The 67,422-nt window shown below is 38.1% G+C and overlaps 4 protein-coding genes across 5 annotated transcripts in view; 1 reads left to right on the forward strand and 3 right to left on the reverse strand.

Annotated features, from left to right (window-relative positions):
- Positions 1–14,822: 14,822 nt before the first annotated feature.
- On the reverse strand, positions 14,823–23,401 carry snx10a (sorting nexin 10a). Its single transcript, XM_079590044.1, has 7 exons — positions 23,219–23,401; positions 22,161–22,200; positions 20,853–20,939; positions 20,583–20,683; positions 17,671–17,769; positions 16,549–16,764; positions 14,823–16,282 (listed from the first exon to the last, which is right to left on the reverse strand). The coding sequence occupies exons 1-7, from the start codon at positions 23,371–23,373 to the stop codon at positions 16,123–16,125; spliced, it is 858 nt and encodes a 285-aa protein (XP_079446170.1). The 5' UTR covers positions 23,374–23,401; the 3' UTR covers positions 14,823–16,122.
- A 9,564-nt stretch (positions 23,402–32,965) lies between these two features.
- On the reverse strand, positions 32,966–36,237 carry cbx3a (chromobox homolog 3a (HP1 gamma homolog, Drosophila)). The gene is made up of 5 exons (XM_079590058.1): positions 35,955–36,237; positions 35,121–35,261; positions 34,816–34,984; positions 34,633–34,727; positions 32,966–34,303 (listed from the first exon to the last, which is right to left on the reverse strand). The coding sequence occupies exons 2-5, from the start codon at positions 35,252–35,254 to the stop codon at positions 34,177–34,179; spliced, it is 525 nt and encodes a 174-aa protein (XP_079446184.1). The 5' UTR covers positions 35,255–35,261; positions 35,955–36,237; the 3' UTR covers positions 32,966–34,176.
- Positions 36,238–37,333: 1,096 nt separating this feature from the next.
- nfe2l3 (nfe2 like bZIP transcription factor 3) lies at positions 37,334–50,045 on the reverse strand. Its single transcript, XM_079590055.1, has 4 exons — positions 49,144–50,045; positions 48,005–48,121; positions 40,868–40,951; positions 37,334–40,457 (listed from the first exon to the last, which is right to left on the reverse strand). The coding sequence occupies exons 1-4, from the start codon at positions 49,651–49,653 to the stop codon at positions 39,258–39,260; spliced, it is 1,911 nt and encodes a 636-aa protein (XP_079446181.1). The 5' UTR covers positions 49,654–50,045; the 3' UTR covers positions 37,334–39,257.
- A 6,385-nt stretch (positions 50,046–56,430) lies between these two features.
- npvf (neuropeptide VF precursor) overlaps positions 56,431–67,422 on the forward strand; it is a gene marked incomplete at its 5' end in the record, with an annotated part of 18,915 nt that continues 7,923 nt past the window's right edge. The window contains 2 exons of one of the 2 annotated variants that reach the window (XR_013795000.1): positions 56,431–56,604; positions 60,975–61,265. Of the gene's footprint in view, positions 56,605–60,974; positions 61,266–67,422 lie in introns of those variants that run through there. The other variant, XM_079590057.1, reaches the window with a different exon arrangement.

The raw sequence follows: 67,422 nt of genomic DNA on the forward strand, positions 1-67,422 counted from the left end.
AGAAAATAATAACAAAATGTTTCAACACAAAATGGAGAAAAGTTACCCGTAGAGCAGTGAGTCTAAAAACCTAGGTTTAGGTGAGAGAGAGAGAGAGAGAGAGAGAGAGAGAGAGAGAGAGAGAGAGAGAGAGAGAGAGAGAGAGAGAGAGAGAGAGAGAGAGAGAGAGAGAGAGAGAGAGAGAGAGAGAGAGAGAGAGAGAGAGAGAGAGAGAGAGAGAGAGAAGAGAGAGAGAGAGAGAGAGAGAGAGAGAGAGAGAGAGAGAGAGAGACAAGATAAAGAGATTATTGGGACATGGCTTTACAAAGTAAGCCAATTTACACAAGCAATCCTGCCTTGAATTAGCAGGTAATGACTCAATTAGCTTTCATTTTTGCACAGAGGAGATTTGGCCGCATAAATTAGCCTGCATTCATCGGCAAAGTGTCAGTGGCAAAGGACAGCTCACAAATACTGCAGCCAATCTCTGTCACTGCCGCGACAGTGCAATATAGACGTCCAGCCGGACTTTGTGTTTGAGCCGAACGGACCGGTGTCACTCAGAGTGTGACACGGGAACAGGAGGGGTGCCCAGGGGACGGCCGGTCGCCGATGCCCTGAAAAGGTCAACTTGACACAGACAGCTTCCCATCGACCTGTCCCCCGTCCGGCCAGTGGAAAATCAGATAAACTTAAGACCACTCATCGATCCTCGGATACACAGCACAATGTTGGCCAAGCTCAAATATCTTCACGGTGCATAATATCATTAAGAAGCGAGTCGAATCAAGAGTTACGTACTTTATGCATACAACAAAGAACTTAGAAAGAATGTGTGGGAAGAATTAAGCATAAATAAATCAAATTAATCTGATTAACTGTTCCATTTCCATGTGTAATGGTCAGAAACTAAGAGACGTTCATATTGGGACAGAGTTTTACGACTACAAGTTACCTGAGCCGACACGGTTTATTCTCCTTATTAGTGCTCTCCATATGTTCTTTTAGAGTGTGAAAGGGGAGAATTAGTGGACAGCAGGAGGAGGTTTACTACGACAGGAAGCCTGTGCGTTAAACGGAAGAAGCTGTCTATGCTGACCACCACACTGCTTTTATCAGTCCTCACACCTTTGTCTTTGTCAGTGAAGGCTATGTGTGAATCATTTTGAAAAGCGGTCTGATAAACCATTTCTCTTTGTGTTTCATGTAGGGCAAAGGTGCATGACCCTATCTGTCAGACTGACGAAAGTCATGTGTGCGTTTTTTTCAGTCAACTTCTGTTATCTACATGAGAGGAAGAATGTGTTGACGTGCATGTGCCTGTGTGAACATGTATCCTAGTTACTTGGTTTTCTGTATACATATAAATGATGTCTTGAGGAAATCACATCATGAACTTCATGATAACAGGTCAAGGTTACAGTCATCGCATTGGACACACGCAAACACACAAGCTCAGCCAACATCTCACGTGACTGGTTCAGAGCAGCTGGTGCTGCAGTAATTTAATCAGAGTGTCGTCACTTCATAATTATGGCAATTAACAGGACTTATGAGTATTGTAGGTCTGTTTTCATACGGCTTGAGCATCAAACAATGTGCAGATTGGCAATTTCAAATACGCATAAAACACAGATGTGTGTGTTTTATGTGCATTAGAAATTGAATTCCTACAAAAACATCACCCTTTGTCATCCAAACATGGAAATCTGGAAATATAAAATCACTATCACATGGAAACATATATATATCACTTTCACATGAAAAAATATCACTATCACATTGATTTGTGATAAAATCCTAATTTCATTTTGGGGTTTAAATATCTATTATATATATCTATTAGCGTTGAAGCCATCTTTGTGATATTAAAAGTGAGCAACATTGTCAGATTTATGGATTTAAAGATGACCCCATCTGCAATGCCCAGATTTTTGACCAATCAAATGATCTCTAGAAAATAAAATATAATATATAATATACATATTTAATAAGATATATACATAATAACTAGCATTTTAAAACATCACCAGGGTGTTTTCATACTCCATGTGAGAGTTATCACTTCTCCATGGCACAGGAGTTATTCGAACATCGCATGTCATTTTTTTCTTCTTCTTCAATCATGGCATCATCAATTATAGTAGTCCAATATATAAACGGCGCATTCCCATTCGACATTTCGTGGCTGCAATGTGTGCGAGCGGTGTGAAACACTGAAATTAATGGTGGCAAACATATTCCGTCCATAATGTTAAGTGTTCGTAATAGTCCGCAGAATTTGTTTATTGGCATGCCTCAGTTTAAGGACCTTATTTAGACGATCGCAATACTACATGTCGAGAGCGATGCATTTACTAGCCTACCTCGTGGCAAATTGAATTATAGTTTGATGTGATGTCGCGCATCATCACTCTCGGAGGCGCGCAGTGAACTCTTCACCTGGCAGCGCGCAGCGCGCCCCCTCAGCCTCGCACTTCCACTTGAAAGTCTGCTTTAAATGTTAGTGTGACACCTAGTGGTTAAAGGGAAGAAAATCAAACATGGTGAAAAGTGAATGCGTTTCGATCTTTTTTTCCCAGTCTATGGTTTGAATGCGTTATGAATTTATTCGCTATTGTTGTCAAATTTGCAACAGTAATTCGAGATCAATTTTAAGAAAAATGTAGTCATGGTAGCCTATCTATTCAGACATATTTGAGTTGTTTGCAGGTCTGTGGAGGTTGGTCTAATTTTCATACATCTCTTCGAGATACATTTTTTAAGAAAAATCTATTCACGAGCATCATAATGATACATTTTTGCAGACATATAGGCCTATGTGTTTTTTGCAGGTCTGTGGAGGTTGGTCTAAATTTTCATAAATACTGTATCTCACGCGCACTACACTCTATTATATATTTCTCAAATTATTTATAAAATATATAATGATGTTATAATTTTTTACATTTTTTTCTCGCTCTCATTTTTTGTAAAAAATTTTTATCCCTTTTCCAATATTTGTTTTAAACAAAACTATTAGTGGGCAGCTCTAATCAATCTATTATTTTTTATATATACATTTGTTACTACAATAGGCTAATACTGTTTTTTGTTTTGCTTTTTGATACTACTATATATATATGACACTCCAGATACAATGGAAATAGAACATGGGGTAGACAATAAAAAAGAGCACTCTTGCTGATTGGATTTTGACGTGCACGGTCCTTTGTCAATTTTCCATTAGGTGGCACTAGAGATCTTATATTGGACCATGAAGATTTGTCAGCATTAAGATGAGGACTATATCAGGAGCAAGTAACTAATTTACTAGAAACAGGATTAACCACGTTTAGCCTTTAGAAGGGCAAGATAAACAACAAAACATTAATACTTATTCCAAGGCCAAATTAAATTTACGTTCAAAGTTAATCTACTTATGTCTGAACTTGGTCTTTTAGTGTAACAAATACCATTAGGATAGATTGTGTGGCTTTCTGTGAAACTACATGAATATCAATGATTGGAATCATTCTGTAATTCTCAATAGCTACTGAAGCTACAGGATTTGTAAACAACTAGTCTTTGCATCAGGGCTACTGTTAAAAAAATCAGGGGTGCAGGGACAATTTGCAGTGTAGGCCTCCTCTCCCGTAGGATGACGGGGCCTGAGACAGTTACTGCCTTTGTAAATTATTAAATTTAAACAAAATGAATAGTGAAAATGACAAGACGTGGCTCAGTAGCTAAACATGACACGTGTTTATGCAAATGAGAGACGGATTCTGCGAGTTCTATGGGGTTTGACTGCATGTGTCTCTGAATGACTTGAAAGATGTGAGTCAATGATGCAGGCAGCAGCACTGAATTCATTCGCTGCTCACATCCTGTCTGACAGACACTCCATCATTCTGACAGCTGTCGCTTTATCGGCTTCCACTTGGCACACACCCCATAAACACACAGACACACACAAACTGCCTGTTGTGGATAAAGGATGTGGATGTTGGAAATACTGTAGATATAAAATGGAACTGCGCTCAAGTTAACGTGCTTTTTTTCATGTGTGGGATTATGATACAGACAATTTTGATCCCAACATTTAAACTTTCTTTTGGGAACATCCTCAATTACAATAATTATTCATACATTAAATAAATAAATATAAATTATAAAAAATAAATCTATAACAATAGATGGGGTAAGATGCCACCCTTTAAAACATTGTGCCCCACTGTTGGGGAAAGTTGGCCTCCTGGCATGGTGAGCTGGTACCTGCTTACGTCACACAGTACCACAACATCCAATAGGAAAATTCAACTGCAGTAGCCACCGTTCAACCTGAAGAGGGCAGCACTCAGACGATTTTACACCATATATTGTAGAATTAAAGCAACATTAAGGAAGATTTTTTTAACTTAAAATAATGTTTCCAAAATCTTTTCAGTGGTTCGTCAAGTCGTAACAGTGTGAAAGGCACTTATAAAGGCACTTATGCCTCCGCTTTGCGGTCCTTTATCTGCTATAATCACACTATGTAAGATTGCCAGATCGGGTCGCGTTTCTGTAGTTCTAATGAGAGTCTTTATTTTGTTTTTCTTCGTTTCTGATGTCGCAATACATCCTACTTTCATGAAATCATGCATCATACTCTACCTTGTCTGTGGACATCGTTCATTCCAAAGCCGGCGCTGGATAAACAGTGAACGTGCGAACGACAGTAGGCTGCGGTAGGCTAAATTATTTACGTCAGCGGTAATGGACAATTCCGCTTCCAACCTGTAGAGGGCGACCGCAGAGGAAAAGTTCCTTGGTGTTGCTTTAAAACACTTTATACCCAAATGTCAACAAATTTACTTGAATCACTGAACAGCATTAATAAAGCCCCAGTCTTACAGATCATTAACTTTATAAAAAATTGTTTTAGGGTTTAGTTACCCTTTAAAGTGTAATTAATGTAACATAGGCTAAATCAACTATTTGATTCAAAATTATATCTTGACAATTTAAGTGAACAATTGAATAACCGATCACAGACAAAGCAGAATCCCAGTAAAAGAGATGTGTCTGAAAGTTATTTTTAAACATATATATATTATAGATAGATAGATAGATAGATAGATAGATAGATAGATAGATAGATAGATAGATAGATAGATAGATAGATAGATAGATAGATAGATAGATAGATAGATAGATAGATAGATAGATAGATAGATAGATAGTAAAATGCATGCAGGTTTGCAACAAGGGTGAGTATATGATGACAGAATTTTCATTTTTGGGTGAACTGTCCCTTTTAATGTAATCTTTAGCAAATCACAAAATAAATATAACCATTATACAATGTTATGCATTGTGATGCATAAATTCACTTGAATTAAAACTGTTTACAGTTTCAATTCAAATGTACTTAGACAGAATTGTTTAGAATTACAGGCAGCTCTACATGTAGCACGAGGCCGAGGGCATCAGACTTCCAGGAGCCCTTTAGGCCAGGGGGCTCGTTCCTATGTCCTGAACTTTCCCTTCCTTTTCTCTTCTGTCTTATCTCATTCTCACTTTACCTTATACGCTCCTCCTCTAGCTGTCACTCCCTCAGCATTCTCGCTCTCTCCTTGTCCATCTCTTTTTCTCCTCTGCGTTTTATGTGGCTGAAAGAGAGAGCACAGTCAGCATGGGAGAAGTTAATGCTGCACTATTATAGCTCTGCCATCTATCGGGGGAGCCTTCCAGCTGCTGACGGGGCAGTTTTACGCCTGCAGAGAAGCTGTCCTCTGAATGACATTGCATACTCATTGTAAATGTATTATGATAATGAGCTACAGAAGAGCACATTGTAATTATTTCGACAACAGCAGGGGGAAGCAAGTTAATAAGCTCATTCTGTAACCGCTCCTCCCCCCCTGTCTTTCACTCTCCGATCTCAGTCCTATCTCTGAAAACTTCAGTTTGAAAAGGTTTAATCAGCAAGAGCAAAAAAAAACATATTGCTGAAAAAAACACACACAAAAAAACACAGATAGCCCGCAACATGATGTAGCGTGTGTGTGTGTGTGTGTGTGTGTGTGTGTGTGTGTGTGTGTGTGTGTGTGTGCACATTTAAGTGTAGAGTGATAGATGGTCGACAGGCTACATGGCAGCTCATTTCCTCCCGACTGGCAGAGAAAGATGTTACGGAGTTGCCACAGCAACTGCAGCCTGTCAGCTTGACAGACAAAAAGATCTCTCTCTGTCTCTCTCGCTCTCTTTCTTTTGTTCTCTCCTTCCCTCTCTTTCCCCTTCTCAGGTAGGTGATGAAGTGCTGCCGTGAATCAGAGGATGACAGATTGATGGGAGATTTAAAAGGCTGCTGTACAGCCTAAAATTCCTATTTAAACTGACCCATGAATAATGCATTCATCTGCACTCGTCTTCACAGACACACACAAACAGACAGAAAATCTGGACAAGCTCGTGTCTTAATTAAGCAATGTGGTTGTCCAATATGTCATCAATAGCAGCTATTATTTAGCATTTTATTTGCATAACCACAAAACTGCACTATACAAATTTAACAATGCCAATTATGTATTAATCACAATCACATCAGTTTTTCCTTTTTGTGCAAATGAATGCCCGTAGGCCTACCCTGACTGGTAATGGTTGCATAGCCTACTTTATGCACCAGCCTGTCAAATGAAAAGCTGTTTGCTTCTAAATGTAAGCTTGTGTTGTTGGAGCATCACTTTCATTTTCAGCCTTGGCTGAATCTTACAGTATGTTATTATTATTATTTGGCTCACATTTGCAGACTATATGATGCAAAAAAAACTGCTTTGGCACAAATTATTTATATTTCCATTAAATTGCCAGATATACGGCTGCGAATGGCAGTGGTTCTACTCCCACCCCACTGCACAAATCACTTCTGGCTCTTTGTATTTTGCTGTTTGTGATATTTACATGTGTGATGTGATGCAGAGACTCTTACCTTTTCTTCCTGAAGGAAATGGAGCCCTCCCCTCTTCCCCCACATTGCCAGTGCCCTCTAGTGGTCCGGTCGTATTTCAAGTTCTTCTTACAGTAATTCCTCTCTGAAAGACCAATTTGTCTTAAGCTCTTTAAAATGAACATTTCGCTAATTGCTATTCATCTTTCATGTCCCTATCATGTATTTAAAACATTTTTATAACTTGTAATTCATGTCTCAATGGATGTATTATTGGTAGGCCTACAACGATTAGAGAAATTGTAGACTATGTCGGGTGTGATTTCCATGTGCTGCAGTAAGTGAAAATGCTTTTGCTAAAATTACTTCTGTTGGTATAATCCATGTCTTCGGGTTGCTTTAATAAGAATATTCCATAGCCTATTATTTTGACATGAATAAAAAATGTGTTTAATTGACTATATCAACCCCTTTAATGGTCATATATTTTTTAATCAGGTGTTTGGAGGGGTTTTCTCTAAAGACTTTCAGTTGTAGGCTATTCAAAGCAGCAAATAAAACTTAAAAACACAGTTTGTTCCACTTGAAGAAAAAGTCAAATGCAGTCCTAACAGGCCCATAATAGCCACATTTAAGTTATTTTAAAGACACTAAAGGCTTCAGCATCACATAAAAGAAATAAGCAGGTTATATAAGTGAATCTGTCTAAAACTAGCCCCACTTTTGCATACTTGACCCTTGTAATACATCTTTATGTATCATATTTTTATCGGTGATAGCCCACAAAAGACCTCCTAGCAGCCATGGCCTACTGCCATTTCATGCCGAAATTAAAAGCCTTTTAATTATTCTCTGACACTATGTAGCCCTAAAGAATATGCCCCACAACCTCTAAAGGCCCGCGGTCATATCGCCACGGTCATGAACTGATTTCATATGAGCACGCAGAGACAATTAAACCTCATCTGCCGCTTTGCCTATCTGCTGCGAGGGGCTTCATTTAACGACCATTTGTCTCCGTGATGGATTTCCTATTTTTACCGACAGCAACCCAGTCGAGGGACGCGTGAATTATAGATGTGGGGGGCTCAGCAGCTCGCGGTGATATACTGTCAGGGTGAAGAAGAGAGAGAGGGCTCTTGCTAAAAAAAAAAAAGGAAAAGTGGACAGTGGCTGTTTTTTAGCTCACGTTTCTCTTGCAAAGGACGTTTATCATCGGGGTCGCAGGAGGTGATGTATCGTCGCGAGGACGAGCGAAAGAATGGCAGCGTAATTATGGCATTAAACGAGAGGCCGGACACAAAGCGAGAGGAACGTAATTTAAATTGTTTTGTTTCCCTGGAGCTGGATCCTGCCCTTGAGTGACACACTGAAATTGGAAGCAGTTATTTATGTCTTCACACTAATTGGAGAATTTAATAGGATAAGGTCTCTGAGAAGCAGTCTCGGTTTCGTCTGTTCAGTAGGCCTAGGCCTAATAGATCGTCTGTTCCTTCCTTTCTCATTTTTTCTGTTTGTCTGTTTTTCTTGCCTGTTTCTCTCTTCTCTTCTCTTCTCTTCTCTTCTCTTCTCTTCTCTTCTCTTCTCTTCTCTTCTCTTCTCTTCTCTTCTCTTCTCTTCTCTTCTCTTTTTTCTCTCTGAGTGATGCCTGCCATCAGGACCCATCTGTGCGGCCCAGCCCACAAATGAACGTCATTTCCTCAACTTGTCAAGGCTGTCATACTTATTCCTTTTAGCTTGATGTTAATCATGAATTCTCTTTTAATGTATTCTAATTGGACTGGCTGTTCTGCAGCATGTTTATGTGTGTGTCTATCTCCCATCATGAATCTGAACTGAAGCGAGAGAGGGTTAGTTATTAGAAAGCAGAGGGGGTAAAACAAGGAGAGAGCAGAACAGATGGTCTCCCTCGCCTTTTCTCTCTGCGTCCCTCGGCCTCTCTCCGCCATTAGTCACTCAGTCGGTTATGCACATTTGCTCTTCCTCTGTCTATCCCTCTCTTTCATTATCAAATAGGAAATAAAATTACATTCTGCTGCCTGCAGCTGCATCATGCGCACTTTTATTAATATATTTGTGCATGACTAACAGCCATTACAAGTCACTTTGTTACATCATTAACTAACCATGAGAATAATGTTTGTCACAATAAAAGCTGCTGTAAATATACTTGTATTTATTGGGTACTGTTGTGCAGTGTGAGGGATTGCTCATGCCATAGAGGAGCTGTAGTGGAATCTATAACCTCTTTAATGAGCGCTGAGTCTGAGTTGCACTTCAGGATAATGCTCATCAGTATTTTTATTCAAGGAAAAGCATAAGGTAAATCAGTCATTATCAAGGGGAAAACCAGAAGTACTGTCCCCAAAGAGCTCTTCCATGGTGTGACAATGATTCTTCCTAACCAGATGTAGCCTAGCCTACTTCAAAATATGTAAATACTTAATTTACTGTTTTGTTGTGTACTACATGTTTGTTATAATGATTGTGCAGACATGAATCGAGGTAAACCTACAATAAATTACACATACACCCCATCAGTTAAAATTCTGTTTGATTTTAATGTAAGAGCTTTACATTTCTGCTTTGGTTCAGTTATTTCCATTTTAAGTGCCGCACGGTAACCTTTGTGGTAATCCGTCTGATTTGTCTTTACACCTCTGTGATATGTGAGTGTAAGTTGAATTCAAACAACATCCATTCCAGTAACTACCGCCGGTACACCCTAACAAACTCTATTAAGACTGCTGATTAACAAAATTAACTGTAAACTAAAATTTGACACATTCTGGTCATTGCAACATCCTTAAGCTAAAATATTAAAATATTACATATACATTTTAATTATTATTATAATATTGAATTATAACATATAATTCACAGTAATAAATCCACATCTAGGACATCCACACAAGTAACTTGTGGCTCTTACAATCTTTTGGCCGTTTTTTTTTTTTTTTTTTTTTTTTTTGAGGTAATCAACATTATGTTAAAAATTGATAATGCTAAATGATATGATATCCAGTACAATATCAGTTAATAATGAACACATTTCAAGTTTGATGTTTTGGAAACACTTGTATACACTTGTATAGCCTACACAAAGGGCCATCCATCCATTTAAACAGGCCCTTAAATAAATGACTAAATCCTTAAAAATCCTTTACCTTTTTATTTTGATGGGCGATTTCCCCCAAGCTGCAGTACTAGGGTATATCCTACATGCCAGCACACTCCTGAACTCAGTTGTCATAGCAACAGAAACCCCACCTGCTCAGTAGCTGTCAGCCCAAGGTTAAGAGCCAATAAACCAGAGAAACATAGCAATTACTGCACAATATAACACACATGCACATGCACACACACACACAAAGTAATCCATCTGTTCCTTCTCCCCAGTTGATCAGTAGCAACTGGGTTTGGATTAGGTTCACCCATCAGGGTCCATTAAGAAGTGTTCATTTAGACCGGTTATGGCAGTTCAACCAATGAGCACCAGGGAAGTCTTTACGGGAGGTTTTTTGTTAATACCCTTGGCAATGTAGTGACCGCCATGTGCTATTTCAAAGCAAATAAATACCTTGACAGGTAAGGGTAATCGCAATGGGGCATGTTTTGATGTAACCTTAAAAAAATTAAACCCATATCATAATATAAACGTAGCTCATTTAGAAATTCCGCCAGACCTAAACAGATTAAAGTCTTCACATTTGTAACAAACACACCATCCTCATAAAATAAACATTTTCTTTGGCCAATAGGCCTAATGTAGTTTATGATAAGGGCAGATGTGGCTGATTTATCACAGTCTCTGTTTTACTTGATGGTTAGCTTAGCAGACAGCCAGTAAAAATGGCCAATCCTTGTCATCTCAGATATCAAAATCAGACGAGGCAGTGATTGGTGGGCTGAATAGAGAATATGAGCGTGTGACCGCACTGGAGGTGCATTTTATTGCTGTGTGTGAGGAACGATTAGCTGGCGTTGCACAGCAAGAAGAATCCGATTCGTTCAGTTGTTTAATCCATCAGCCGAGTTCTGATCACTGTATTGACGAACCGCAGGGCAATGACAGCCGTTCAGTGGTAATACAAGACTCTGCTACTGGCCTCTGGGACATGGCACTCATTTAAGTGGATTGTTTTAGAGAATATTAGAAAAATGAAACAAAAAATGACATGTCCAGCTTAAAGAGCAAGTCATTCAGAGTGATCAGATCCTCCTAATTCCTTGCTTTTCCTCAGATCTGGCTCCGTCTTTCCTTTTGGCCATATTCTCCCCTCACTCTCACTCTCCCTCTCTCTTTGTTTCTCTAAGCCTCCATTATCGGCTGTGGGGAGTCAGGTAATCAGTGCTGATTAATTCTCTTTATTGTTGGTCGTTTGTCTGCAGAGTCTGCGCTGTCTTTTCTGCTCAGCCTCACTTTGAAACAGCCGGTGATAAATGACCGTCTCTTCCCTCACCCAACCCCACTCTCACCACAGCAACCCCTGCTCAGCCTAAGTGCTTCTGATTAGTGACCCATGACTTGAAGGTAGAGGTGGCTCTTTGTTTTATTTCCTAATGCGACATGTTTTGCCCCCCTACCGTGCCCTTAAGGGCTTATTTGGTGCTGAGATGCTTTCTGGATACATTATAGACAGTCTTGTCATCACTGGTCATGAACAGGGAGATGAGAGAGATGATTGTGTGTCTTTATGATTCATGAGTAATTAAAACATTTAACAATTTGTCTGGTTTACGTTTATTGTTACTATCTGTCTGTCTGTCTGTCTGTCTGTCTGTCTGTCTGTCTGTCTGTCTGACTGTCTGTATGTCTGTCTGTCTGTCTGCATGTTTTATTTGTATTATAATATTTATGAATATTGTTGTACTGGTTTATGATTACATGTCATGTGAAAAGAAAGGACACCCTATGGAATTCTATGGTTTTACGTATCTGGACATGATTAAAAAAATCATCTGGTTCTTGGGAGGTCTGAAAATTAGGTAAATACAACCTCAGATGAACAACACATGACATACTACACTGTGTCATTATTTATAAAATAAATAAATAAAGCCAAAATGGAGAAGCCATGTGTGACAAACTAAGTACACCCTTACTGCTTCCATTTTAAGAGGGTAATAGCAGTCAGGCGCTGCTAATCAAATGCCTTCGTTAAATTGATCATCAGCAAGTGGGGCCAACTCTATAAAAGCTGAAGTTTTGGCAGTTTGCTGGTCTGGAGCATTCAGATGTGCCAAGGAGGAAAGACATCAGCAATGATATTAGAGAAGCAATTGTTGCTGCCACCGATCTGGTTAGGGTTATACAGTGATTTCCAAGCAATTTAAAGTCCATCATTCTACAATAAGGAACATTATTCACTAGGGGAAAACATTCAAGACAGTTGTCATTCTTCCCAGGAGTGAACATCCCAGCAAATTCACCCCAAGGTCAGATCGTGCAATGCTAAAAACCCAAGAACTACAACTCAGACTCTACAGTTCATGACAGTACAATTAGAAAATGACTGGACAAGTATGGCTTGTTTGGAAGAGTTGCCTGAAGAAAATATGGAACAATACAAGAATAATGGAACAATGTCCTTTGGACAGACGAGACCAAAGTGGAGATGTTTGGCCATAATGCACAGTGCCACGATTGGTGAAAAGCCAACTGTCAAGGAAGGTGGTAAAGGGGTGATGATTTGGGCTTGTTTTACAGCCACATGACCTGGGCACCTTGCAGTCATTGAGTCGACCACAAACTCTTTGCATTCTAAAGTGTCCTTGAGTCAAATGTGAGGCCATTTGTCCAACAGCTAAAGCTTGGCCAAAATTGGGTCATGCAACAGGACAATGATCCCAAGCACACCAGCAAATCTACAACTTAACGGCTTAAAAAATAAAAGAATCAATGTGTTGCACTGGCCCAGTCAAAGTCCAGACCTCATCCTGATTGAAATGCGGTGGCAGGACCTTAAGAGAGCTGTGCATAAACAGATGCCCCCAAACCTCAAAGAAATGAAGCAATTGTCAGGGGATTTATAGGAAAAAGACCCAAGGACCAGGTATGATTAATTAAGACCTGGAGTCAGAAGTCCAGTCAATTGCACTGACAAGTCTGACAAGAGTCAGAATTATAATAAATTACTTTTTTTTTTTACTGAAGATAGTTTGAGGTTTCATCAGGCAGAAGTCAGCTTCAAGACTCACAAGGAGTTCGTAAGCTACTCCGCTTACAGTTACAAAGATCAATTTTGTACGCCAAGGTCTAAGCTACATCCTTGCTTCAAGTTGATTCTGATTGGCTAAGAAATAGATAAACATAGTAGTTTTCCACACATAGACAGATAGACTAAAGCATATCTCCATCGATTATGCAGCTGACACTCGGACCCTGAAGTTAGGCACGTCATGACCTTCCAGATCTGTCGCAGATCCTTAAAACCAAGAATACTAACACACACAGAGACACTGGAAGCCGGGCTAATTGAGCAAGCACGGTTACTGCACTTCTGGCATTGGACCTTCAGTCCTCTCTCATATATGTCATACAGACATTAGACAATATATGAAAAGAACATTTCCGTAATCACACTGTTAACTTCTATAACAAAGTAAAATCTCATCATAAGCCTAGAAGTCATTCAACTCATGTGATATTTAAAAGGAAAGATATTGATTAATACCTTGATTATAATAACTCATTAGATATATATTGAAGCAGCAGTGGATTCCAGAATCCACCCCTTCACAATGTTGTAAAGAACAGTGGGCAAAAATTTCAAAAAATTATGTTTATTAAACAAAGTAATAATCAATCCAATCAACTCGCCATCAACAATTACCATTACATGTCTATCAGCATGAGAGGAAGCATATATATTCACTCAGTCGACTCACCATTCCTCGACAGTTTTTCAGCATCCCCCACCACCCCGACTCCTCACTCTTGGCATATTCCTTCCACAGCCAGGAATACGGGGGAGTACTCTGGGTTCGGGATGAATAGCCAAGCACGCCAAATACACATACCATTTATTCTCTGACTTCTATCTGACTATCTGAAGTGTGAATTCGTAAATTGTAATGCAGAAAAGGATTACTGCATTGCTGCTAAAGGTTCTACAAGCAATTAAATCATAGGCTACTTATATGCTCAGACATGACTTCTCCATTTTGGCTTTATTTTTGTTACAGTTTTTTTTATTCGCTTTGATACTATTTTCACAAGTAAGGTGTACAGTTTCAAACACAAGATTATTGTAAAATGTAATGAGAACATTTGAAACCGAAACACAACAGTATGATCTTCTTTCAATTTAGAACTTTTAACAATCAGTTAATTCAACAGCAAACAATGCAAGATAAATAATTACAGTAATAGGCTAGTTGCCACATTAGAAAATACACTTACATTATTCCTAACTTATAGAATCGATAATGTTTGTAATAGTATCTATATAGTGTGTTATCAAAAGGTTTAAGTTATGAAACTGCCATGGTTCGAACCTGAAAGAAAAGAGATGAAAATCAAAGGTTTGATAGTAATGACATTATGAAAGGCAGCTACTGTGAATGAAACATTTATATAGATGAAACACTTTTTTTGTGTTGTGAAAAGGATACTTTGTGATTTTGTGTATTGTACTAATACAATTGAAAACGTGCTGAAATGTTTAAAAAAAAAGTTCACTTTTGATGATCTGTTGTGATATTACTGAGTTTTGAAAATGTACACTTTACTTGTGAAAATAGTAAAAAAAAACTGTAAATAATAACACAGTGTAGCATCATGTGTTGTTGTTCATCTTAGGTTGTATTTACCTAATTTAAAGACATGCTTAAAACCAGATGATATTTTTGTATTATGTCCCGATACAACCGTAGAATTTAAAAGGATGTCCTTTTTCACATGACTGAATTTTTTTATTGTATTTTTATAATATTTGTGCATTGATAATATTATTATATATAGGCCTATAATAAATATACTCTATATAATAAGAGACAGGGTTTAGTTTTGGCACCACAGTGATGGTGATTGGCAGCGGCAGAGATTGGTGGGCTTTTGAGATTCTAGTGATCTGGATGACAATACTGAAAGTGTTTATCGGCTGCTGCTAGATGCTGATGAATCTACGCCTACGCAGATCGAACATAACCCCAATCAGACCACCGGTGTCAACAAAACATTTCTGTCAAAGACTTCATCCCTCATTTATAGAGAATTTAATCTCTCTCCTAAACAACAATTAGATACTGAAAAAGTGCTGTGTTGTGCATGGAGAGGGCGAGAGAGAGAGCGCAAGCATGTGGCAGGTTAAGTGCAACACCCTTAATCTTTAAAACAAGTAGTCCATGTTAGAGGAAAGGTAAGCTTGTTGCATCCACCTCTTATGCACCAATGACCTTCGCAATATTTGGATGTCTCATATGATGCCCTTTATCCTATAATGATCAAACTTATGATTATGTTGGCTTAAAAAATGAAATTTGAATGGCTCATGTCATGTGAACAACAGGCAGAAACTAGTCTCTTTCTCTATTTGAAAACTTGTTTAGTGTTTGTTTTATTTAGATAATACGTTATCTCTAAGCATTTCATCAACAAATTCCATTCACAACTAGGATTTAAAAAACAACAACATTCATTTAACGCTGAATATACACCAAATCACAATAAAAAAAATGTATTAAAAACACTTCCCTCACACATTTACATTCTTCAACACTCATTTTCAACAATGTCAATATAAGATTTTTTTAAGAAACATTAAAGTAATAAATGATATTATTCAACTAAAACCTGTTAAACAAAAGCACATCTGTACAGAAGAAAATGCAGAAGCGAGATCTTAAAAAGCTTCTTTGTCAGGCACACTTTAAACGCATACAGTGGACACCTGAAGGACAGTATCAAGAAAAACATGCCAAGTCATACTGTAATTCACTCCTGTCTACTATACTCCAATCGTTGTTGTTTTAATTTCCATGTCAGCTCTTTAGTTAAGGAGGATGATTTACCAGTAATATGATGATCACAGGAAATGAAATAAAAATATATTTTATACATAGACTTAAAAAAAAAATCAGCATGGACACAAACACAACATGTAATAAAAAAACTTTTCACTTATCCATCCAAATAAAACTCTGGAGGCTGTAAGCAGCAACGGGGGCTCTCTTTGACAGAGTATATGTACGTGTACATCTCGCGAGTTCACATAACTGAGTGCACTTCAAGGGTGCACATGCTGCGGGTTGCTAGGAGATGAAGACAGGCTGCTAAAGAGTTCTGCCTCAGGGGTCGTGGCTGGAAATTCATGGGCAAAGCTCTCGTTGTGGGACGAGTCTTCTTCAACAGGTCCTATACTATTGCCCAAGCCAGAGGATGTTGTACTGCAAAAATAAATAAATTTCCACACAGTCAATCAGACAGAAATATTCATGTTATGCATCACAATTTTTGTACAGATGTATTAAATGTACATACATAAATTCCTTTAATCAAACTACATATTTAAATGCCCCTTTTATTATTTATCTCAACATCTACCATGGCATGATAGTAGATGAATAAAACATTTAACACGGCAAATCTGTCTCGTTTAAGCAATTTGCATATCTAAGTAACACTGGGTTTATGATATTTATGAGACACACACCTGTCACAGTCTGAGTCGCAGCATGTTTTGCTGTCTTCTTCTTGATGCGGTTCTTCCACAGGGAAACGTGCATCGCCGATACATCGCTGGATTGCCTGTGCAACAGTGTAATGTGTCAGTCCCTGTGCACAAGCGTCCATTTTTGCAATGCTCAGTTGTGACTGCAAGAACAGGTGCAGTCGACTGTCTGACAGCAGTAATGGTGTGTGTAGAACTCTATAAACACAAACAATTCAATAAAACTACATGGAGTATATTGAGTTTTAGAAATTGGTGATGAGGATTTAAATTCTATTTAAAGAAGTGCAAAATATTATAATGTTAACTGTTCATTTTGACATGGAATAAATATTCAAAAGAGAAAAGAACAAAAAGGTTTCCAATAAAACAACAATAATGCTATACAATTAAACACTGCATTACGATCTATTTTAATTTCTATATTGTCTATACCATTAAATATTGCACAAATATATACCATATGTGACCCTTGACCACAAAACCAGTCACAAGGGTCAATTTTTGGACATTGAGATTTATACATCATCTGAAAGCTGAATAAATAAGCTTTCCATTGATGAATGGTTTGTTAAGATATAACAATATTTGTCCGAGACACAACTATTTTAAAATCTGGAATCTGAGGGAGCAAAAAAATCAAAACAATGAGAAAATCACCTTTAAAGTTGTCCATTTATGTTCACGATTCTGCTGCATTCAGTCACAAAAATATATTTTTTATATATTTACGGTAGGAAATGTACAAAATATCTTCATGGAACAGGATCTTTACTTAATATCCTAATGATTTTTGGCATAAAAGAAAAATTTATCATTTTGACCCATACAATGTATTATTGGCTATTGCCACAAATATACCCATGCGACTTATGACTGGTTTTGTGGTCCACGGTCACATATGTTTTTATATATATCTAAAGGTTTACAGGGAATGTGTCTCTTTACAGCAGCCACTAGATGGCAAAAATACTGCATTTCCTTCATGTCTAATCTAGAATAGCATGTATTAATAGCTGAATGTACAGAATTATTTTTTCCAGTTCATTTGAATCAAGTTAATCATAAATCATGACCAAAAAAGGAGACACAGAAGAAACTCACGCCTCGAGAAACTGTTGCAGCCCCTGCATCCGTTGAGTGATCTGGGTGTCATTATTGAGATTGAAGAAAGGATTCCAGGGAGGGAGTTTAGGTAACTCTCTACAGAAACAAAAGACATATTGAGAGAAAGGGAGAGATTACACTCAAATCATTAACAATCAAATGTATAAATTGACTTTTTAAACCTGGTATTAAGATGCGTTTTGGTCGATCGGATCACAAGTACATGTAACTAGATGAGGGGGCAAAAGACTCTGCCCTCAACTTTTAAAGACCCCCTGTGGTGTTTTTAATGTTGTTTATATGTTAATGTGGTGTTTTTAATATGCTTTAAGACAAAATCATGTCAACACCATAATTGCTGAGCTTTTTCAGCAGTGAAAAAAGACGCGGTTTGAAATCGCCGGTGTTCCTTGCGTCACAAACTACCTTGTAACAATTCACGTCAACATGCTGACGGGATTTAGCATATTAATCATATTTTTTACTATTCTGCGAAGCAGTGGAATCTCATGAGAAGCCAGGTTATCCGTTCTAAGTTGTTCAAAGCGTTTCTAAGGATGCTGAGTTTTAGAAGGGAGCTGTCAGACTCGGAGATGGTGAACGGGAACATGGTTTGTGTAACATTAGCAACACATTATTAACTGTTTGATAACGTCAAGCAAAAGGCTAATCATATTAATTAACCGTTATGTTTCCGACGTTGTAGAGAGCGATACATAAAGCGCATTACCATTTTGATACATCGACTTGCAGAGGAGCCTATGAGCGAGTGAAGGCAGGGCTGATTTGCATATTCCACGTATATACTAAATGAAGCAAGGGTGTAGAGTTACATTCAAGCATTTAAGGCATAAATAAAACAATTTCACAGGAAAAAAATTAAATACGCCATTTTGGTTATCAAAGATGAGTTTTAAGGGATAAAATTATTGACTACAGACAGAGGGACTTAAAATCATCCAATAGTGAGCCTGCAAGGGTGACGTCACAGCAGCATGACACCAATCATGTAATGTAATTATAATCAAATCAATTAAGACACTGAATTTTTTTTATTTTTTTTTATGGATTTGCATTGTGGAAAATTACCACAAATTAGTGTTGATGCTACTGAATCCTTTTCTATTGATATACGTCTTTTAATTTATAGTTAGAGCAATGAAATTAACATGAGTTCCATCAACGGCTCCAACAACTGCAGGAAAGATTGCAATCCTCATTAAGTGGCTTGCTTTTGCCACATGGTTTGAAGATCAGTTGGAAAGTCAATGAACTGCCATACAGTAGTGGCATAAAGTGTTCTAGCCTAGGAAAATTATCATCTACATCCTTTATCCAAATATTATAAAAAATGTGTTAAAGATTTTGTAAGCATACTGCTCAGTTGTGCTTGGAGTCAATTATTTTTATTTGTGATAACACAATGAATGAAACGTGCCAAATCATGAAAAGTAATTATGAACATGCAAAAACAAGAGAGAATCAATAAAAAATATTAAAGGGTTATTAGTTCACCCAAAAATGAAAACAATGTCATTAATGACTCACCCTCATGTCGTTCTAAGCCCGTAAGACCTCCGTTCATCTTCGGAACACAGTTTAAGATATTTTAGATTTAGTCCGAGAGCTTTCTGTCCCTCCATTGAAAATGTATATACAGTATACTGTCCATGTCCAGAAATTTAATAAAAACATCATCACAGTAGTCCATGTGACATCAGTGGGTTAGTTAGAAGTTTTTGAAGCATCGAAAATACTTTTTGGTCCAAAAATAACACAAAATAAGACTTTATTCAGCATTGTATTCTCTCCCGGGTCTGTTGTGAATCTGCGTTCAGGACTCCACAGTGACGCTGCTGACGTAAGACGCTGATGACGTGTTTTCTGGTGCGCCCGAGCTTCGTTTACAGTCTGAGGGAGACGCACGCTATATTCAAGCTATTCTACATTGTTTGCGTGGATATAATTTTTTTAATGGTGCGTAAATGTGCATGTCGCGGATGAGACACTTTTACAGCGTGCGTTTCCCTCTGTCTATAAATGAAGCTCGGGCGCACCAGATAACACGTCATCAGCGTCTTACGCCATCAGCGTAACTGTGAAGGATTGACAACAGACCCGGGAGAGAATACAATGCTGAATAAAGTCTTATTCTGTGTTATTTTTGGACCAAAAAGTATTTTCGATGCTTCAAAAACTTCTAACTAACCCACTGATGTCACATGGACTACTTTGATGATGTTTATATTACCTTTCTGGACATGGACAGTATACCGTATTTACATTTTCAATGGAGGGACAGAAAGCTCTCGGACTAAATCTAAAATATCTTAAACTGTGTTCCGAAGATGAACGGAGGTCTTACGGGCTTAGAACGACATGAGGGTGAGTCATTAATGACATTATTTTCATTTTTGGGTGAATTAACCCTTTAATTATTGATTATGCTGTTGTCGATGTATTCTTTTTCCTGGAGTTTTTTTGCTTTTCTAAAACCTTTAGCTGTATTTTACCTTTTCTGCAGCAGCTTTCGTTTCTGCTGATAGCCACAAGATGCCGCCGAATGCTGTGAGTGTGCGTTAGAAATCAGGAATGGTGAGAGAAAAATGTGCTTGGTAAGTTTGTGTCTTCAAACCAAACTTGGGTCTTCAGCCGACAAAGATTAAATCCCATCTGGATAGCGCGCATCCCATAATGTATACGCACTAGGTCAGAGGGGGGTCTTTTGTGGCTGTTCGCGAACACTTGTGATCGGATCGACGAGGACGGATCTTGATACCAGATTTAAACAAGGCCTATAAGACCAAATGCCTATGCAGAGTTTTTTTTCTGCAACAGGCTTACTTTTTATTTTAAATAAAAATAAAATATTGAATTGCCCTGAGTTTGATATCCTCAAGTGTACTTACATGAGCAGAGCGTTGTTCTGTAGTTTCTGCCGCAGCCAAACAAACTCACTATACCTCCTCTTCACACAAGAGGTCTTCTTTCGGAAACACATACTATTGGTCTAGAATTAAGAACAATATTGAAACTAATATTCGCATTCGTAAACATGTGGCTATGGAAAAAGTATATACACAGATGGCAAGCCAAACATCCATTAGAAAAATCAAGTCTGATCAATAACATTTCCAAGTAACAACTGTGCAATGTAAACATGAGGGTTATGCACTCACATGAAGACAGATCTCATAGTTGATGTACGTGTGCCAGAAATCCTCCTTGTGCACCTGAGGATCTCGTACCCATACACTTATAAACTCCTGCAACAAGAGAAACCGTCAGTGTTAGGCGTTTATGATCACTGAAGCATTTCAAATTGAACAAGGAAGTGACTCAGCAAAGCAGAAAGTGCGCTTGTACTTTTTCCCATTATGGGTTACAGTTTTAAGTGTTGCTTCAGACTCTGCCCTTTCATCCACCTTTCACACTAACTGGAGTTTTGGAGAGTATTTGGAATTTGTTTGTAATGTGCAATTGGAATTTCTCAAATCAACACTTTGTTGTACCACAGCCAACAAACCCATTTGAGGTCAAACAGAACACTTCCCAAAAATACCCTCGAAGACATTTCAAAGAGTTTTTACAGGAACTTACTGGCAAAACAGAACCATTTCCTATAGCCAATATATATTACAAGCCATATCAATAGGCTTTATGCCAAACGTCACATGAACAAACAGAAAAACAGGTCTCATCGTATCCACTTGTCAGAGAAAGTGTTAACAGCAGTATGAACTGATGGCGATATCAATGGACTTTTAAGGAAATCAGCTAACATGGCTATTTATTTTTATTGTTGACATTTTAATATCTGAATGTTAGTGTAGATATCAATGTCCATATGTGATGAACATTGTTTATGCTCATCTTTGCTCGCTCCTTTGAAGGCATCTCGAGAAAAACAGCTCTATATTTAACAAAAGACTATGGAAGAATACAGAAGTTTGTTGCGCATAACCCAGATTGCACCTAATCTTAGAGAAATTCATTAAAGTTATTATATTTGAATAAACATATCCCAAAATATAAATACTTTTAATGAAAACTAGTCTTTATTAGTATTGCAAGGTTGTGAAAAGTCATTTGATAAACAAATTAAACTGTAATAACGTCAACTGTTGCCAGTGAAATTATGTGCTACCAGCTTCCTTTTGAAAAATTCCAGACAAAAGGCATGATGCAATTTCAGTTCAGTTACAAAGTGTAATTAAAAACTTGTTTCCAACAAAGAGGCTTTCCTTTTCTCTCTCTCTTACAATGATCAAGTCAACATTGATCTAAAAAGGCATTGGGATAAAAAGTCACTAGTTAAATGCTGCAAACATTTAATTTTAGCTAACTAAAATAACCAATTTGAGTAGAATTCATTCATATTTTAATATAATTTTGAACATCAGAACACCAATCACAAGATGAGACTAATTTTTTAAAACACACACACACAGATGAACATGAAATGTAAAGAAAAACAAGACACTTACCTTCATTACAAGGCTTGCATTTTCCATCTCAGAGATTTGACTGGAAATAGAAAGAGACTGGTTTTGAGTGTTGGAACATTTTAGTAGGCTACTTGGATTGTTTTGTTTCTCTTGGACTAAGACTATGAAAATAGGAAATGGTCTAAAAATAACAACTAACAAGATTTACAATGTTATAACTGTGATTCAAGATCTTAACAAAATTATGAAAAAACTTTTTGATCGACCTGATATAAATCAATGTGCTACCAAACACTTTTGGTTAAGCAGCAATGCTAACTTTTCTACTGAGCAGGGCATCAAGTCCCAGTGAGGAATGGGGTAATGTCAGACATTAAAACAATAAATCAATCGTATCTAACAGCAAACCCATATATTCATTTCAACTCTTTCAATGAATGGTTTTGTCTTGCTGTGCATGTTTCCTAATAATGGCATGCTGAGTAAGAGAGAATCGTCTAATGTGAATCATAAAACAGACTAATATTCCTTTTTTCGTGCATCCTAAAATGGAAGTCCCATTAGCATTTATCCAAACAAACATGCCATCTGTGACTTTCATTGATACTCAAAATAATTGTGATGATTTTCACTATGATGATAACTTAATTACTCTTTAGTTGACTAGGAATCCCAGACTAATTGGCCAGCAGACAGCAAGTGACCCTAAGCACAACATATTTATACATTGTGACCACTTAGAAATAACCCACTTAAAACGAATGGTTATAGCCTACGTTCAATGCACAACAAAAATATCAAAGAAAACAGTTTTAACAAAATCGAAAGATTTAAGAAAAGAAATCACAAGTGGTGGCATTCAATTAAAAAAAAAACTTTAACTACAGTGTGGAAAAAGAACCATGCTGCGGTAATGTTCTGTTAGAAAATCTCGCTGAACGGTTACAGTTTGGCTGCAGGCTACGTATCAACAACACAAACGTTTTCTTCCGTTTGTCTCAACTGTTTCGTTAACATTCATTACAGAAAAGCCTATGTTTGTTTATAATTTCACGTCATATAAAATGAGATAGGCTACGTAAATTTGTTATTCTCACCTTTTCTGTCGTGTTTTATGCCTTGGTGTTTTGCAACTCTTCCGCCGCTCTCCAGGTGCTCCTGAGAGACTAATGTGATTAAAAGTGGCAACAAGTTTGCGTGTGGGGATTCCAAGGGAAATGAAAGGATTTTTTTCGGACTTCGATGTGCGCATGTGCGCATGCGCTGCTCTCAAGCCTGGAAATACTTCTCGGCATCTACGTTTATTGTTTATGTATAATATCAGCAGGAGCTTCACCGTTATTATTACACCAAAAAAGTATGATAATAACAATAATACTTATAATTATAATCAATAAACAAATATTAGCCTACAAAATATGTGCGTTGGTAGGCCTATTGATTTGGAAAATTTTCTGAATAAGTTCAATATTTATTTCTGGTAGGCTACTCTAAGCCTTGATATGTAGAGAACCTCTTTATAAATATAACAGGTGTTTAATCTATTTTTAACTTGACTTTGTTGTTAAAGGAACAAATTACCCAAAGTTTTACACTGACAATTTACACTGCCATTTGTTTTACACTGCCAATTGGTATTGCAGTTTTTTTTTTTTTTTTTTACAATTTACAATTCCAGTTGGTATAGATGCGGGAGAAATCATTGTGATGTTCGGCGCATTAGACACAAATGGCTATAGTTTCATTTTATTTTATTTTACCCGTGTCCCTGACCTGATTTTTGTGCATATTGTTTTGTTAACCTGTGACAATTTAATGCAGGCCTTGCAAAGAGACTGGAACATTGCAAACTAAATGGGTCCTGACAGTAAAGCCACAACCCATAACCGTTATTGGTTCACATGTAAAGTTAATCATAGTAGAGGTAATTTACATGTGGAAATATTAAATAGGATAGAAGCAAAAGAACAGAAAATAACTTCTTCATGTTGACTGTATATCAAAGACATGACATATGATATGGTGTTCCTCAAGGATCAATTCTTGGGCCACTTTTATTTTCATTACATGCTCCATTTGGGTTGTATATCTAAGATAAAATTGATACAGAATGAAGCAGCCAGAGTACTAATGAAAATAAAAATGAGAGAGCATGTTACACCAATGGTTATTGGTTATTGTATTAGTTTATAAAAACTGCATAATCTGGCAACTTTATATATTACTGACTGTCTGTCGAGATATGTTCCAAATCGTAGTTTAAGATCTAGTGCTGGTCTTTTGGTACATTATACAGCAAATCTTAAGTGATACAGTGGCGCTTCTTTTAGATATGCTCCAAAAATTTAGCAATTGTTTATTAAATTAAACGCAATAGGCTTCTAGCATTCTGTTAAAAGGCACAAGACATACAGCATCTTTTTAAAGTTGCTAATGAGTATTTGATATTTATAAACATTTGTTGTATGTCTTTATTTTACCTTGTGAACCTTTTATAGTTGTTTTTGATTATTTGTATATGAGTCTCCCTGGTCTCAGTGGTCTGTGTTTCACTGGTGCCTGGAATGCTACAGTAGATGTGGCCCTTCACCAGATCAGTGGTGTTATTATTGATAATGTGTGAAATTGTATTGCCAATATTGGGTTTTATGCTTGTGAAGTCTTTTGCATTTCATGTGTGAAAATGGCTGTAAATAAATGTTTATTGTTATCATTGTCATCTTTTCTATTAAAAAGCCAGGATTCTGCTGTTAGGGGGGTAACAGTTATAAGACCCGAGACCAGATATGAAGAAAGAAGACCAGGAGTCGTGAGGTTCAATCAAAAAGATAAAAATTTACTGAAGAATAGTTTGCAGTTTCATCGGTAGAGCGAGCGTCAAAGTCTCACGAGGAGGTCGCAAGCCAACTCTACCTTACACAAAATCATACACCAATTATACCATTTTGCAAGGGCAAGCATAGCATCATCATACATCTGATTGGCTAAGAGAATATAGAACCATAAACAATTTCACACATGTGAGCAGATAAAAGGTGCCTATCGCCATTAGTTAGGATAGCTGTCGCCAATCCTTAGATTTAGGTCAGCGTTGACCTCACAAGTTAGAGGAGAGCGTCGATGAGGCTGAGCGTTGGGTCCCAAATGCCTACGTAGAAAGTCAAACACACACACACATAACATCGCCAAATAACATCGCCAAGGCCGAAGAGTGCTTGAGCTCTGCATTATCAGTTAACCAAAACATAGCTCCTCAGGAAGGAAGGGAGAGAAATGGCATTGCTCTCTAGAGAAAATATATGATTTCACAAGCACAAAAGAATATAGAAATGATTATGTGATAATGCATATATATTTGATTATTGATTTGTATAAAAGTAATGTAAGCATTCAAAAGGATATGGAATGAAATATATATATAACTGACTGAAGAGACAAGGGATTTTGACCGCCCCTTCAGTCCCCCGTTTTAGACCTATGTGGGGTCCAATACCGCCACGTCTGGTCTAACAAGTGAGGTCACTACGGAAGGTGGAGTGGTGACTTATGATTCCCTGGCGGGTCACAAGAGTCTCTTCGCCTCTTTACGGACATGCTGGAAACTAAAAATTCCAGTCCCCATTCCGAGGCTCTCCCACCTTCCACTCACAACAGGGCATCAATTTTGTTCCTCCTCAGTTTGTCGCTCAGGCGGTTCGTCAAGAAGACCTGCAAATATATGAGAAGAAGAAACGAACACACAAAACATAGAAGAGCCAACCATTTTGCATAATGAGGGTATTACAGGGATAATTTGGGGAGTGACCAAGCCAAAAGGTCACCGTCTCATTACCGTCCAAGCGATAGCAGCGATCATTAACGTTCTGATACATGGTTGAAATTAAATTTAGACCCTCAGTTGAATTTAGGCATGGGTATTGAACCCATGATGGACGGTTATAAATCTCCTCACAATCCCAGTGAGTGGAGAACGCATGGAGTCTACCGGTCCAAATTGAAATCTGAATCCATCAGGAATGATAAGGCTATTATAATCAAAGCCACAAACGAGAGAGGGAGTGCCAATCGAATGATGGCCCACCTCACTTTCAGTCGTTTGGTATTTCGCACTTCTTCCTAAAGAATTAGCAGCTTCAATATATCGTCGGATTCCGCCATCTGTAATGATAAAACATTGTTACAGAATTTTACACTATCACACATATAAATGACAGACCTTTACGAGACAGTTCGTTATTATGATGCGGTGATTTGGTTGGAACCTTTATCGAGTGGTTTCACCTGTGACCAATGTCTCCAGACAGTACCCAGAACCCCTCTGTCAAGTAAAACAGATGTATTAGTTGTCAAGAGCACCTGGAAAGGTCCATCAAATTTTGGACCTAGAGGAGAAACAATCTCTCTTTGCAACATTACACTGTCACCTATTTCAGGCAAGACAGGCATGTCTTTTTGCTCAACATTATCTCTCTCTGCTTGTCGGACACTGACACTAACTCGTGTATCGCGTAAACAGTTATCCAAAGCCTTCAGATAATTTTGCAAAGCATCTTTCAACGGCCCGGACGGTCCCTCATGTTGCAGGGGAGCATCCCAAGGCAGTCGCATGTAACGACCTGTCATTATTTCAAAAGGACTGATCTGAGTAGTTTTGTTAGGGCTGGCTCTCAGACTTAAAAGAATCATTGGAACAGCTGCGTGCCACCCCTTCCCCCACTCCAACAATCTCTTTCTCAATGACGTTTTGAGTGTTCTGTTTGTACGTTCAATGGAGCCGCTAGACTGAGGCCTAAACGGGATGTGGAAGTGTTGCTTCACTCCCATCAGTTTGACATTTTTCATTACCTTTCCCGTGAAATGTGTACCCTGATCTGAATCAATTTGTAAGGGTAAGCCCCATCTTGGGAAAATTTCATTCAACATTACTTTTGCGGTTGCGTCTGCGGTGCAGTTTCTCAGTGGAAATGCCTCCACCCATCTGGAGAAAAGATCAACAATCATTAGAATGTATGTGAACCCTCCACTAGGGGGCAATGGACCTATGAAATCAATTTGGAGGTGTGTCCACGGACCCTGAGGTCGAGGGGCATGTCCTAAGGGAATTTTCAGCTTTGAGGAAGAATTAACCTTAAGGCATACTAAACATCTCTTACAGAAATCATTGCAAGAAGCCCTCAGCTTTGGCCACCACCAGGTTTTTGAAATCATTGCATGTAATTTCTCAGGCCCTGCATGTGCCAACCTATGATACAAGGACATAAGTTCCGTTCGAGCAGAAACAGGGCAAACAAAGCGTCCATTAAATTTCCAAAGTCCTTCAGAATTTTTCTGTGCTCCTAACATTGTCCACTGTACTATCTCTTCAGGGTCATCCTCTGCATAAAGTTCAAAAATGTCTCTGGAAGTCTCATTCTCCTGAATGGAAAGAGCCATCACACTCACACATGTTTCAGTCAGTTTTGCAGTGTCTGCAGCGTGATTCCCTTTGGCTTCCGGGGAGCTGTCAGTAGCGTGCCCGGTGACTTTGATGACTGCTCCTTCTGCGGGAAGATCACAGGCATTCATAAGTTCTTTTACCTGCTGTTGATGTGAGATAGGAAGTCCTGCGGTAGTCAGAAATCCCCTGCGCCTCCATACGGGGCCGAAGCGTGTTCCCTGCTCATGAAAGCTGGAGCCGTCCACGAACAAGTTCATAGCATTAGACAGGGGTTCAGATTGAAGAGGGCTTTGGCTGTCCGTCTCGAACAGTCGGGCACAGTTGTGTGCAGTTCCTTCTTCTGGAAGCAAGGAGGCAGGATTGATAGCAGTTTCAATGTCAATTTGTATGTCCACATTTTTACTCAAGAGAGTGGTCTCCCATTTGGCTCGTCGTTGATTAGAGATGGAGCCTAAACGGGTATTTGTTAACAGTTTCAAAATCTGGTGTCTGGTGTGCAGTATCACCTTTTGATGTGTCACAATGTCACTGCCCACTCTGCACAGTCACATATCAACAGGCACGGATGTTGCCCTGCCATTGAAACAGAAATAGGAGCAGAATAATATCCTACCATCCCATACGAGTTCCGGCCCAGAACCTTTTGACCCAGAGCAGCGGAGTAAGACCGGGTCCCCACCCATGTCCATAGGTGGAAAGGCCTGCTGGCATCGGCATGTCGTAATGCTGGGGAGGAAGCAAGAGTTTCTTTGATACTCACGAAAGCCTCCTCCATCTCCTCAGTCCAGTCGATCAAATCCGATCCAGGTCTTCCTCCTTTCAGTGCCTCTGTGAGTGGTTTAGAGAGTTTAGTCTATTCAGAAACATACTGGCGGCAGTAATTCAAAAGACCCATCACTTGCCTTAAACCAGTGACAGTGTTTGGCTTTGGAAGTTCAATAATAGCTTTAACTCGTTCGGGGGGGATGCGTCGGCCACGCACCCCCACAATCTGTCCCAGATAAGTCACTTCAGGTAATGCTAGCTGTGCTTTCTTCAAGTTCACTTTGAATCCCCCGTTTTGGAGGGCCTTCAAAACAGTCTGAATAGTTTCAGCTCCCTCTCGTGCTTCATTTCTCAAAGGGTATTGTCTTTTGGCTTCATGCAAGGGACCTGGAATGCTCAGAGGCTGAATCTGTGCCAGACCACAATCATATTTGTCTTTTGCCCATACATTTGGGAATTTAGAAATTATAAACTTCAGCGATACTCACAGAATCAGCCACTGCACATCTCTCCTCATGGTGGGGGCCAGTCTGAGATAAGCGAATTGTTTCATTGCAGCCAAGCACTAGCTTATTTTTAGAAAGCAAAACATCAGCTTCAAGGTTTTTCAAAATGTAAACACCAATAATTGTCCCTACAGTGTTTTCTCCTACCCAAAATTCAGTCTAATATACATTTTCGGAGTTAGAAATGGTTAGAGGGACAGAAACAGATTTGTGATACACCTGTTTGCCATTTAGACCTTCTATATACAAAGTTTCAGAAGTGATTTCAAGATCGATTGGTTACAACAGCCACATTCAATAGTCCGCGCACCTCAGTATAGGGTCCATCATACTGGTTCTCAGTCTGACCGGCTAAAGCTGCCGCCTGAACAGTCTGAGAAGAGATGGTGGGGGCGGAGGGAGCACGAGAGACCGTCTCACATTTCGCAGCTCTCTCAGCCTGATCACACACTGCCTTTAGACCTTCACTCAAACTGCACAGATCAGATCCTATCTCTCGTCCGATAATTTTTGTCATCCTATCACGTTGAGCAATCAAGCTGGACCACCCATTAATCATGTTAGGGATTATTTTTTTTATTTATTTTTTTCAGGAGTTATTGGTATACCACCCATCTTACAAATCCATGAATAGGGCAAACACGGATAAAAATTTGACTTTATCAGCTTCTTTTTTTTGTTTGCAGCCAGTCTAACTGCTGTGTGATTTTCCACTCAGAATCAAACCCCTGACTGACCATTTTCTTAATGAGCTGTGCGTATTTCTTTGATTTGAGCTCGTCAGAGCAGAGCTGTTTACAGCGTTCGCTCTCTTCCATTTGGTCAGGACTTTTTTCTTTATCAGTCATTCTTATTGGTCACAGATGAAAAACCACCACAGAAAAAGATTTAGCAGCCACAACAATAAATTTGGCGGAAAAATACGTTTAGCAACAATAGTGAGACTTCTACACAATGAAACTGCAAATTATGTTTCGCTTCCCAAGTCACATAAAACTGGTCTATGCCAATTTGGGTCAGACTATATATATATTTATTTGTTTGGGACCGTTCCTGATGCATCCCTGGCAAACAACCCTATATTTTACTATTTTAATTTTATTTTATTGATTTAACTAACATCTTGTTCCCTATCTGCCTGAATCACTAACTTCGGGGATCCCCTATCTGAGATGGAAGAGATTGATCAGGTTTTGCGGTGCCACTGGACCTAATCCAGGGACGCCCTCTGCTGGGGTGGTGTACCACACCCGTATTGCCCCACTGGGCCCCCACAGAGTGCGTTTCACTTTTGCTGTTTTAAACAAAACAGCAACCCTTTATACTCTCGTAGTATAAATAATCTTCACTCGCCTCGTCGGAGTGAAGCTCTCCCGTTCCCCTTCAAAATCTCTTCCAATCAGACAGCCCTAATACTTAATAAAATCTTTCTACCTTGTTTGCTGATTTGCCAGAGATGTCACCACAGAATGGTTTCCCGCCAATCCTCCACCAAACTGTTAGGGGGGTAACAGTTATAAGACCCGAGACCAGATATGAAGAAAGAAGACCAGGAGTCGTGAGGTTCAATCAAAAAGATAAAAATTTACTGAAGAATAGTTTGCAGTTTCATCGGTAGAGCGAGCGTCAAAGTCTCACGAGGAGGTCGCAAGCCAACTCTACCTTACACAAAATCATACACCAATTATACCATTTTGCAAGGGCAAGCATAGCATCATCATACATCTGATTGGCTAAGAGAATATAGAACCATAAACAATTTCACACATGTGAGCAGATAAAAGGTGCCTATCGCCATTAGTTAGGATAGCTGTCGCCAATCCTTAGATTTAGGTCAGCGTTGACCTCACAAGTTAGAGGAGAGCGTCGATGAGGCTGAGCGTTGGGTCCCAAATGCCTACGTAGAAAGTCAAACACACACACACATAACATCGCCAAATAACATCGCCAAGGCCGAAGAGTGCTTGAGCTCTGCATTATCAGTTAACCAAAACATAGCTCCTCAGGAAGGAAGGGAGAGAAATGGCATTGCTCTCTAGAGAAAATATATGATTTCACAAGCACAAAAGAATATAGAAATGATTATGTGATAATGCATATATATATTTGATTATTGATTTGTATAAAAGTAATGTAAGCATTCAAAAGGATATGGAATGAAATATATATATAACTGACTGAAGAGACAAGGGATTTTGACCGCCCCTTCACTGCACATTGCAGATTATCTGATAGAATGCTAGAATCGATTATCATATAAACGTTATTCTACACAATAGCACATTTATGGATGTAACAGCTAGGAAGTTTTGAGGTTCTGTTTCTTTGAGATATTTACAACTACATTTATTAGATTTAGCATATTTAATTTAGGTAATATACAAACACTTTCCTATTTAACATATAGTTTTTACCTTCCATTGACTTGATCCTCCATGTGCGGAAGTACGTGACTGGTTTCCTGTGGTTGGCTACATGCAATATTCCTCTCTGGTAAGAGCTGACTCTGCTGCTCTCCAGAGTTATCTGGTTCATTTGTTGACATGGTCTATCACATTCAGTTATTCTTCAGCTATGCAACAAATAAACAGACAAACAAAAAAAGAAAACAAAAAAAAGAGACTTCCATTCCACTTTCATTAATAATTAGATGTATACTTGAATCACTTGTGGAAATGTAAATAAACATGCACATGTATGAAGCATTAAGATCCTGCTTCTTTCATTTTGAAATTGTACTTTTCTTACCCTGTCTGGGAAATCCTGTTAAATGGGAAATAACTCATTTGCAGCATGCCTTGACACACTCAGCAGGCCCAGCTTGCACCACTTTTCTGACTTATATATACGGTTAGAGGAAGGGACACATGAGCAGCCCCATCGGGTGGAGTGTGTGAGTCAAAATTTACATACAAAAATTGTGTAACTTGAGGTCTCTGTTGTTTTTGACATTCCCCCCTCAATAATCTGTTTCCCCAATGTCATTATTCACAGAAGCATTTTCGGCTCTGCGGGGTTGTTAAAATCACCTGATGATTGCTAATTGAATGGATCTCCAAAATATAACTAATTATGTTGTTTTATATTGATAATTTACTCAAAGGTCCAGTAGGGTGGGAAGCTGGACTTTTACCTATCAATACCAAACACTGTGTCATAATGCAGTCCACCACTGTGAGACATCTCAACCACAACACCTAAAAGGATTTCCTAATTCAGAAATCAGTAAAGTACTTGTGACCATAAGGATATTCAGATATTGGATTGTACCCTTGTTACAGAGACACTCCAGACTGTCTGTCATGGTGTTATATAATGATTATTCTTTAGCCAGTATACACACATACATGAGCCAACCAGTGTGCAGTTATTTCTTTTTTTATTATGACTGTAAAGTGTGTTTTCAGTTTGTCATCTGACCTGCTGCAGGATGACATTACAAAAACAGGTTCTTGAGAGGGAAAAGCCTAAGAACTCAAAGTCCATGTCTATACCGCTAATCTTTGTCATGAGACCTGCAACCAGTTAAGCAAATGGAAGGCTAATAAATGTATCTTCTGTGGTCATAATCCTTTGTTAGTAGGCGGTGAGGTTACAGACGTCAGGCAGCACTTTTCCCTTCTCTTGTTTGTTTCAAGATATCACTGAATAAAAGTCAGATGAATGACTGCTTTTTCTTAAATTAATTACATATCACAACCCAGATTACAGATATACATTTTTTTAGGCATATCACCCTGATGTACACCTGTATTTGATGAAGAGTTTACAAGAGGCACCATCTGCATCCCACGTCTGATAAAGTGAGCAGAACATGAACTCGTGAACTCTGACCCTGATGGCAAGAAAGCAATGAGGTCAGGAACTGTAATGACGTTATTGGTCACATTGCTTTTTCCATGGTTAACAGACCGCCTTTGTGTATTTTAGATACACAGAATACATATCTAACAGATTCCAGCTGATGTCTTGAAACGCTATTTCTGAGTTGTGTGATTGGCGCTCAGACGTTTTAGGAGAGAAACCTCTGAAAGAAAAAACGAGAAATTATGGAATTATGGAACTCTGGAATTATGAAATTTATGACTTAACTAAAATTGTGCAATTAAACATTTAAAAGCCATTCGTCACTCCGATTACAAAATGTGGGATTTTTTTATTTATCTACTTCCTAAATTCTCAAATGACTGTGGATAAGACAGATTTTGTGCTCTGCTCAGATCAACCAGATATTGTTTTCTTACACAATTCTGTTGGATATTCAAATGAAAGTGACACACTGATACAAACTCACACTCAGCTTAACTTTTTGATAGACACCTTAATTCTACAGAAGAGTCTACCCAGAGTGAAAGCAAACGCATGGTTAAATAAGAAAACACTCTTCCTCATTTTTAATTACCAATTGGTAAGGCGCTCGATTTAAAAAGGTACACTATGTAACTTTTGCACTCTAGTGGTCAAACAAACTTGCAACTTGTGGAAGGACATTGTAGACACTTCTCTGTTTATGTATATGACAAGTCACGCAGGTACTGGACTACTCAGCATAGTTACATGGTGTACCTTTAAAATCCATTATTACTGCAAAACAGATTTGAACTACATAACAGGCACAAGAGAGTTGTGGCACTTGTACTCTGGACATTCTGCAGTTTTTACAAAGCTACTCCCAAACAAAGCGTTAAAAAAAAGCAGGTGATGGCAAACAAGAGGTTCTGCGAATGTTAGAAGTTCTCCTATTTAATACAAAGAGATCCATCTATTGTTTGTACAAAAAGCACATTTTAGTATGCTTAATAGCAGTTCCAAAGTCTGTCAAACACACGAACATCAAGCCACTGTTGACATGAGGTGAAAAATGGCTCACTATAGCACACCCTGAAAAAAGCACTTAGCATGCTTACAGCCACAAAAAAAAAAAAAAAACTTTAAAAGCACTCAACCATGTTTTGAGCTAGATAGTAAAGGCTTCATAGACAAATATCTGACAAAACATCTGCTTTGGATATTCAAGACACATCATGCAAGCAGATTAAAAGCAGGCATATAAACCTTTATTGAACTAAAAAAGAAATATTTACACAAACATTTACATAAACACTTCCATTATTCATGTAAACAATAATTAAAAAGAAAAACTACAACGATAATGAAAATACAAACCAAAAATACAACCAAAAGAAACTATGAACATGAATCTTTCATTGGTTTACTACAGTCATGCACATAGCTTCCAGCCAAAACTCAATACATTTAAAATTCCTCCACCGTCAGACTATCAACACTTCTGCTAATACTGTACAGGTGGAAGACACTAACGTATGGTTTAATTGGATTTGGGGTGCTACTGCTGCTCATCCTCAGGACAGGAATGCCAAGTTAGTCTTTCCTCATAAAAGGCAATGACTATCTGTGGGCAACGGGTGTTGGCCTCTCGTGCAGGCACCAGGTCCGCCTCATCAGAGTCCTTCCTGTGAACAAAACAGATCTCTGGTTAGAGTGCTATAAGATAAAACGTAACATGACAATTAAGAGTTCAGTACAGTGTTGAACAAGCAATTCTATCGTGACTTAGAAAGGCTTTGCTGCCCCCTACAGGCCTTTAGAAGCATCTTAAAGTTATTCATCCAAAAGTAAAAACACTTATTTTTTCCTTATGTTGTTCCAAAAAGAAATTGTGTTCCACAGAAAAAAATAAAGGTTTGGAGCAACTTAAATGTGAGGAAAAGTCCATTTTATTTAAGGTTAATATGGTCTCATATCCGGTCAATTAAAATAGAAAACTGTGTGAGTTTCTTACCACTTCATAAGGAACATGAGCTCCCCGCTGCTGTCAGTCGCTCCAATGATCCTCTCTGGCTCAAGGTTTCTTGCAAACCCTCTTGGCTTGTCAGACTGCAACAAAACATCAGTTTTAGCGATACGAACCAATGTTAAAATCCATTACACTAAATAAATTGATGACCAACACACACAATCTTACCATTTCCTTCTTTCTCTTTGCCTTGCTTTCCTCTGTTTCTGGCTCATCAGTGGAGGATTTTCTTTTCACAGCTTCTGGTTTCTCCACCACTCCTTTCTGAGCCTCCAAGTACGCAGAGATCAGTTCAGGACAATCTAAATTTTCTTCAGGTTCCCAGGTATTGTCAGCACTGAAGAAAACATTAGCATATCTTGTTACTCCCATCACATGCAGCAGAATGCATTAACAAAAACCCCAAACAATCATTCCTCGTTATACCTGCAAGTAATCAAATGAACTTTGAAGAAGAAAAAACAATAACTCACTCTGTGAAGCCTTTCCACTTGAGGAAAAACTCTACTTTTCCATTGACCACTCGCTGGTCCATCACCTTCTCCACCACAAACTCCTCCACCTCTTGAACATCTTTCTTTGTTTTGGTTCCCTGCTTCTTACCCATGTCTAACCTAAAAAGTACAAAAGAATCAGGAACCTGGTTAGCGATTTAAAAACAAAATAAAAATGATTTAAAATGGCATGTTCCTTTAAAAATAGTTGCCATATTTATGACTTGCACAATAATACTAAAATGGCTATTGTTTGCACATTTACTGAAAGATTCAAATCCGTTCATAAATAATCTATGATCTTAAGAATCCACCGAAACCTTTACGATTAACGTTAAAAATAAATTACTTCAGTTATGTGGTGCCTTTTATGTGTGCTAGTATGTTAACGAACTAACTACGCACGCATGAACAGGCCAGAGGCCCGAACGCAGTTTAAACTACTTTTGGGGTCTATTTATTATTATTAATACTATTGTATCTAAATAACCGTGCTGTCCGAAATAATGTCTTGCTGTTTCACTAAATCGTTGCTTACTGAATATTCGCTAAAACACGCGCTGGTTTTAGATAGCCAGTTAGCTTAATCGCTAGTTGAAAAATACACAAACAAACCAACCAAAAACACTGTAATAAAATATACGTGTGTGTTATATAACAGAGAGTATGTTACATCCATGCAAACTGAAACAATCAAAGACACTAAAACAGATTTAAGAAAAAACGTATTGCAACAAATGAGGCTGCAGCCTTCTAACAGCAAACTACAATGGACGGTGGTGCAGCACGAGAAGCATGCGCGCGAAAACTTACCCTCACAATGGAAAAGGATCAAGATGTGATATACAAATCTTTACACTTCTCGACCTGCAAATTACTGCAGCGAAAATGTATCGCACTTTAACGAGGCACAAACTTTAAAAACTTTTACTCTCTTGGTACACTATAAATCAATAGAAGAGAAATCGACTGAGGCTCGACGAAGGCCAGCCCGAATCGTACGCGAGGACGTAAAGCCACGCCTACCACCGGTCACGTGTGTCCAATGAGGTTTTTTCAGAAGGCGGGGCAACCGTGATTTCAAATCATTTAAAATATAATTCAGTACATTGAGAAGAACATTTTATCATTGGATATCGACTTTAAGGTCCACACACTCAGAAAATTGAAAGTAGGCTATGGTCTTAACCTGTTCATTGTTGTAGGCTATCCACGTTTTACATCCAGAACATGTGAACAGCACATATATTCTGAAAGACTGATTCCAATGATTGATTTCCTTGATTTAAATAACGGAGTAATACCAGTCTGAAAGTATATTTAAAATGTATAATGCACTTCAGATGTAATCTTGAATCTGCAAAATTGTCACACTTACAGAGATTCTATATGGAAGACATCCCATTCCCACATTCCTGTGACTATCTTCAAATACTGATGATGTCAGTAATAATGCATATTTTTTGTTTGTTTGTTTTACTCATTTGGAATACTGCAAGTCAATTAATTCATTGACATTAATTATTATTTTTGGAACAGATATAAAGGGGTAAACAAACACAGATAAAGTGTTGTACCTGTTGTAGTTTTGTAATCTGACCTAAACAATATATCAAACTGACCTAGGCTACTTGACAAAGAGAAGATCTTCAGATAGTTTATAAGTTTACATAAAGTTTGTGTATTGTTGTTTTTACACATGTTGTTATAATACACATAATTGAATCACATGAAACAAAATATTCACACTGGTATACGAAACTTCTGGATTTATATATTTATTGTAGCCGGCCTCGCGCTACCGCCACCAAATGTAACCATAACAGGAAGAAACTAATCCTGGTAGTAAATTCAAAAGACATTAAAACAAAATTTAACGTTTCATATTTTATTCCCTATCCGAACCATTTAATCACAACTAAATGTTGAAACAGTGCCATTGTTTAGTCTCAAGATTGCAGATTTTTTTTTCTAAGGCACATTTTTAAAAGCTATTAAATGTCCTAATTTAACTAAGGCCTACTCCTGGCTTTATCTAAGTCCCGGTGAAACCAGGCCACTGTTTCCTGGTTTAATGACCCATATTGTATCGATTTATTTGTCTTTATTCACAATATGTTCTGGCACCCATAAAAAACGAATCCACTAATCCGTGGTATTCATTCACACATTAAAAACACTGTTGGCATTGTATTGTCACTTGTGAAGGACCTAAAGAATCTGTTATAGAGCCACCTAAAGTCACTATGAAAGAGAACCTTTGTCAACCTTTTTTTTTTTTTTACCTTTGTCACATTTAATAATTTTTTCCTTTCAATAACACAAATTCAACATTTAATGCTTGATGCAATCAAAATCCTTAATTTATATATAAAAACAATTCAAAACCATGCACGATATTGCAACCACCACCTTTATATTCATGATTGTGTTCATGTGGTGCCTGTTGTTTGCAGTTGTTCAGGCCAGAGCACGAATTTGGTCTCATTATGCCATGCAAGATCGTCAAGTACAACCCTGTAACATAATTGTGTGCATCATTAACAATTTGTCCAGTTTACAATTTAGAAAACAGCATTTAGCTTGACGCTGCTTCATCAAATGCGGCATTGCACCTAGGATCCCTAAAATACAATAAAAAGAAAAAACTCACCAGTAACTTCATTGTCCTCCTTTATTCATTTTAAAAGATATAAAAGAGCCAGATTTTGAATATCCCTGTTTAAAGTTAAAGGTATTCCAACCCCTTACAAACACATACATACAAATAATTGCTCAAAAACACACAAAATAGAAAAATTGAAGAACTAAAAAGAGAGAGAGAGAAACTGCTTCTACTCAAACACAAATCAAACCACTCTGCCAATAAAGGGGGAAAAAACAAGAGGATCATTTGCTTGGGCCCAGAATTGCTTTTTATACTAATTCACTAATAGCTGATGTAGTACTTGCCTTTTCCAAATTATAACTGTGCTATGAGGTAGACCAAAACTCGTTAATTCTGTTTTCTTTTAATTAATTTTTTTTTGTTTTTACTTTGACTTCACTTCAGAGATAACCACTTCTATATGTATATTTAATATGTGACAGTGTGCAAAAAAATAAAAAGGAAAACCAAGTTGAAAACATAACTGCAATCCAACCTTATAAAGCCTTTATAAAAAGCTATTAGAACGCATTATAATTGTTCTTGTTGTTCAAGTGCATAAATGTAAAATGGAAATTGACAGTAAAGTAATATACAGGAACAGTTCAAGCAGCGGGATCCTGTTTGTCATGAATAAAATCTCATTATTTTAACTGTGTATCGTTTTATTTATCTCAGTGGGGAGAAAAAAATAAATCGAGGTGGGAAGGTGACTGCAGCGGTCTTCTTGGATGAAAGTTGTATTTTATTAATGTTTGCAAACAGTTTAAATTGAATTAGGCTCATTGCTGTGGGGTTCTTTGTGTTAAAGGGATAGTTCACCCAAACATTTGAACTCACCCTCATGTCATTCCAAACCTGCATGCTTTGTGAAACAAAAAAAGAAAGACAATGACAAACAACATAGGACTCACTTTCATTGTACAGACATGTTTCAAAATACTTTCTTTTGTGTTCTGAAAAAGAAACGTAATACAGGTTTGGACCGACATGAGAGTGAGTAAATGACAATTTTCATGGGTGAACTATCTCTTTAAGCTCTAACCTGCAAAAAATAGCAAGGCACACTTTTTAACATGGTCCTCCAGCGACCATCTGCAAACATTCTTTACTTCGTAACTTGCCATTTAAATGAACAGTTAAAGAAATGCAAAATGAAGTTTTATTTTTAAATGTGCTCTTTAGAAATACTCTTTATACGAACTCTTACTATACACAACATCCAGTGTTTTCAGTACATTCTCTCCAGCAAGCGAACAAGGCTGCTCCCAACTGTAAGTGTAGTATTTTTAACAGTATTCTTTTTTGCCCTCCACTTGAGTTACGAATGGCTTTTAGGAACAAAGAAGAGCCAGAAATCCCCCAAAACATCTTGTCTCAAGGATAAAAACTCACCTTTCAGAAAACAAAAATATTTGTATGTAAACACAAACACGCATGCACACGCACACACTCTCAAAAAAAGTTTCTTAGGGCTTCTTGACCTTCTTTCTCTTCACTGTCTTGCTACCAGTCATTGTCCTTGACGTTGTGTTTGTGCGGGGCTGAACCATCATCCGTCCGTTAGCACTGCAGTGCAGCGTGTAGTGCTCAGGGTTTAGAGGATGTCCATATTCATCCCGGATGTGGCTCAACACAGTCCTCGAGAGCGCCTCGAAATGTTCAGCAGCAGCAGAAAGTGCCTTGGCTGTGTGGGCTCTCTGGCGCAGGAGAGTATCCCGCTGCACCGCAAGGCCCTCAACCTCACCCTGCAGGCCCAGGATCGCATCCAACTTCCTCTTGCGGCAATTCTGAGCGGCAAGCTTGTTTTTACCTCTTCTGCGCACGTCACGCAAGAGCGTGACTTCTGATCCTGAAAGATTCTGCCTGTCCAGCAGCTCCAGGAAGTTTTCTACAGGCATGTTGACAATCTGAAAAGCTGAAAATTGAAGACCCAACGCCTGCACCCGGCGTTCGTCGCGACTTATCTCTTCAGGTTCAGACTCATCTTCGCTCATCACTTCCTGTTTGATAGTTGTGATCCAGCTAGACGATGTGGAATTTTGAGCCTGTGGGGCCGAGTAGGTATGATCATGCCAGATGTTGTCATGAAGGTTCACAGGCGACCAATCACGGTAAGCAGCTGCACAAGCGCCGCCTTTTGAAGAAAGAGACTCCACTTCACTGCTATAGCCTGTAGCTCCACCCTCATCCTCGCAAAATGAATCGGACGAAGTAGAAGGGGATGCGGCGCTCCTAGAACTGCTCTCCAAAGACAGGCCAGAGTCTGAATCCTCCACCCATGGAGTGTCCATCTCACTTTGCATGCCATCCAGCATCTGAGGGTCGATCGTACCAAGATTACCCAGATCCAACATGTTGATGTGCTCGAAAACAGCCTCGTCTAGAAAGCCTCCCATCTGCGTAGGGGAGGTTTCATTACGAGAGCTGTTCCCAGACAAGCAGAAGAGCGATGAAGGAATTGCCCCTGCTGAGGTCTGAGGAGGGACTGAGTGAGAAGAGTTTGTGGATTCCAGACGGAAGAGGGGTGCTCGGGAAGATGCCGGCCTGCAGTTAGCTGAATCTCCCCTGGTTACCATGGCATCTTGAAGGCTTACATTATAGCTGATGGGATTAGGAAGGTCGGCTTCTAAATCTGACATGCGTTGGGGGACCATAGAGTCAAAATCCTGTAGATGGAAGAGGGAAATATTGTCAATGTAAACATTTTCACAATTCTTATTCAGTGAAAATGTGCACAACACACAAGAATCAGAAAAATAGTCTAGTATTTAGATGGCCCATAGTTGGAAAAACGAATTTATTGGTTTGGTATTGCAAGTTCTTTTTTGGTAGGATTATTTTTCAGTGTCTATTAACAGCATTGGTTGCATAATGGCCATTTTTAATTAAAAATAATTTAATAAAAAAATAAAATAAAATAAAAATCAAGCGTACAGTAACTGTAACACACTAGAAGCAAATGTGATTAGTCATATTTTCAGTGGCAATCATTCTACCATAACTGATGTCGATATATTTGTACTGAACCAGAACATTCCCTTAATCTTGAATGGAGGATAAAAGCATCCACACTTACATCAAATTCAGAGAGGAAGTCCTGCCACTGTGGAGGAAGCTCAAGCCCAGAAAGAGGTGGAGGAAGGGTACTGCCCAGCAAATCCTGGAAAGAGAAGCAAAAAAAAAAAACATTTAGCCTAACATCTCACTCCAACAACAGTTAATATGGAGTTGAATTACCAGAAACAGAACTACCATAACCAAATGTAACTTTTCTCATTCATTCATTAATTCATTACTTGATTACAATATTAACTAAATTCCTGTTATGCAACATTATGCAATCATTTCTTAAAAATACATTATGTAGTACAGAAGTTTGTTTCCGCCACAGAATAAAAAAATAAAGGTAAACTTTTTCTCTCAGAATTGCTTAAACACTCGCAATTCACCCTTCGCCGGGAGTTTGATTGACAGACTATCTGACCAATCATAATCTGACATTTTGTCCGATAAAGTAGTCAATAGATTTAGTAGATTAACGTTGGTGGACTTGAATTTGAAAAACAGAGTGTATTGACGTTTTTCCATGGTTGAAACAACATTCCTTCTGATGTTGATATTTATTTGAAGCTATAAATTAAGTAGAAGGAAGAGAAGACTTTGTTTCATATCAAAAGTAACTTGTTTACACTGTCAGTGAAATTTTTTGCTCATATGTGACACAGATCGGATGTGTTCTATGACAGTGAAACGGAAAAAAAACGCATGCATTCGGATATTTCGAGATCGGTTTCAGGCTTCGTTTATAGGTGGAAATAAATCAGATACGTGCCAATGCGACTCATGTTAACAGGCAGAGCGGATTTTCTGAGGCATTAGACTTTGTATCCGCGGTTTAATGACGAGAGAAACCCTGACGCACATATGCAAAGGGATGGAATGGCCAGACGAAACGCTGTGTTGTCGTAGGAGAGGAATGTGGACACACGTTTGGTCAATCCAACTGTCTCCATTAACTTTGCATTGCGAGAAGCTGACTTTTTGTCATTTCTGACTTATAACAAAAAACTATGCCTAAAAGCTGCTATGTGACAAGGTGTACAGGAAGAACGTTTTGTACATTTTAAAGGGGTGGTATAATGCCCTTTTCACAAGATGTAAAATAAGACTTTAATGTCCCCAGAGTGTGTATGTGAAGTTTTAGCTTATAATACCCCACAGATATTTTTATATGGCATGTTAAAATTGTCACTTTTTGAGGGTGAGCAAAAATGCAACGTTTTTGTGTGTCCCTTTAAATGCAAATGAGCTGCTGCTCCAGACACAGAGGAGGTGGAGCTTCAAGAGGTTGTGACCTTTTACCTCACACAGACTAGAGCAGTGGTTCCCAAACCTGTCCTGAAGCACCCCCAACACTGCACGTTTTCTTTGTCTCCCTAATCAAACACACCTGATTCAACTCATCAGCTCATTAACCCATGTGATAATGAGCTGATGAGTTGAATCAGGTGTGTTTGATTAGGGAGACAAAGAAAACGTGCAGTGTTGGGGGTGCTTCAGGACAGGTTTGGGAACCACTGGACTAGAGGATGGATACCCGACGGGCCAGGTTCGGACAGATATTTAGAAATGATGTTCGGGTCGGGCTCGGTCACATCAGCACGATAAGGCATTGAACATTTTAAATTTTAAAAAATCGTATTATGTAGGTAGCCAATGGGCCTGTTTCACTTGATGTTAAGGAGGGATAGGCAACTTCGGTCCTGGAGGGCCACTGTCCTGCAGAGTTTAGCTTTAGCCCTGATAAAAACTCCCCTGCCTGTATCTATCTAGTAATACTGAAAACATTGATTGCCTTTGTCCAGGTGTGTTTAATTAGGGTTGGAGCTAAACTCTGCAGGACAGTGGCCCTCCAGGACCAGAGTTGCCTATCCCTGATGTAAAGGTTCGTTTTTGTGATTAAAATAAATTTTAAATATTACCCTAACATCCGTCTTACTGCGTGCGGAAATTTGTTTATGTAGCTATGACAACGAAACCAAGCATAATGTGCGCGTTTGTGTTAACGTGCGCTTGCTGCCCCGTGTGCTCTGATGTGCTCATCTGTTGTATATTTCCGAATGTCTTACAGTTGCTTAATAAAAGCGGGCTTTCCACAAAAACAAACGTATGTGTCATTAGTATGAGAAAATATAAGATTTTTTAACTGTGTCAGGCTCGGGTCGGGCTCGAACAAAAATATCTTAATGCCTGTCGGGCTTGGGTCGGGTTCGGTTACTGCTCTGTCAGACGCGGGCCGGGCTCGGACAGAAAAATACGGCCAGATCCGCACTCTAACACAAACATGCACTAAAAAATTCCACAACTTTTAGTCTTATGTTTTCAAACCGGAGTCAGACAATGACCCTCAAAATGTCTTGCGACCCTCAGACATTTTGAAAAAACCCAGTGAGAACGGCGAGCTTCAATGAATGGCTAAAACCGTAGCTCATATTGAAAATTGTTTTAAAAAGGGCATTTGTCCGGTTGGGCAAGTACAATTCTCTTCCACTTGTCCCTTAAAAAAAACATGTCCAGGACAAGTGTTATTGTCGAGCAGTGATATGTAGGGCCCTATAAAATCCATTTTATTTTTTTCCCAAATTCAGTTTTATTTTTTCCCAAATTCCGTTTTATTTTTTCTCGTTTTAATTTGTGCAAATTCCGTTTTTTCCGTTTTCATTTTTGGGAATTCAGTTGTTTTTTACACTTTACTGTTATTTTAGTCGTAAAAAGAGTGTGCTTTTAATGTTAATTATTAAAATATACACAAATAAAATAGGAATGACCTTAAATTTATTGAGGTAACAAACATCACATTTACTCAGTACTTTTCAGGACAAATACTGCATGATGCAACATAGCACTGCACTCCAAGTACTTCAAGTTAGGGCTGGGCGATATGGCCTAAACAAAAAAAATCCCTGATTTTTTCATAAAAAATCCGATTTACGATTTAAATCTATTTTTTTTTTACCCCTATTTAAAATCAATCTGCAGATGACAAATGAATTGTTCAAAACAAGTTTTAGCTTTATTTAATTATATAAAGTGCAATCTGAAACAACAAGCCAAGATGGCAGGCCCTGCCTTTGTAAACAGAGAAAATGTAACATAACATAACATAAAATGGGTGTAAATGTAAAAAAAAAAAATAAATAAAAAAAAAAAAATGCATCACTAAGTGTATTGTGATTGTCAAAACAGTTGGTGACTAAACAGAATTGTATTTAGGGCCTTTCTCAATCTGTGTTCTTGTCTGTACTTGTGTTCTCGTGTTCTTGTGAAACGTCATCTTTTTTGGCCCAAGTACTGTCCCAATACACAAGTTTGCATTATGGCAAGAACGGTTAAAAATCCCGGAAGTGTTCTTGACACGTCCATTTTACCGAGGATGCATCGGTTGGTAACTTGTGTGAACTTGACGGCTGAAATATCCCAGCATTCATTTCGGGTTTCGAGGAAGGAGAGGCAGGTCAATACAGAAAGTCGTTTTTCTACAATTTCGTACGCTATTTCTTCACTAAATTCACTTCTGAGGACATTTGATGCGAGAAATCAACTGTGTTGATTTTAATATTGGCATTTTTACGAAAATTTATGCCGAATCGAAAATGTGCTCAAACGTTTTAGGAAGTGAGAATCTCCATAAGAACCTGCGGGTGTTAAGTTAGCTTGCGAGCCAACCGGCCAGTCTCACAGACTCGTTTTACCCCACAGTCAAGAGACCATTGCCTTTTTCCGGCGTTTTTTCCCGCCGTTGGCTAGTGATGTATACACAAACAAACAACAGAAGCAGAATGAAAGGAGACAGGCGTTGCTTTATTGTTATGAATATACATTACATTGTAGTGTACAGTTGTAGAGTAATCCCTTGAGCTGAGGGTAGGCTTGGGCGATAAAGCCTGGCTGTTATCGTCAATAATTCTCATTATGTTTGGGTACTGCAGACGGCGTTTGTGCGGGGGTATTATTGCGCAATACCAGCAAGAACACATCGTCTCAAACTGTCAGCAGCGTTCTGTGTGCTCGTCACCTTGTGAGTTCATTCTTCCTAGAACAACTAGCAAGAGCGTTCTCCCCAAGCACACAAGTCCGTTCTTTGCATTCTTGGTTTTGAGAAACACCCCAAGTTTAGTGACAACAATGTTTACATGGTACACTGACTGTATGCTACTGTTTTTTATTATAGCTTGATACAAATTTCACAATTTCAATTCTTGATTCTCATCCGGATTCAATATCGATTCCTTTGGATAAATATTAGGTACAGTAGATACGTTAATGTGTTGTTAATTTTTCTCTCCCAAAAAAAAGGCACCTACTGTAAACATACAGAGCCCTGTCTGTCAGCTGGTAGCTATTATTATTAAAGGTTAAAAATAACATCTCAAATTTATTTTAATGCGTTTTTTATAATGACAACGTTATAATATTTAAATGATATAGGTAAAAATATAATAAAAATGTAATATAGTTATCATATTTAGCTAAGTACTTCTCTCTACAGACAATATTTTAAGTCCAACTAACGTGCTATGGTTATTAAATGGCTTTCCTGAGGTAAACGTTACCCGACTGTTCTCCAGCTATTTATGGACCTCTGTCCGCGGTTGTCGATTTTATTACATTTCGGTAAGTTGAACTGTATCTTTCAAATTACCTATTGATCATTCGTGTTTATTTATATTAACTAAGTTAGTAGTAACAGATAGAGATGGGAATTGATAAGGATTTAACGATTCCGATTCCGTTATCGATATTGCTTATCGATCCGATTCCTTATAAGTACAAATTTGTTTGTTTGTATTAACTCGCTTTAATATCTGATCAGAAGACACAACACCGAGCACATACACAAATTATGTGTAGCAACAAATCTAAAAGTATAGGTGAGCTAGCTTCTCAAAGTGAGTGTGTGTGTGTGTGTGAGTGAGCATGTGTGCGTTTGTGTGTGAGTGAGTGAGCGCGAGAGAGTGCATGTGTGAGCGCGAGAGTGTGTGTGTGCGCTAGTGAGTGAGCGAGAGTGTGTGCGTGAGCGCGAGATAGTGTGTGAGCGCAAGTGAGTGAGTGTGTATGTGCGCGCGCGTGTGTGAGTGAGCATGTGTGAGTGAGTGAGTGAGCGCGAGAGAGTGAGTGAGTGAGCGCGAGAGAGTGTGTGTGTGTGTGTGTGTGCGCGCGCACGAGTGTGTGTGCGCGTATATTTGTGCGAGTGAATGTGTGTGAGACAGCACGCGATGGCTGGTCGGAAAGCAACATGGAGTCCCGTTAAAGGCCTCATTATACTTCTGCGTCGAACTTCTGCCTCTGCCATGTTTGCCGCGTTCTGAATCAAAACAACGCAGCGCGTGTGTGACGTCATGACACATATGCAACGAGCGGAACCGATAAGCGGAATCGATACGCAGTCATGCTAACGGTTCCAAGGAATTGATTCACTGGGCACCGGTTCTGAAGAAGAATCGGTTCTCGATTCCCATCCCTAGTAACAGATGACCGGTTCACGTGCCGCTTGAAATGAGATCTGTCTGCGATCTGTCACGTCACATTTACAATACAAGCACCAAAACGGTGTTTATTGTTTGAATTTTGTAATTAAATTGACAGAATCTGAGAGCTGAGAATTTGTTTTATATCAATAGTACCGTAAATCTTCTCTGTCAGTGTCAGTGTCCTCTTTGCTTCGCGATTTTCTCTGCGTGAGAAAATGGATGCGGGGCGTGAGAGCGTGTGGAAAGTGACAACTGCGTGAGTCTCACGGTGAATGCGTGAGAGTTGTCAGCCCTGCAGATTCAGTTTGTAAATGTTTTTGGCGGGTGTGCTTGTGCAGCCACGGTCTTGTTCATTTGCCATGTTGTTTGTGTAGCTCTATGGCAAATGCGCTGAGCGCGTCCGGAACTACGGGAGCCCAGAGGGAGCGTCGGCGGATATTATAGAGAAAACCGATTTTCATTCAAACATATCGACGTACACTACACATTCGAGTTAATCGATAAAATCGATTTATCGACCAGCCCTACTTCAAGTAACAACAAAATATGAATGGTTATGATATGAGCTTTAAAATATGAATGGTTATATTATCTGGTTAAAACGCAGTGCAGGTGCACAGCAAACACATAGCTGAGTGTCTAGCGCAGTCATTGGCTGTGCTGCCGCAACTGCACGAACCTATGGCGAGGCGGCAAACCAATCAGGCCACTTCACGCCCTGGCGCGTCAGAGCCCGCTAGAATGAGCGTCTATGGCTCATTCAGGCTTATATATATATATATATATACGTCTATTCTTTGTAACTTAGTATTTTGTGTTGTCTCTGTAAAGCTGCGGACCGGACTGAGTCCAAAACAAATTTCCCTTCGGGGACAATAAAGTATATCTTAATCTTAAATCGACTGAAGCGATCCCCCGATCAGAACGGGAGGGGTTTAGTCGCCCAGATTTGCTTCCAGATTCTGCATTTTCCCCAGACATACGTTCTTCTCCCACACACAAAAAAAATTTCATTCCAAATATGTCAAATTCCACGTTAACACTAGATTCCGTGTTAATTTGCCAATTCCGTGATTCCATCCGTGATCCATCCGGGAAAGATGTTTTCCTTGATTGGTTTTCCCCTGAAGAGAATTACGTTGTTGAAAACTAAAGTAAAAGAGTGACGCACGTTCATTGCGTTTTACCGTGATGAGAGATCCGTGTCTTTATTAAACTCAACACATTATAATGATTTATCTGTCATCCACCCTCGATTAATTGTAACATTATGTTTTTATTACTTGCCCCGCCGACCCGCGGATTATGATCCGCGCAGCACTATCGGCAATTTATATGGTTTGAGAATGGACACAGGCCGGGAACCCGCAACTTAACTGTCACGGTGGAAAAGGTGTATCTGATCATGTGACTGTATGTCCGAGATTTGTCGAGAGCCGGAGGCGGCACGAAATTTGACGGAGGCGGCCACCTCATTATTCTCTATGCAGGAAAATCCCTGCTTATAATAGGCTTACCATAGTGAATCAGGGTAAGACAAAAACACATTTTGGATTGATGTATTGACTCATTATTTGAATTTTAAAACAAAAGAAAAGTTGCACAGTGTACCTTTAAGTTTTACATCGAACCTGGTGGACACACCATTCCTGTAAGACAGGTAGTAATTAGTGTTTGTTTACCTCCTGCTCTAATGCTGAGCTTTGAGTCAGTTGGTTCAGTGAAGCAGGGCTGGTTTCCTCCTGCCCTCTCCTGTCTTTCTCGTCCTCCTCCTCATTCTCTTGCTTCAGTAAAGTTTCCTGGAGAGAAAGAAATTGTAATGTCAAAATAAAGGCTTAAAATGTTTCTTTATGGTGATAAAACAGTACATTCAAGAGTACTTCCAAGAGAGTAAAGAAATACTCCATAAACTATGGTGCACCTGTTTAGAACAAATGTATTTCTCTGCTACTCATTTAATAGATTACATTTATTCAAAGAAATGTATGAATTTTACTTGCACTTGTGGTAGTTAAAGAAAAAAAAATATTTGCATAACATGCATGGTTTAAACGGTGGCTCTAGGGAGAATTCATTACTTGTATTCCAGATTTCAGAAACTAGGTTAAACTGTCAAGACATGATTGAGTAACAACGAACTTAACAGAAAGAGCAGGTTTGGGCTAGACCAAATGGTAATTTACTTCTCTCAGACAAACTATTACAAAACAAACGATCTGTCCATTAAAAACAGAGAAAAAAACGGGAATTTCGTCAAAGTCATTATTTTATAACACTGTACTTTGACAAATAGTTTCTTAACATACTAAACGTTTAAACCTATGGTTTAAATGTGACGTTTGCCTGACGCACATGTACATCTAGTTGCCATGGTAACTGACATTTAAACTAACAAGTGAACAGAAAAGTTAACTCGTAAACACTTTATTTCCTCACAAAAACTTGCAGTAAATTTGCTAAGGAAAAACAACGTAAATACACAAAATCATAGCATAAAGATCAGAACAGATCAATTCAAACAAGTCGATCTAATTTGGCCATATATTTATTAACAACATCTAATATGTAACAAGTAACATTAAACTAGTTTACTTTTCTTATGGATAGGCTAACGTTAGGTCACTTATTGTTTCGCTTTCGCCTATTAGATGCTCACGAGTGCCACTTGCCATGAAGCTAACAGGCTAACTCAACAAAATACAAACACAAAATACTGAAAGCTGTTCACATGTGGCTGCCGTGTGCCCCCTGAAGAGAAAACAACATATTATAACTTAACTGTTAAGTATGGAAAGGGTGTAATACGGCACTGCATTGTTACCTCTTTGGAAAGTTCGCCAGCTGCACAGCAAGGCCTTGAAACGGTGCAGTCCTGAGATACTGACCGTCCGAAGCCCTCTCCAGTCCTGTGATCATCCTCTTCCCGATGATTTTCGGTATTTACGTCCTCGTCATCAGGGTCCCCTGACAGGTCGTGTGGCTCACTGACATCGGAACCCTCATCAGGCACCAGGTGCACCAACCATGCGCTGACACGCGTGGGGAAGCGGGCCGGGGACCCGAGCGCACGCACTTCATTCAGCAGCCTGCGGCTGGTGAAAAAATAGTCCAGCTCGGGACATTTAGGGTGCACTTGATGGCCCGCCGCGGTGTCCCGATAGAGGTGAAAAGGGGTCTGTATAAAAGCCGAGCTCGGCCCTCCGTCCGTTTCTATCAACGGCGAAAAGTAGCCGCTAAAATAAGTGTCGACATCCACGCGAACACCTATCAAACTAAGCAGAATCGTAAACTGAATGAGTCCCTCGGTGAAATATTTCTTCATATGATGCATGTTTCAAAACAAATATTTCAACCTCGGGAGGCCTGAACGAGAACAAAGATCGCCCGTTCGCAGTTAAACAAAGACAAAATCCTAAACAAAAGAGCACGCGTTGACTACTCTCTGTGTCAGACAAAGAGCAGCCCCGACCGGCGAAACTGTTCGGTGCACTTACACTACCGGCTTTTCATAATTTCCGGGCCTATAACATCCTAATGCGGAGATAGTGCCTTCCTCTAATGTATCAAAACACAAGGAGTCATTCTCATCTAATATAATATGTAGCGAACGACAAAAATAAAACTTTTTATCTTATTAAAAGAACAATAAAAGTCCCCGGCTATCCTGAATCGAGCCTCTCATCCGAGGAGGGGAACAACTGCTCAAATCAATTTGCATAATTCATCAAATCCCACTCACATGCGACGGAATTGCCTTCGCAACAAGCTCTGATTGGGCCATTTCTGTTGTCGTTCATTTAAAGAGCCAATCACAAGCAAGCATGCTTTTGTCGCTTCTCTGGTCGCTTCCAAACCCATTCCGCTCTTGGATTTTAAAAAAGTAAACTGTTTTATCCATTATTTATTTATTTATTATAATATATAACTGTTTTATCCATTATTTATTTATTTATTATAATATATAACTGTTTTATCCATTATTTATTTATTTATTATAATATATAACTGTTTTATCCATTATTTATTTATTTATTATAATATATAACTGTTTTATCCATTATTTATTTATTTATTTATTATAATATATATATATATATATATATATATATATATATATATATATATATATTATACAAAACTAGTATTTTGCGTAGATGTCATTTCTCAGTTACATGCATGAACCACAGAAACTAGGGAAAATATTAATTACCACACTTACAGGCATGATAATCTATCTATCTATCTATCTATATCTGTCTGTCTGTCTGTCTGTCTGTCTGTCTGTCTGTCTGTCTGTCTGTCTGTCTGTCTGTCTGTCTGTCTGTCTGTCTGTCTGTCTATCTATCCAATACAATGCAAACATCCAACAACAATGTTGACTTTTTTTACATACATACATACAAACAAACACGTTGTCCCATTGTAGCCTACTTCAAAACATGTTGTTTAACACTCTAAATTGTTGTGCAATTGTTCTTCAGACATACAATATCACAGTCGCGTTTGGTCTGAGAGATATCAACAATGATGACAAACACTTTCTGGAGATAAAAACATGCCACAGGTCGGACTTGGCTAAATCAACTCCAAAGTCATTTAGTTAATCCTTCTCCGCCCTCTACTGTTTAAAAAGGGAACTGCACACTATTGTATCTGAATAGTTGTTTTCTAAATGCACTGAACAAGTTATTATTAGGAGGTGAGGTGGTGAATCGCAATGCAGATTATGGTGCATCTCAGTCTCAAATATATAGTTTGTGTCAGTTATCACTCCAGAAATCCAGTTTATTTTACTAGTGAAATACATGCAAAAGAGAAAAAAGAGAAAGGAGGATCATGATTCACATGACCATGTAGGCTATTTTGGTATTGTGTATTTCAACAAACAAACAAAAATAGTTTTTGCTATAAACTAACAATAAGAAAGAGGAAAGAATCACCAGCAGTAACAACAATACTTATTATTATTAGAATTAAAAACCTCAGCTCAGAAGGATCTTTTTAAATCCACCTTCTGATCTTCTTGTAAATACTGACATGACGGAAAATCTTTAATTTGAGATTTTACGTAATCTTGCCATCAAACTGAAAATCGACAAATGTTTGGGAAAAAAAAAAACCCTGCATGTTTTATAGCATTAAAATTATGGTTCCGTTCACAGCCCGGACAGCCTTTAACATCCACCACCTTATCTGTCCAACACGGTGTTATCCTTTAGAAACTTCAGCTTGTGTCTAGTCCTGTCAGTGAAATGACATAATCGTGAGGTGTGTGTGTGTGTGTTACAGCATCCAGTGATCGCTTTCGTTGTTTGGCGTTTCTGTAAACTCACTAATTTAAAGAGAAAAAGGGGAGGAGCCATAATCACACAAACACTCACTCACTCCCTTATTTGATTTCTCATTGGAGAAACTAGGGAGGAACACTAATCCGTAATTATTTCCGAGAGAGAGAGAGAGAGAGAAGGCTTGTTTGAGATGAGCAAAATCTGCGCAGAACCGATCACCGGTGATCAGCGCGAGATGCATGCCGGTTAGAAATGTGTCCGAGTGCGGTCCGCCTGGCTCTGATGTCATGTTGACGTATATCAAAAAACTCTCGCGAGCGCAAGGCGAACGTGTCGGATTCTGCAGTTGCGCGCAGTTGCTCTCCACCGACTGCGCTGATCAAAAGCATGATGGGAAACGACTTGCTGACGACACAGCTTAATGCTCATTGGTTTAAACAACCATGATGTAATGTTCTCTTTTAAAATGTTTGATTTTAAAACTCTGATATCATGTTTTATGTGTATAAATTATGTGTGAATATTCCCAAACTCTCTGACAGTGCGATCTCTATATGTCTGTATTAAAGATTTTTTTTTATTGATAAACACGTATTTGGAATGGGATTAAATAACAAGTGCATTGTGTCTTGTTCATTATATTTATTTTCATATAAAAGCAACAGAACTTAAATTACATCCAGTTTATTAGCAACACTGTGCAGGAGCGTGAATCCCGCGATATCCATCTTTGATCTCACATGTGTCAGATCCACTGCGAGAAGAGAAAACTGTCCGGCCTGCCTGCGCTTTTTTCACTCCTCCCCTCACTTCAGCCGCCTACTCTCGCATACATTTCAGGCGAGGCAAGGCGCATCTCAAATAAGCCTAGAGAGAGAGCTTCTCTTTTCTGTGTTAGGATAGGTTAAAGAATTTCGACGTCACAAACGAACTGGGCATGCGCACAAGCTTGCATTGACTCCACAAGATTGTGGGATCGCAAATGAATGCTGGAGAAGCGAAAATTAAGTCGTTTTCAGTTGGCTGCCGTCTGTAGAAAGAATAGGATTGTTTGAGATGCGCCTTGCCTCGCCTGAAGAGTATGGGAGAGAAGGCGGCTGCAGTGAGGGGAGGAGTTAAAAAAGAACAGACAAGACGGACTGTTTTCTCTTCTCACGAGATGGTCCTCACTGCAGAACACGAAATCCAGGGGGAGGAGTTGGATCTTGATTCAACTCCTCCCACCTTAGGCCTATACCTAAACCTACCCATCCCCCTGGCCTGATCCCTAAACCCACCCCTAAACCTACCAATCTCCACCCCTTAGATCTGGATCCAACTCCGCCCCCTGGATCTCGTGTACTGCAGTGAGGTGCTAATAGGCTTGTTTGAGATGAAAATCGGCAAAATCTGCGCAGAACCAATCACCGGTGATCAGCGCGAGATGCATGCCGGTTAGAAATGTGTCCGAGTGCGGTCCACCTTGCTCTGATGTCATGCTGACGTATGTCAAAAAACTCTCGCGAGCGCAAGCCGCACGTGTCGGATTCTGCAGTCCAGCGCAACTGCGCTGATCAGAAGCACGATGGGAAACGACTTGCTGACGACCAGTGGCGTAGACAGGGGAGGGGCCATGGGGGCACTGGCCCCTCCTGAAAACTGATTGGCCCCCCAGTGTGCCCCCACCAGTGATGCGCGGGTCAATGTATAAACAACCCGCACCCGACCGACGTTTTCAACTAACCCGCCCGCAACTCGGACCGCAAAAAGAAAGAAAGAAAATATTGTACCCGACCCGCTTCCTGACTCGCGTTTTTTAAAAGCTAGTAAATGCTCATCGTAGCGTCATAGGCCATAGACGGAGGAACTAGGGGTGCGCATTTTTCTGAATGCTGTATGATATAGGCTAGCCTAGTGTTTTGTAATAAAGGCTTGATTTATTCATTTATTTCGTTTCATTTTATTAACAATTAAGATGCTGCATGTGTTTATCCAGTCTAATCGACTTGTGCGTCTCTCCCCCGACTTTCCCAACAAAAATCCCCCCGCCCCACTCTCAGCAAATAGCCTACATAATAAACTGACATTACTGAGCTATATGCGTTTAAAAGTAGCCTAAAATGGCACAATGGCATTGCTCAGTTCAACGTGTTGGGAAATCGGGCATTTTGTCCCGCGTCAGCTTTTATTCAAAAGTTAATAACGCGCTCAACATTCAAAAGGTAAATAAGGATTTCCCACTTTCATCTCTGCAGACTGAGCTTGTGCGTCATCCTCGCGCAGTTATTCAGCCAATAAAGTGCAGTAGACCTGTGTATTTCATAGAACATTGTGTCTAGGCCTACTATATAAATGACAAATGTTTAATTGGCATCTTTATTTCAAACGACCCGACCGACCGCGACCCGAATATCATTAAAAATATTTTTGGATGACTCGTAACCGCGGGTGACCGCATGAGTCATGACGCGGAACAACATGGGTAACGTTAGAGGAGAATCTACGAATATTGTTTGTTGGGTAAACACCAGAAACATAAACCTATTATAAGCCACATTATACATGAACTACATCCACTGTATTTAGTCTGTAGGACAGTGGTTTTGTTGTTGTTGTTTTTGTTTATTTGTTTGGACAGTATTACAGTTGTGAGGCTAAAATAGAGTTGTATGTAATTTCTATATCTTGATGTTTACTTTTCTTGTTGTACAACAAGATATTGTAGTTTTGTTTTGCTATGCTGTGTGGCACAATCAGGCGAATCGTGTGTCAAACAAAGTTAATGAAATGAGTCTCAAATTTGGTGTGTAGTGTGTACTGTGTTTTCACAGAAGTGACAAAACGTCCTTTGATGACATCCAGAAACATTCTCAAAAAAAAAAAAAATCATAAATAAATAAAAATGCATGATTAACCCTTGTGCATTGTTCAAATTATCATCCTTTCGTTATGTTCGTGGCTGAAAACAGCCCCAACAGCACATAAGGGTTAAATAGCTAAATAAATAATTAATACTAAAATAACACTGGATTAATTAAGCCATTCTAAACTGTTTCTAGAATTCACATATTTTACGTTAAACTAAAGCTACCTTTTTGAAAAAGTAGCTATCTAACAAAGTAGCCTATTGATATATGATATTTTACAATCAATATGCTCAAGACTAATTAGCCTTCCTCGACATAAGTAGATTTGGTCTATTCATCAATGCAAATTTACTGCAACTGCTGATATGCTAATTGAATAGGATGTGGGAAAAAAAGATTTATTATATAAAATTTTATTACAGTTATATGAATTCATTAATTGTGTTTATTATATGAATGATTCATATAATTATGCATTTATATAAATAAGGCTATTCTATTATTATTTGTGAGTTGCACACTAATACATTGGATTATTTTATTTATTACAGTTTTTCTTTCACTTTTGTAAAGTGAAAAGTTAATATAAATTGTATTTTATTGTTTTGATTTAGAGCAGTGAATAACTGCTATTAAAAGATAATAGGGTATCACTGTTTATTGCTGATTTTAAAGCTTACTGAACTTGAAATGATTTGGATATCTACAGTTCTACATAAATACACAACATAAGAATGGCCCCTCTGTAATAATTGTGGCCCCTCTTGTGCCCCCCAGTTGAAAAAATCCTAGAATCGCCCCTGCTGACGACACAGCTTAAAGGTAGGGTAGGTCAGAATTGTCTAAAAAAAACTTTTATTCAAATTTGTTTAAACTGTCTTTATATACCAATGCATAATTAAAATGCAAGTACTCTGAAATAGAGAGTATAAAAAACCGAGTGACTCTAGTGTATTTAATCTTCAATAAACACAGCTCATTAATTCCATTCACTCCCACCTAAAAACGGGTGCGCGACTGCGCGCACGTGGGCAGAGCCAGTAATAACGGCGGTAGTCATGGCGACGGAGAGTGACAGTCGCGCAAGCCAATCCTGTGATTCGTCCCGAATGGAAATAATGAGCTGTGTTTAATGAAGATTAAACGGTCTAGAGTCACTCGATTTTTATACTCTTTTTATCAGAGTACTTACATTTTAATTATGCATTGATATATATAGAAAGTTTAATCAAATTTGGTAAAAAGTTTTTATATAAATCCTACCTACCCTACCTTTAATGCTCATTGGTTTAAACAACCATGATGTATTGTTCTCTTTTAAAATGTTTTAATTTAAAACTCTGATTTCGTGTTTTTATGTGTATAAATTATGTGTGAGTATTTCCCAAACTCTCTGACAGTGTGATCTTTATATGGGTTATTTGATTGTTGTCATATTTATTAAAAAATGTTTATAAAACATGTAATTAAAGTAAAAATTATTGATAAACACGTCTTTGGTATGTAATTAAATAACAAGAACTTTGAGTGTCTTGTTCATTATATTAATTTTCTTCTAAAAGCAACAGAACTTAAAGGGGTCATGACATGAGAAACCAAATTTGCCTTGATCTTAAGAGGTCTTTGTACCATTAAAACATCCTGCAAGTTTCATAGCTTAAGACGTCCTCCCCATTATAAACAAATCATTTATTTAATCAAGCTCGAAATACAGCTCGTTCTGGATCCATGGTAAGAAGTGACGTCACGGTACGAAGTGACGTACCCGCGTTTGCATACGACCGCCTCCAGCACAAGACAACTACGCTTAAAGCGCAAGACAACTACGCTCATTTCGTATTCACGACCGCGCCCGCGCGCCTCACAAGTGTTCAGTCGACGGACAGCGAGTGGGTCTGTGTACAGGGAAATGACAATGCCACGCAGATGTTCCTGGCTGTGGACAAACTACATCTTTGAATACGCTGCGAAAGATCCAGTCGTCAGGGAAAAATGGATGCACTTTATTTGTTTGCCGACGTCCCAGTCCATTTGAAGGATGACTGTATTGAGAACAAATCCCAAAATGATGCTGGCTTTGCCAGAAAACTGTTGCTCAAAGATAAGTCCGTGCCGACTATTCTGGGCTCAACAATGACGACGCAAACTGTAAGTAATGTATTTAAAACTTTAAACTATACTTTTTTAATACACTGATCCGCAAATGTTCTGGCTGGGGGCGTTAATAATTGATGTATAGGCACTGATGTTAGCCAATCATAACAGTGGGCGTTAACACTGAACTCTTAAAGGGGAAACACCCCCAAAACAGTTTGAATCAGAGGATGAGAAACAGGGTGGGAAAAGGTCATAAATCACTACATTTTAAAAGTTTTTTGTAAAAAAAACTATAGTAATACTATAATTGCACCTAAGGGAACATAATAATAAAATAAAAAAACCATGTCATGACCCCTTTAAATTACATCCAATTTATTAGCAACACCGTGCACGAGCGTGAATCCCGTGATATCCGGGATATATCTCTTGGTCTCGTTGGTGTCTGATCCACTGACTACGAGAAGAGAGATCTGTGTCTGGCTTGCCTACTCATACATTTCAGGCGAGGCAAGGCACATCTCAAACAAGCCTATATTTCTAACCGGCATGCATGGTGATCCCCGGTGATCGGTTCTGCGCAGATTTTGCTCTTCTCAAACAAGCCTAATGACATACCTTGCCTGAACAAGATGATAAAGTCTACCATAGGCTATATAAGCACACTTAAATTTTTTTAAGACCATTGACACTATCCCTATCTCTGCTAGGCCTATATAAGATTACTTACAAACATGCAAAAACGGTTGTGCGTATAGGCTACACATAAAATATGGTAAATGTTTATGCAGGGCCTAATTCTTCGACAAGCCCAACTAAACATATATTTGGGTAAAAACGTGCAAAACTAAAATTATGACTATTTTACCTGAACAATGTGCGTTCTAAAGTAGGCCTACAGGCCTCTTTTAATCCGTTTGTCATTATACTTTTCATTTGACACACACACACACCACACACACGCGTATATTTATAACTCAAGCATTATCAATAATTTTTGCAATATTTTATACAACAATTATACTACAATAATACAGTCAATACAATAACATAATTAGGCTACATAAATAATATTGTAGCTATAGCAAATAGGCCTATAATGCTGCTGATGTGTTTGTGATTGTGCACAACCAATAAAATGCAATTTATCATTTTATAACGTAGCTATTTATAATTTAAAATTCAAACAAATGTATTATTATTATTTTGCCTATAGATTATACACTCAAATCTAAAAATAAATATATTAAAATATATTAATAATTATAATAAACACATTGTGTTGCCTATTGTTGTTTTATTAATATGATTTTTGTTAAATACATTTTAAAATGATTCTAGTAAATAATAGGTTAACTAACTGTCTCTGACTAAATCTCTGCCTTGTGAGAGCGCTGAGCTGTTGCCTGTAGTCTTCCACATTTTCAACTGACGACATATGGTTCTTTGGGCATTGCAAGCCTTGATTGACAGATCAACCACATCCAATCAGAGCTGCGCAGTTTAAGCACAATTTCACTGGTCCAATGTTGTATGCATCATCACTCAAAATAACCAATGGCAAACATCTGAATATGTCCGGATATGACGAATTTCAAGATAACGGAAACTCTTTAGCGCCCCGTTGTGGATGCAATCTTTTTTTAAATTTCAAACATTTTGCAGTTCTCCCGAAAGAGGGCGAGCGATTTATAGCTACTGCCACAAGGTGTCGCTGCCAAATAGGCATATGCTCAGCATAATAGCATATGAAATGAATCTGCCACTAGGCCTACTATTCATTCTGCCACTATTCCGTTATTCATTCTGTTGGTTTTCTACACTTAGAACTTAGTTTAAGTGTTTATATTTCCTAACGTTTTTGCTATTACAAACATTCTCCATAGCTTGTGTGCATAGCTGTATATTATTAGATGTTGGTCTGGAAATTTCCCAGTGTGCATTGAAGCTTGGGGTTTTTGGTGGGGGACAGACTGTAGATGACCGGCTCGATAAATATGTTTGCCCACAAAGTTGCAGGCTTCTCAATAGAAACAAAAATAAAGATACGGAAATTTTGCACAAAAAGGAACTGCGACTCTTAGCAGAAAGTGAATTAAACCGAGAATTCGTGTTGCATTCCAACTTCCATTATAAATGTTTTTGTCATTTTGTTTACAAGGTCTCTCAAGCTCTGACGGGATTGTTTAGGGTATTTAAGACATTAGAAGGATGGCTGGATCCCTGAACTGCACTTTAAATGTTTCGAGAGAGTGTGCACATGTGCGTGAAAGAGCATTTGTGTGTCTTTGACTCCTGATCGATACAGGATCACCTGTATTCTTCCCCCTCACCAAACGCTAATGTGTCTGTTATTGATTTGAGGGCGAGTAGAATGAGACAATGAAATGCACTCAAAGACACTGAAGAAGGATGATATATACTGACAATAAGTCAAGGTGGACAAGATGAGAGCGGTAAAGTGGATAAAAGAAATAGGGAGTAAATCATAACACAAAATGAAAGAAAAAACAGGACTAAGAAATTAATAAGGAAAAATATAAACAGAGGTCTCATAAATTCTTTAAAGGGTGACTGTAAATATGAATCGGTTTAAAGGCTTTTAATTTTCTAACAAAAAGATTTTGAATACTAAAGAAAAATATTAATACCAATGTCACACTCATGTGGCATTGAAAGCAAAAGGATATGACTCCATAAGATGAATGAGATTTTGCTTTTTCACTAATATAAATGTCTTTGTTAACTATTTTACAGATAATTCTGTGTTCAAGTAACAGAGAAAGACAAAAAGAGAGAATGTCTGCGTGTGGAAATAAGGGGGCAACATTAAGTGGAGCTCTATGCTTTGGGTCAGAGGTCAAAAGTGGTTTCTCGAGCCCTTGCCTAGGGGTGAGGGGGAAGGGTCCGTAATGACTGACAGATGTTTTATGGGAGGGGGTGGAATTTGTGATGTGTTAATGTTTTTCTTAAACCACTGAAACTGTCAGACACTCACACAAGAGTCCAGCGTACTCAAATGTCGACCGGTCCAGCACCAACCGTGTCAGCTCGTGTTATTTTTAAATGCCCTGACAAGCACATGAGACTTTTACTTTACCTAGGTCCCTGAAAATATGTACTTAAGCCATCATCAAGTTGATGTCAAGAGAATAACCAGACGCTGTGAAATCACTATGCATTTTACAGTTGGACCTGAAAATCGCAAACAAACCCACAGCCATTTAAACACTGTGCCAAAGAAAAAAAAGCATGATGTGTTTCATACATGAAAATTTACTAAATAAAATGTTCTTATTAGAAAAAAGTATGTCATTTGGATTTTGGGAGGTTTAAAGGTGCAATCAGTAATTTTGTGCTTATGTTGCACAATAGTCACATAAATGTAGCGTAAGACAAAAGTAGATGTTCAGTGTTGGGTGTAACACATTACAAGTAACGATACTTACATAGGCCTAATTACAGTTACAGATTACTTTAATTGATCTACTGAAAGGGATCTCCTACAAATGCATAATGGTCAGCCGGAAAAATAATTATGCCCACACCTTTTCAGCGCTAATTTTTCACTGCGTGTCTTTAGTAATTCGCCAAAAGAGGGTTTGTGCTGGCCTATGTTTTCTGCTAAAATCCGAGGATACAATTCAACCATATACAAAAAAAAGCAAATATGACTTTATATAGGCTAAACATTGCATTTGTTTCTTTTTTCTTCTTTTTTTTTAATAATCCAGATTGGTAGCACAGCTAAAAGGTTTGAGCTGCACACCATAGGATTTACTGTACAGGCGTGATTTAGCATTTTCTTCAATTTGAGACTTATAAATTTAACTTTTGGTGTGAAAAGTTGGTGTGACAAAAAAAAACAAAAAAGAAAGAAAACAAGCAAAAAACAAGCAAGCCCAGGTGAGAAAAAGTAACACAAAAGTATCACATTACCTTCCATTAAAAGTAACACAATTAGTCACTTTTTAAGGAGTAATGCAATATTGTAATGCATTACTTTTAAAAGTAACTTAACAATGTTAAAAATGTTTTCGGTAACTGATGCCACTGTAGTAGTTCCTGATTTGCAGTCAGCCAAAATTTATTTATTCAATGAACGAAAGTATCCAATAACTGGGGGTTACTGAGATAAACTTAGTATTCAGCTGGTCGTGCTCTCAATAAGCCTGCCCCCATGAGGCAATCTGATGTAAAAAAAAATAATGAAACAGCTTTAAATAGGCTTCTGATATTCATTTAAAAAAAAATGTTTTTCAAAAGTACTATAGGCCTACTTTTCTTTGTTCATAAAACATTTTAATGAGAAAGAAATTCTGCACCTTTTAAGTTTTAATGAATTGTGCATATTAATTCAGACAGTATAGGCAAGTATAGTCAGGCAAGTTGTAAACATCTTAATCTTTTTCTCCTCTCAGTCTCTTTCTTGCTCTGAGGTTCATTGAGAGAAGCCTTTCAAACACTAGAAGTCTGCAAAATCAGCACCCATAAGAAGGATGAAAAGAAAAGGAAGAACCACAAAAGAGAGGCAAATAAAGGAAGAAAAGAAAAGTGAGGATAGCAGCTGGAAAAGGGGCCTCGGGTTCCCATTCCCACACACACACTCCAGCCACCCAGACTCCAGCTAAGACTTCTCTATAGATCCATATGGACTCTTTTCCCCCCCATGTTTTTTTGATCTCACAAATACACTTTAAAAGAATATATATATATATATATATATATATATATATATATATATATATATATATATATATATATATATTCATTACTTTCCCAGTATACTTTATAGCAAATACACACCCACATCCTCAATACAGTTTATTAAAAAAGGTCAGTGTCTTTCATTTTCTTCATCATCTCCGTTGTCTTTGTGATATGGATAAGTGGGTTCCGTTTCTCACAAACACATATTTGTGTTGCACACACAATTGCCTTTTTTTCTTTTACAAAATGTGTATGTGAGAGTGTATGCGCAAAAAACAAAAAAAAACAAAAAGAAAAACTAGACTTGACATCCTAGAGTAAAATTTGTGTATGGATAAAATGGTCATGTATAAAATGGATGAAAATAAATAGTCTAAACTATAAAGGAACATAAATATTTATGTTTAGTGCCTAGTTGTGTATGTGTGTGAAAACGAAGGAAGTCCACTGCTCTTTCCGTGAGTGTTGATGTTGACATAAGATTGGGTGTGTCTTTAGTATATTTATTTTTCGATTGTGCTAGATTGTTTGGTCTGTGTGTGTGTGTGTGTGTGTGTGTGTGTGTGTGTGTGTGTGTGTGTGTGTGTGTGTGTGTGTGTGTGTGTGTGTGTGTGTGTGTGTAAGAGGCAGAAGGAAAGAAAGGGTCAGGGCAGCTGGGCTGTGTTCCAGTTCTTGTCGTGATATCCCAGCAGCTGCTGGGTGGTTGAAAGACAAGTTCCGCCCGGCGACACGGGCCCCTGTGGTTCTCCTGCCACTTAGATTGACGACTGAGTGACACCAACGAGAGTTCACCATCTCTCCTCTGTTTAAGGGTTGCTGACTGACTGAGAGACTAACCTTTCATCAAGTAGTTTAATCTCCCGTTCTGTCATACTCTTTTGGCTCACTTGATGATTCCAATGTCTTTTCAGTGCGCAATGCTTTCTGTCCATTTTACTTTTACCCATGTTTTCCTCAATCGAAGCATATCTCAAGCATATCTGTATCTGTGCATTATCCGACAGATTTTGTTTTCATTTAATTGATTTACCCTTCTAAACATAAAGATAATAAAATCATGTCCAAAATGTATTTAGATAATATCACAGTAAAAATGTGTGTGTGTGTGTGTGTGTGTGTGTGTGTGTGTGTGTGTGTGTCTGTGTGTCTGTGTGTGTGTGTGTGTGTGTGTGTGTGTGTGTGTGTGTGTGTGTGTGTGTGTGTGTGTCTGTGTCTGTGTCTGTGTGTGTGTGTGTGTGTGTGTGTGTGTGTGTGTGTGTGTGTGTGTGTGTGTGTGTGTGTGTGTGTGTGTGTGTGTGTGTGTGTGTGTTGGGAGTGTTGAGGGACGCTTGTGTGCAGATGACATGAGCGGTTTAGTGTTTCTAGCACTAAGAGGTTTGGCCAATCAGGTTTATTTACAAATCTAGTTTCCTGACACCAAATCTCCTTTTACTTTGCTATCATAACAGACTTCTTAAAAAAATCTGGAGTCAAAACGATCAGGGATGAAGAAAGAAATAGAAATACACTGATTTTTAAAAGATTTGATCAGTAATATATATAATTTTAAGGAATTAATCATTTTATTCATCATGGATGCGTTCAATTGATTAAAAGTGACACTACACTGATATTTCTATTTCTAATAAAATGGTTAAAAAAAAACAGTGTTTTCAACTATTTGAAAATGGTTTTCAGCAATAAGAAATGTTTCTTGAGACCAAATAAGCATATTAGAATGATTTCTGAATAATGTGACAGAAGAATGGACTAATGATGCTGAAAATGAATGCAGATTAGCCATCTCAGGAATAAATATATTTTAAAAAATATACTCAAATAGAATAGTTATTTTAAATAGTAAGAATATTTACAATACTGTTTTACTGTATTTCATTTTTTTCAGAAACATAACCAATCTTAACCCCAAACTTCTGTGGTTTTATCTGTAAGCAACCAAGAAACACAACTAAACATCATCCATCAGTGGTATGTACTGCTATTCTTGCAGAAGCAAGCTACCAAGCAAGCAAGCTCATTGGCTACCACTGTTCATTGAACATCAATTGAACTGTCTAATCTAAACCGCCAATCAGTGGCTGGCATCCTCCACTATTCCATTTACTCTATTTTAAAGAAAGAAAAACAAAGCACTGACCTCTTGCGTGACTATTTGTATGACTTATTCTCTACCGATGTTGAAAAACAAGAAAACCTCAGATTAATTTAAAACAGATGCAAAACCACTGGCAACAAAAAGTTTGAAGTCACGGATTCACATCGTCACGCATTAGATCAAATGAAAATATGATTTTGTTGCTTATGGTGTTTCTTCTAAACACATGGATGTTGTTCTTTTTTTTATTTTATTTTTAATTTTTTTTTTACAATTTTGACTTTACTAAGAGAGAGATACAGCGAACTGTTTTATTTCTGGGTTTCTGTTAGACGTGCAATAATAAAAATCAAAAGGGAATTCGTACTACTGTCTTTACTTTGGCAGAAATGTGCATGGAAACATAAATACGACTCACTCCACGATAACACCCACACAAAAGATTAAAATAAGACTTGATTGCATATTACTCAAAGAAAAACACTGGGAATTACTGTTGATGACAGAGATATGCTAGAGAATATAATAGTCACTTTGATGAAAATATCAGATCAACAGTGAGAGTGGAAGGCAGAACAGTTTGACCGGTCGCCAGGGTGAGAGGTTTTATAGACATCTCAGTGGTTTAACAGTCAGGCCAAAACTCACATACTGTGTAGCACATAATGTCTGTTCATGTCTGAATGTGTATCTCAACATGTTTACTCTGGCACAGTGTTCATTTTACGTACATCTTTCTTTAGCATTTGCAAAGAGTGCTGTGCATTTTAGCACAATATTTTATGGGGATAAAGACCACAAACATATTAACATAACCATAAAGAGAGAGAGAGAAAAAGAAAAGTGTCAAACATCAAACAAACTTGTCACATGACCTATGACTCCACAATCTTCTGCACACTAAACTGCTCTAATGGGCTTTAAATAAGGTTAATTAGCTTAATTATGTTAAATCTGTGTTTGAGTGATAATCTGATAAGAAACAACAGATGTCTTCTGGTTCCACATCCTGAGCACAAACTCACACACAGACTTGATAAGACAAACTATGAATATTGGCTTGAGGACATCTTGAGTTAGTTAGTTATATAGATCTTACGATATAGAAAGAAAGATACAATTTCTATATAGGACATTTTTGTACTAGTATTACAATTATTTTCCATTATGTTTACTGTAATTGATTAATTTAATTTATAATTTATAAATTTAAATTATAAATTTATAATTATACATTTATAATTATAAATTTAATTTATAATACAAAATAAATTATCTGTATACACTCTAAACAAAAATGGTGCTAAATTGGCTTGTAATCATAGGAACCACTTTAAGTGCCATATAGCACCTCACCTTTGTCAAATGGAAGAACCAAACTGGGCTTAACAGGTTCTTAAAATGGCAGTGGTGCTATATAGCACCATAAGCACTGCAAAGAACCGCTGAAGAACCACTTTTTTTTAGAGTGTACTATACAATATGTTAGTATGTGTTTTGTGTTTTTGAGAGAAGGCTCACAAAGGCTACATTTCTTTCATCAATTGTATATTCTGAAATATTACTATTTTTAAAAAAATATCTATTTTCAATTACTGTTATGGCATTGGCATTAGTCCGGTGCCATCTTGAGTCTTTAAACCTTTTATTATCAATGTTGAAAAATGTTGTGCAGCTCAATATTTTTGTAGAAACCACGATAGACTTTTTCAGGATTTTTAAAAGTACAGCATTTATTAGACAGAAATCTTTAGCAACATTATACATGTCTTTACTGTCAATGTATTTAATTGAATGCATCTTTGCTAAGAAAAGTATTACATTATTTTTTTTTAAAGCCCCCAAAAAATTTAATGGCCATTTTTTTTAATCTTATGGACCAGGGTGGAAGAACACTTAATTTCCCAAATCTTAAATTCAGAATTTTGTCCAACTCTGAATTCCTACCAACACAAACCCTACTCATAAAAGAAAGTAAACCTTTTGAATCATTTGTACCTTTTTTTTTTTTTTTTTTGCCTTGATAGACCGAGGGTAATTGCTTTCACAAAAATATATCTAAATAACGCCACCCTCTCACATACTCGCTGATGAGGTGAGATGTTGAATACAAGGCCAAGGAAAAAGCGTTCATGTGACTGTGTTTGATTGGTTAACTGATGTCCATGATTCACACACTGTACATGAAGCACAGGAGAGCTAGTGAGCTGACTATAGCGATTTGAACTCCTGGTGCACTGGTCACGAGGGCACGAGGCTGCTCAGAAATCTTTCCTGATTATCACAGAACGGCTGGAGAAAGTGGGAGTCATGAGGAATTGCATTTGATGTGACAAGAGGAGTGATTTCGGCCACTCACCTTTTTTGCCCTCGCTCTATATCTTGATCTTGCAGGTGGGAACAATTATAAAGCACCAGAAACGATCACGAGAAGCTTGGATTCTTCAAGTAATCAGTTACAGATTCCAAATTGCATGACAAAAATTGTACAACATCAACTTAAAATCTCAGTGGGAGGGGGTACATCAATTAAATATAGGTCAAAGTGGTTCAGCTGACAAAATCCCTGCAATTTGAATCCCTGAATTGCATGTAAATATGAAATGACGTGAATTTGTACATTTGAATGTGTTTGAAATACAAAAGCCTTCCAAAGACAGTAATATGGTTAAACAACTTACTGAGTGATAATTCAAATACTAATTTGTGTGTTTGTCAGGAGCTGATTAATTTAGATATGCGTATTGCAATGTTGAGAAAACACTTGTTAAAAGTGAAATGACTTCTGTCAACCCTGTGATCAAATGCTGTGGGTCTCAGTTGTCAGTGATGGTCACATGACTAATGGCTGGGCTGCGTGTGCAGTCCCACAACCTGAAACCCCTTCTGAACATAATTACGTAGGCTTATTTTATAAACGAAAATGTAAAAGATAAAAAATAATAAATGGGGGAATCAATGAATTATGAATAATTTACTCCCATTGTGAGAATAAAATGTCATCATGTAATCAATTAAAAAAGTAGGCTAACTGTAGTCTGATTATGAGTTGGGGCTTTTAAAAAAAAGATGACATGTAATCAGTTGCTATCCAGCACATAATGCATCACGGTTTCCACAAACACAACTGTTTTCAACATTGATAATAATAATAGATGTTTCTTAAAATCAGCATATTAGAATGATTTCTGAAGGATAACGCGACACTGAAGACTATGGCTGAAAAGGTGCATTCACATCATGTCACAATTACCGTAATTAAGAGATTTCAGCATATGCAAAGTGCTCACGTCCTCATAGAGCTTGTAAACTGGGAATGCTCGGAGAGCTACTTGTACCACGTGACCGCTGTACCACCTGACCAAAGCAGTTTCATTTAGAGGTTGAGTGTTGCCATAGAAAGGTATAATTCCCAGCCCAAGGACATGAACACGAAATGTTGTCATCATGAAATTACGGTAATTATGAGGCTAAAATTCAGCTTTGCCATAAGATAAATAAATAACATTTGAAAATATATTAAAATAAAAAACAGTTAATTTTTTATTAAATAAATGCAGCCTTTGTGAGTAATAAAAGACTTCTTCCAAAAACATTAAAAAAAATCTAAGACCCCAAACATTTTAACGGTATAGTGTACATATATTGTTCAACAGATGACATCATTACTAGTAATGATAGCAAATTTTAATATATACCATAAATATAACATAAAATAACCAAAATAAGATGGTAATGCCTTTGTCATACATCCACAGCCACAGGTTCAGATGAGTAGCTTACCGTAGTTATTCCTAGGAGACTAGGCTTGTCTGAAGGGGTTTCCTTCCGCTCACTTTACGGGCCTCAGCACTGATTAAAGGAGCAAAGCAAATCAAACAAACAGCAATCAGAGACGGGAATACACACACACACACACACACACACACACACACACACAAACATGTACTCCAATACATGCATATCCCAAATCAAGTACATGAATACACACAAAGAAACTATCTGATCAAGTCTAAACTATGAGGGCTGGGTTACATTTACTCATAAACAACACGCACAGACAC

Source organism: Phoxinus phoxinus, assembly GCF_949152265.1.
Source record: "Phoxinus phoxinus genome assembly, chromosome: 19".
Classification (NCBI taxonomy): domain Eukaryota; kingdom Metazoa; phylum Chordata; class Actinopteri; order Cypriniformes; family Leuciscidae; genus Phoxinus; species Phoxinus phoxinus.

Bases quoted from the DNA above. Each gene is read 5' to 3' on its own strand.
- snx10a (XM_079590044.1), bottom strand. From the start codon at position 23,373: ATGCGCACATCGAAGTCCGAAAAAAATCCTTTCATTTCCCTTGGAATC. The intron at 20,684-20,852 runs GTGAGTGCATAA...TCTTAATTCTAG, and splicing joins ACTATGAGATCTGTCTTCAT to ACCAATAGTATGTGTTTCCG. The intron at 17,770-20,582 runs GTAAGTACACTT...TTGTTTCTGTAG, and splicing joins CAGAACAACGCTCTGCTCAT to AGAGTTACCTAAACTCCCTC.
- nfe2l3 (XM_079590055.1), bottom strand. From the start codon at position 49,653: ATGCATCATATGAAGAAATATTTCACCGAGGGACTCATTCAGTTTACG. The intron at 48,122-49,143 runs GTAACAATGCAG...CTTTCTCTCCAG, and splicing joins CTGGCGAACTTTCCAAAGAG to GAAACTTTACTGAAGCAAGA. The intron at 40,458-40,867 runs GTAAGTGTGGAT...TTCCATCTACAG, and splicing joins ACTTCCTCTCTGAATTTGAT to GATTTTGACTCTATGGTCCC.
- cbx3a (XM_079590058.1), bottom strand. From the start codon at position 35,254: ATGGGTAAGAAGCAGGGAACCAAAACAAAGAAAGATGTTCAAGAGGTG. The intron at 34,985-35,120 runs GTGAGTTATTGT...TGTTTTCTTCAG, and splicing joins AAGTGGAAAGGCTTCACAGA to TGCTGACAATACCTGGGAAC. The intron at 34,728-34,815 runs GTAAGATTGTGT...GTTTTGTTGCAG, and splicing joins CAAAGAGAAAGAAGGAAATG to TCTGACAAGCCAAGAGGGTT.